Below are 69,542 nucleotides of genomic sequence, written 5' to 3'. Positions count from 1 at the left end.
TCTGTTCTGGACGCTCATGTCTGCTCTCCATCCAGCAGCCAGAGCGATCCCGTTAAAACTCAGGTCAGCCTGCATTTCTCCATACTGAGCTTCAGTCTTACAAGATGAAAAGTTATAAAAATGTACATATGCATTTAGCACCACTAAAATGTATATTTAAAAATAGTTAGGGGTAAATTTTATGTTATGTGTATTTTACCACAATAATAAAAAATGCATCCCTCCTCCGCCCTGAGCCCTGACAAGCCCCCCTGGAGGCAGAGGAGAGCCCGCATCAGGCCGGGGCCAGTCTTGCCCGCTCTCGCTCTCGCTCTCGCTCTCGCCAGGGCCACGCTGTCCTCCTCTCAGCGCTCCTCCAACAAGGCCGCTGCTCCTGCCTCAGGGCCTTGGCACGGGCTCTCCCTCTTTCTGGAATGTCCGTCCTCTAGAAATTCGCGGAGATGCCACTTTCTCCATGAGGCCTCCCCTAACTGCCCTGTTTTGTTTTTTTTGTTTTTTTGTTTTTTTTAAATATTTTATTGATTTTAGAGAGGAAGGGAGAGGGAGAGAGAGAGAGAAACATCAATGATGAGAGAGACTCATGCATGGATCGGCTGCCTCCTGCACGCCCCCAACTGAGGATCGAGCCCGAAACCCAGGCATGTGCCCTTGACCAGAATCAAACCAGGGACCCTCCAGCCCACAGTCCGACACTCTGTCCACTGAGCCAAACCAGCCAGGCCTAACTTCCCTGTTTACAGTTGCACCCTGCGCCCTGGCACGGATGCCCCACGGGGCTCACCTTGCCTCTGTCACGGCGTGCCCACCTCCTCCCCTCTGTGGGTGAACTTATTCCTTGTGGTTACTGCCTCTTTCCCACTCCCTTCCCTTCCCTCCCCTTCCATCACTGCTCTTCAGTTTCCAGAGAATCGGGTGGGAAGGGATGTGGTTGCAGCGCGTGAGAGAGGGGAGCACTCCCAACTTCCTCAGAGCATTTTAGGAAAAGCTGAAGTGAAAAAGGCTGGGGCAGCGGAGTGCTTCCTGCAGCCGGCCCCGAGGCCAAGGGCGTGTGTCCACGTCTGTTTCTGTGTGTGTAGCGCTTGGAGGGAGAAGGGATTCTGGGCCTCTCAGGGCCTTGGGGTTGAGCTATGGGCTCTCTGGCTCCTGGCTGCTCCCGGATGCCCCCGTTCCGTGGGGTCTTCTGTCCTTCCCATCCCTGGACTGTGTGACCTACTGGCTCCAGAACCAGACTTTCAGGGTCCCAATCCCAGCTCTGCCACCGACGGTATGACCTTGAGGAAGCAATTTAACCACAATGTACCTCAGTCTCATAATCTGAAAAACGGGGATGATCAGACAAGAATCCATTTCCTATCCTTGTTGCCAGGGCAGCAAGAGTGAAGAGTGAAGGCTGTGAGGGCTGAGACCAGCAGTGGGTTAAATACTCACGGTTGGTATTGGCCTAAGATCCAGCTGTGGGAGAGCCAGCCCAGCCTCAGGTCATCTGCCGCGGAGGGGGGCTGCAGAGGAAGGTCCAGGCAGGTGTCTCAGAAGAGGCCTTAGAGAGGAGGATGCTGTGGCCAGGGAAGGAGGGAGAAGGGGAAGGTGCTGCAGGGGAGGGCAATGGCCTGGTGGGGCTGCAAGGAACTCCATGAGACCCAGGATGAGGCTGGAGCGCAGACACAGGGCCCTCCCTACCTGAGCGCCAGGCTGTGTTGGACTTTGTCTGGGGCAGTTGGGATCCATGGGGGGTGGTTCAACAGGGGCATGGGGGCTTCAGCCAGGGCTTCTGGTTCCAGGCTGATGGGGAGACACCACGATAGCATCGGCTGAGAAGATGAGACGTTTTGGCACAAAATACTTAGAGGACAGGCCGAGTAGTTAAAGCACACTGCCTGGGGGTCCAGAGGAGTGTGATCCATGAAGACTTCCCGGAGGAGGTGGCCTGGAAGTGAGCCTTAGTGGAGGCACAGAGAGACTGCCACAGTGTGCTGGCTGACTCTGGGCAAACCGCTGCCCTCTCTGGTCTCTGCCCTGCTTGAGCTGACCGAGGCCTGGCCCCTGCGACTCTCAGCTCTGACATTCCGCGGTCAGGGATGGGGACCACTGGAATCTGCCTGGGCACCTTCAGGTGTTTGGTTTAGACAGAGCCTCCACCTGCCTCGGTTTCCCCTCAGCACTGGACGGGGTGGCGGGGGGTGAGGCAGGGAGGATAATAATGCCTGATTGTTTAAGACCTTGCACACCTCGGGGGCCAGATGCCAAGGATTGTTTCCATTCATGGGAGGGTGGGCCCTTCCTGCCAGGAGAAAATTCCAAGCTCCTATAGCTGGGTGGGGGTGGGGATACCCTGCCACCCCCTCTGACCACATACCCGCCGCCCAAACCTGTGGCATCAACGGCTTTTTTCCTTCTCTCTCTTCCCTCTCTTGGCAAAGGTAGCAGCCCAGGGCCCCGAAGAGAGGCCCTCAGCTCCTTCTGTTTGCTCTGGAGTGCCCCCTCCCTTCCCCTCTCCCTTCCCATGTTTGCTGTTGCAGGCAGGGGCCAGATGGACCGACCCCCACCAGGGCCTGGCTTGTTCCATCCTGATGAGTCCGGGTGATGGGAAGAACGCAGGGCTCATGTCCTCTGGGACAATGGGATTGTTGTTTGGGAACTTGCTGCTTCTGAGAGCCCTTGCTCCCACAATTCCCTAAATCTGTTTCCGTGGTTTTGATCTTTGGTCGCAGGATGCTGCATTTCTGAAATTATTTGGTTCTAAGAGTTCTTGCGCCTGGAACGAAGCATGTTCCACTATGTGATGGTCCTGGAATCTTCTGGTTGTAAGAACCTACTTCAAAGGCACTGATTCTAGAGGTTTGGATCCAGTTGTCTGTAGTCCTGATGCCACACCTTGGGCTGTGGTGCCACAGGGGCTGGGGGGCGGGAGGGGGAACTGGGGAGGGGACGGTGGCGGGGTGCAGTGGCGCCCAGGTGTGCTGGTGTGGGCGTTGGCGGCAGCTCCGGCGCTGACAGCTGGGCAGGGGCCACTGCCTGAGCTCATGCCACCTGGCCCTGCCCCAGGACAGAAGGGGATGGGGGGGGGGACCCAGGCCAGGCTGAGGACCCTCCATGGGCTCCGCCACCTCCTTCTCTCCCCGGAACCCTCTCCTGCTGCCCACTGAACTCACAAACACCGAGAGTTCTGGGCCCACCTGGGGCAATCGCCCATTGAGCAAGTGGGGACTCCAGGTACAGCCAGGGAGGGGGCTTTCCTGATCCCACCCAGGGCAGGGCATCTCAAGACCCACCCGCTTCTCCCCTGGCCCCCCACCCCCAATTCAGAGCTCTTTCCAGGGGCCTCATGTTAACAGACCCTCAGACACCCCTTCGCTGGATATTTGGTTTCTGATTACAGACTGACTCCCCAATCCCTCTTGCCCCCCAACACCCCTGTTCTCCAAGATCTTTGCTGAGGAAGAGGCAGGAGCTCAGAGTTTGACACCAGGGGGCCTCAGTCTTCCCATCTGGGCTCTGGGAGGGCTGAGCTATCAGCCTGCGGGGCTCCGACCATGGCCACGCTGACTGTCTGCTTCTCCCATCCCCGGCCCTTCCCAAATCCCCTGTGCCCTCCCGGCTGTGAGTGGGGCTCCCTGCCCCTCCCTGGCCCCACTTGGCACGCTCCCAGCAGGCTCGTGGGAGCTGGAATTCGGAGCGGTCCCTGGCGTGTGCGTGCTGCCTCCCGCCTGCCGGGGCACCTCCCCTGACTCGGGGCCAGAAATTCCTCCCGCTTCTCCCAACAAGCTCCCGGGGAAGGAGGAGCTGTGGGAAGGGGTAGGGAACATGCTGGATGTCAGGACTGTGAGGGGGTAGGAGGGACCCACAGGCTGGGGACACCTGAGGGAGGACAGGGGGTGGGGGCAGAGGAAGGGTGGAGGTGGGTTCTGACCACATCCCCCAACCCTTGTTTTCAATCCCATCGTGTGCGCAGATGAGGACAGTTTTAGAGTTCCTCGAAATCTATGGGTTCATTCACTGATTCAAGCATTTATTGAGCACCTACTATGTTTTTTTATTTCAGAGAGGAAGGGAGAGGGAGAGAGAAAAACATCAAAGATGAGAATCACTGATCAGCTGCCTCCTGCACACCACCTACTGGGGATGGAGCCTGCAACCAGGGCATGTGCCCTGATGGGAATCGAACCGTGATCCTGGTTCATAGGTTGATGTTCAACCACTGAGCCATGCTGGCTGGGCAATAAAGATTTTTTAAAAATTAGAAAGTGATGAATGCAAGTTTAAATACATTAACTTTTAATAATGACTGTGTTTAAAAGCCGGCTGCAACATCTGTGAGCATTTAATAATGTCTGAGGAGCCATCTCCCTGCCTCGCAGATGGGGGAGCCAGGATGGAGGCTGCATGCTTTCTGGGCAGTAGGGACAGAGCACAGAGATGAGGTGGTGGGAGGAGCCCGTGGCGGGAAAAGTTCTGAGTTGTGCGCCCCCTCCACGGTGAGCTCCTGAGGACATGGGCCATGGCCTGGTCTGGCCTGGCAGCCTCTGGGCCCCCCTTGAACACAACATCTGTCCCCATGCCTCCCCTAACACCTTAACCCAACAGCTGGGCACCATATCCCAGAGAACACCCTGGGAGGGCAGAGACTGTGCTGGGGGTCAGGAGGGCTGGTTCCTCCCTGGATCTGCCCCTAACCATTTTGTTTTTTTAATATATTTTTATTGATTTCAGAGAGGAAGGGAGAGGAAGAGAGCTATAGTAACATCAATGATGAGAGAGAATCATGGATCGGTTGCCTCCTGCACGCCCCACACTGGGGACCAAGCCTGCAACCCGATCATATGCCCTGACCGGGAATCGAACTGCGACCTCCTGGTTTGACAGTCAGCCACTGAGCCATGGTGGCCGGGCTGCCCCTAACTTGCTATAAAACCGTGGGAGAGGCACTGACCTCTCTGGGCCTCTGTTTCCCTATCTGTAAAATGAGGCGCTGGGACCGAGGTGATGGGCACGTTGATGGCCTTTCCTCTCAGTTCCAAGGTACCTGGGGCCAGTCCTCTTCCAAGGCCTTTGGCTGCTGATGGGGATTGGCCCCAGGGCCAATGACATATTTCCAGCCACCCACATGGCCCCCGCCCCGCATCCTGGCCCTTCAGCTGTCTGACTAGCCAGTGATGTCACCATCGGGGAGACAGTGACGTCAGGTGGGGTTACCCTGCCCCAGGCTCCTCAGGCCCAGCGCCAGGCCTGCTTCCTGCAGGGAGCCTTCATGGGTTACTCTGCTACTCCAGACCTCCCAGTTAGCCCAGACCCTCACTGTGGGCTAAGTCCTTTTTGGGGTGGGAGTTGGGCCTCCCCAAGCTGGCTTGGTGCACCCAGAGGACAGGGCAGGGATCTCGAGGCAGAGCAAGGGCTCCTGGCTCAACCTTAACCTGCTGTGTGACCTTGGACAAGTCACTCTCCCTTGCAGGGCCTCAACGCCTCTGCTGAAATAGGACTAAGTTTCCAAACCAAGTCCTTTAATTACCTTCTGGCAAAGGAATCTGTGGCATCAAGAGATGACTCCCTGATAGTCTGGATAATTCTCACACTCGCCTACTCTCCTGGCTCCAACATCATTGATGAGCTTATGGGGCCCGACTTTCATCTCCAGCCTAAGTCCCATGCCTGGCTGCCTGCTCCACTCCTACACCCCAAAAACAGAACTCTGGATCCCCCCACAACCTCTCCTGTCTGGCTGTCCCTAGCTCAGTAAATGGTACCAATGCTCACCTAGTTGCTTAAGCTAACAATTACCCCGTCACAGGGCAACTCCATGCATCTCACACGGAGAACAAAAAGCCAGGGCATGCAAGGGGCACCTGTTGGCTCCACGTCTGTGAAGGTCAAGAACAGGCGGAGCAGGAGGATGGTTTCCCCTGGGCGGGGGCAGGGGAGGACTGACCAGAGAGAGGACCAGGGAACTTCTGGGGCCAGAAATCGTCTGTGTCTTGATCTTGGAGCTGTTTTGGTGGGTATGCTGAGTTAAAAATCTAATCAATCTAGATTCTTCTCTTCCCTCATCTGCCTCATACACAGGAGAGAAAAATCCCAACTCGCACACACCTTTCGTCCTAGCGGGGGCAGGGGACAAGAAAAACAAGTAAATATGTTATGAATCAGAGATCGGGAGGAGCCAGGAGGCAAAGGATGAGGGTCGGGCAGATGGAAGGATAAGGGTTGGGGAGCTGGGCCTGAAGGATGTGAGGGAAGGAGCTGTGAGGCTCTCGAGGTGTCCCGGGAGGGACAGCAGGCAGAGGAGGGAACTCGGGAACATGTCCTGATAAATGCTGTCATGGGCTAGAATAGGTCACCATGACAACTGAGGAGAACTAGGAACTGGAGGGGGGCGGGCAATTAGAATTGTCATTTGAGGGGCTGAAATTGGACGTTGGTAGATTCAGGGGTTGATATTTAGTGCTCAGTTTTATTGCCTGTAGAGCACTTATCGGACTTGATCTGAGTCTGTTTTCTCTCTAGTCGACCCTGAGTCCTCCCCCTCATCTCAGCCCTGCCTGCCTGCCTGCACTGTGGGCTCGTACACGTGCCAAGGACGCGTGAGCCAGCGTGGACAGAGCGGCCTGCCTTTGTGGACCGGGCACATGTCCTCGAGGCGAGGTTTGGTTTGGACATGGCCTTGCTCCTGGACGCTCTCCCCGTGCCGCCCACCAGGCCTGCCCTGTGCCGGCTGCTCCCTGCGGGAGTGCAGGGCGTGGGCCAGATCTCATCTCATTTGCCTCCTCGCTGGGTGGCCTTGGCAAGCTCCCTCCCTCCCTCAGTCAGCTTCCTGGACTGCAAAATGGGGATATCACAGCCCAGGCCTGGCCCCCTGGAGGAGCGGGAGCTGGGGTGCCCCGCAGCCCACCAGATACAGGGGTTCCTAGGGGAGAGTAATTAACTGGGGGCCCTGGGATTTGGATTTTGGCCTATGTGACTTGGGGCTAGTCACCTCCCCTCTCTGATCCTAGCTTGGTTCCAAGGTAAATGCCATGGGTGCCTTTCGGGGCTGGGCACCGGGACAGGGGTGCTTCGGCTTGTGGAGCCCCACCTGGGAACGGGGTGGCGGGGAGGGTGTGGGGCGGTGTCGGAGGCCGGGGGCAGAGGCAGCGCCAAGTGTCTGGGGCAGACAATGGGCACTGTGTGTGGGGGCACAGGGTGGGGTTTGGGGATGGCACAGTGGTACCCCAGCAGGAATGTGCTGGCCTGTCTGGGAATTCAAGCATATGGCTCCCCTCGTGGTCCGCTCTCCCGCAGTGGGCTCCCTCACGGGCCTTGCCCACCTGTCACAAGGGGTTGAGGGCCTGGAATGGCCAAGGGAGGTGCTGATGGGCCGGAAGTTCCTGGGTCCACCCCCTGCAAGCCTGAGCATCCTCTCTGGGCCTGGAAAAATGATGGGGGTGGGGCATAGGGCCTTCCCATGACGCTGACTTGCTAGTGACCTTGAGCAAGTGCCTGCCTCCCTCCAGGCCTGTTTCCCCATCTGTGGCCTCTGATCACCCTATAGGGCCTTCCTCAGGTTGAAACACCTCTCACGGCCCAGTCACCTCCCTCACAGCCTCGTTCTGCCCTCGTGGAAAGGGGTCCTGGTCGTAGCCACTAGCTGAATGAGGCGCCTTTGTGACTATTCACAGTATTTTCTGCTGCTGCCCTCGGGTCCTTTCTCTTGCCCTGCCCGCTTCATGCAGTGGTGCTCAGGGCAGTGGGTGCTGGGGCAGTGGGTGCTCAGGGCAGTGGGTGCTGGGGCAGTGGGTGCTGGGCCAGTGGGTGCTCAGGGCAGTGGGTGCTCAGGGCAGTGGGTGCTGGGGCAGTGGTGCTCAGGGCAGTGGGTGCTGGGGCAGTGTGTGCTCAGGGCAGTGGTGCTCAGGGCAGTGTGTGCTCAGGGCAGTGGTGCTCAGGGCAGTGGTGCAGGGGCAGTGGGTGCTCAGGGCAGTGGGTGCTCAGGGCAGTGGGTGCTCAGGGCAGTGGTGCTCAGGGCAGTGGGTGCTCAGGGCAGTGGTGCTCAGGGCAGTGGGTGCTGGGGCAGTGGGTGCTCAGGGCAGTGGTGCTGGGGCAGTGGGTGCTGGGGCAGTGGGTGCTCAGGGCAGTGGTGCTGGGGCAGTGGGTGCTCGGGCAGTGGGTGCTGGGGCAGTGGGTGCTCAGGGCAGTGGGTGCTCAGGGCAGTGGGTGCTGGGGCAGTGGGTGCTGGGGCAGTGGGTGCTCAGGGCAGTGGGTTGCTCAGGGCAGTGGTGCTCAGGGCAGTGGGTGCTGGGGCAGTGGGTGCTGGGGTAGTGGTGCTCAGGGCAGTGGGTGCTGGGGCAGTGGGTGCTCAGGGCAGTGGTGCTCAGGGCAGTGGTGCTAGGGCAGTGGTGCTGGGGCAGTGGTGCTCAGAGCACTGGTGCTCAGGGCAGTGGGTGCTCAGGGCAGTAGTGCTCAGGGCACTGGTTCTCAGGGCAGTGGGCGCTGGGGCAGTGGTGCTCAGAGCAGTGGGTGCTCAGGGCAGTGGGCGCTGGGGCAGTGGGCGCTCAGGGCAGTTGGTGCTCAGGGCAGTGGTGCTGGGGCAGTGGTGCTGGGGCAGTGGTGCTGGGGCAGTGGGTGCTCAGGGCAGTGGTGCTCAGGGCAGTGGTGCTCAGGGCAGTGGTGCTCAGGGCAGTGGGTGCTCAGGGCAGTAGTGCTCAGGGCACTGGTTCTCAGGGCAGTGGGCGCTGGGGCAGTGGTGCTCAGAGCAGTGGGTGCTCAGGGCAGTGGTGCTCAGGGCAGTGGGTGCTCAGGGCAGTGGGCGCTGGGGCAGTGGGTGCTCAGGGCAGTGGGTGCTCAGGGCAGTGGTGCTGGGGCAGTGGTGCTGGGGCAGTGGGTGCTCGGCAGCTCCTTGTGGGTTATGCCGGGAGGCACTGGCTGATGGGAGGGTGGGAGGAGACAGAAGGGGGTAGTTCTTTTTTTTTTTTTTTAGGTAAACCAGAAGTTTAATAAAAATGGGGGGGAATTACAATACAGTGGGCTGGCACTGGGCTGCTTTAGAAGGTCTGGTATGTTGGTGGCTCCTAGGAAGCCACAGGATTGGTCCCTCACACCCCAAGATTTTTTAAAAATATATGTTTATTGATTCCAGAGAGGAATGGAGAAGGAGAGATAGAAACATCAATGATGAGAGAGAATCATTGATCGGCTGCCTTCCCCACGCCCCAGGTGGGGATCAAGCCCACACCCCGGGCATGTGCCCTGAGCGGGAATCGAACCATAACCGCCTGGTTCATAGGTTGACACTCCACCACTGAGCCACACCGGTGGCTTCGCTCACTTCGCTCACTTGGCCAGGCCCCAAGGGGAGGCCTCTGTCCTCCCGGTGTAATTTGTCACCAGGCTGGTTCTGAACTCCCCCGTCCTGGGAGGAGAACTGCCTGGTCTGACCTTCCCCTTGACGACAAGGTTCGTTTACATTGTTGTCTTAGGCCCACACCTGCACCGCAGGTTCCGCGGTTGGCAGACAGGCGGGAGCCGGAGAACAGAGCTTTGGGAACGCTGGCACCGGGAGGGGTACTCTCCCCTGCTCCCTTCCGGGCCCCCTCCCCTCTCACCGGCTTCAGGCCCCTCGGCCCCTCCACGCCCCTCAGCTCGGCGGATGGTCCTAGGCAGCCCCCCTCCGCTCCAGGGGCTCCACACCCCACCTGCCCACAGCTCAGAGTGGTCCCTCCCCAGGATTCCTTCTCCTAAAACCCCTGATGCTGTTTCTTGCCAGGACTCTGACCCCGCCTTTGGGCCGGGGAGCTTTCTTGATCCCCATTTTACAGATAAGAAACTGAGGCCCAGAGCAGGGCTGTGAGTGGCTCCCAGCCTTGCAGCCGGGGAGGCCGAGGTTTGAACCTCGGGTACTGTGTCTGGGGCCTCTGGTCCCGGGCAGCACTGGATTTTTCGCTTTGCTGCTGATCACGTACTAAAAGCTTAGAAGGCTCAGGTGAGGTGCCCAGTGAGTAATAAAAACAGTGCAGCCAAGTTTCCAGATTCTCACTCGGGCAAAGCTCTGGGCCCTGGGCCAAGGGCGGTCCGAGGTGTCTCCTCTCTGTTAGGGGCTGTGAGGAGGGCAGTCTGGGCAGGGGGAGTGGAAGGCTGGGAGTCCCTGTGGCTGGTCCCCATTGGTCAGCCAGGGGAGCAGACGGCTCCCCTCCAGGGCAACTCCCCAGCTGGCGAGTCCAGGGGCCAGCCAGACTGCCGAGATGACCCGGGTGCTTGATGACTTCATGGGCCTTTCCCACTCATGACTCACCTGTGCCTCACTCACTGACCCCTCGGGCATCTTTGAGGGAGGGGAGGTGTGCTGAGTGCTGGTGAGCAAGGCCCGTGGCGTGGCCTCTGGTGTGCTGTGTAGGGGGCATCCCGGTCCCCTCTGAGCATCAGGGACCATATCACCGCCTCTGGGGGCTTCATCTAGGACCCACCCCCCTTTATTCCAGCTTGGTCTGCTGGAATTGGCCAGCTTGGGACTTTGGATGTGACTGCACCCTAAGGTGAAGGAATCTGTCCCTGTCTGTCTGTCTGTCTCCTCCCTGCGCCACCCCAGCACAGATGTGAATCAGCCCAGGTGAGAAAATTGACTCACCTGCCCTACCCGGCCCTGGGGAAAGTGCTACTTTCTCTTCACGTTGGGTTGGAATAGAACTTGAACTTGACTGTTACTTTCAGAAGAGACTCCGCCGTGAGGGTGGGGAGGGACACAGCGCCAGGACTTAGGGTGTCAGGTCTCTCGAAGGAAGACACTGGGCGCCTAAGAAGCTCCAGGCTCATGGCCCCCATGTCATCTTGGAGAATCACAAACTAACCTGCTGTCTGGGCCCTCATTTGCAGAAGAGGAAACTGAGGCTCAGACGGGAGAGTGACCGGCCCAAGGTCACACTGCCCAGATACATGCTGTGGATGGAGGGCTGACCAAGCCCAGGACTCTGTCCTCGGAAAACTTCCTTGTCCCATCTTACATCTCCAGCTCCCCAGACCCCCTGTAGACCAGAGGAGGCTGAGAGGGGCAGAGGCAGGGAGGGACAGGGTGCAGAGCCAGCCTCCTTTATACCCCCACCCTTGTCACAGGGTCCAGGGGTCACCAGGGAAGGGGTTAGCTCCTCCTCTGTGCCCCCATCACAGGTAATCCTGTTTCCCACGGTCGGGCTGTCGTTAATCTTTAAACAGCCTGATGATGCATTAATTCCCAAGGCCCAGGGGGCTCGGTTGAGTGCACCTCATGACTGTGACCAGGGACCGTCTCCCCAGCCTCATGGGGTCTGTTTGAACCCACAGGGCACCCTGGGAGCTTCATGTCCTTGAGTCCAGCACTAGTGACTGGACAGGATGGACCGAGACCGAGCCTCTGTTTCCTCATCTACCTCACTGTCTGCCTGCCCCCGGGGTAAACTGGGAAGAATGATCTCCAGTGGGAACTGGGGCTGCCACGGTGGGGCAGGGGGTGCGGGGAGACCTGGGGAAAGGGCTCTTGCTGAGAAGCCGTCAGACAGGACAAAGGGTGCCTAATGCAGGAGGTGACTTTGGCCAAGTCCCTTCTTCTCTTTGGGCCTTGGCTTTCCCACCCGTGAAAGGAAGGGTGGGGTCCGTGAATGCCAAGCCCCAGAGGCCTCTACTGGGTGACTGGGTCATTGGTGCCATGCAGAGCCCCAGCACGCTCCAGGGCGCTCAGCTCACACCCCAGGGAGGTGCTGAGCTGTGAATATCATTGGGTCATCTCCAGTGACCGGAAAGCTCATTATCTGGAGGTGGAGGATCCCAGGCAACTTCCGGCCTGGCCAGCCGGGGCAGGTGTGGGAGGAACGCTAGCCCTGCCCACTCTGCCCATTTTCACCTTGTCACTGAGGGGACCAGCACCCAGAAAACCCGAGACATCGGCCCTGGGACGTGAGGGATCTTTGGTGACTTCTGGTCTTCTGGGAGGTTAGAATTTTTTAAAGTTGGACTGAAATAACAGAAGTAATACCTAAATTCATAAATGTTCTTTCATTGTTAGGAGGCATATTGGCCTTCCCACCCTGGAGGGGTTGAATAGTGCCCCCCACCACCAAATTCAGGTCTACCCAGAACCTCGGAATAAGACCTTATTTGACATAGGGTTTTTGCAGATTAATTACTAATTAATTGGGGGGGGGGTCCTCAAACTACAGCCCGCGGGCCACATACGGCCCACCGAGGACATTTATCCGGCCTGCCAGGTGCCGCTGCCTGTCCTGCTTAGCAGCCGACTCGTCCCGGGGCCCGCAGTGCGCATAGGAATTTGTTCATAGTTTTTTTTTTAAACTATAGTCCGGCCCTCCAACGGTCTGAGGGACAGTGAACTGGCCCCCTGTTTAAAAAGTTTGAGGACCCCTGAATTAGAGTAAGGATCACCCTGGAATTGGGTGGGTCCTAAATCCAATGATAGTGTCCTGAGAAAGGAGCGGGGCCCAGCCGGCCTGCATGGCTCAGTGGTTGAGTGTTGACCTATGAACCAGGAAGTCATGGTTTGATTCCCGATCAGGGCACATGCCTGGGTTGGGGGCTCAATCCCCAATGGGGGGCATGCAGGAGGCAGCTGATCAATGATTCTCTCTCATCATTGATGTTTCTATCTCTCTCGCTTCCTCTCTGAAATCAATAAAAATGTATTTTAAGAAAAAAAGAGAAGGGAGGGGGAGATGTGAAGATGGAGACACAAGAAGAGCCATGTGACGTGAGACAGAGGCAGTGATGGAGCGACGAGGCCACAAGCCAAGGGTGGCGGGACTCGCCAGAAGCCGGAAGAGGCAGGAAGGATTCTTTCCCCACAGCCTTTGGAGGAAGCGCGGCCCTGCTGACACCTGGATTTTGCACTTCAGCCTCCAAAACCGTGAGAGTCAATGTCTGTTGCTCTAAGCCCCCCAGTTTGTGGTACTTTGTTACCAGCAGCCACAGGAAACCAACACCCCTCCCCCCATCCCAGCCTCCTCTGTGCACTTACAGCCCCTGCGCTACCCATGTGTGGTCATGGCCTGTTTACAGCCGCTGGGCTGGGAGCTCCATGCAGGTACGGTCAGAAGGGCCACCAGTGGTGAAGTGTCTACAGTGAGGACAGGGTCTGTGTGCACGCAGGGCCCCGGGGGTGCTAAGGGAGCTGATGATCCTCACCCGGCCTGTGCACCCCGAGTGTACACTTGGGGGGCCTGGGGTGCAGGCCTCTGTATGTTTGGGTGGGCCTGTACGAGGTGCGTGTGTACAAGTCTGTGCACACATGAATACTGTACACATGTCTACAGGTATGTGGGGGCGTGTCTCTGTGCATATACGTGGGTGCACACCCATATACATGCTTCTGTGCGTGACACATGCCTATGCATGCGCTCATGTATTTGCATGAGGGCTGTGTGCATGGGCGTGTCGTGTGTGTGTGCATGTGCAGGTCCGGGGCAGGTTGCTGTACTGAAAAGACTCCTTGTAGCAGCTGTTACATCCGGGTCCCACCATTCCTCATTTGAGAACTAAAAATAGCCATGCCCAGCCCTGTCCCAGCAGGCAGGGGGCCGATGGGCAGCCCCACAGGGCACCCTCGCCAAGCTGCTGACCTCCTCCCTTCTTGGGCCACTGCCCTGCCTGCCCTTCCCTGCCGTGGGCTCCCATGAGCTCATGCAGGCCCTGCTCAGCCAGGCCAGGGAGGGGGTGGGGAAGTGCCAAGGCCCTGCCCACATCCAGGCCACTGGACACAAGCAAGGCCTGATAAGGTCAAGCGTGGAGTGGGGTCCGCCCCCTCCCTGCAGCCAGGGCCAGCCGGGCGGACATGAGTCAGCACAGGGGGCATTGGACAGCCAGGCCTGACCACTGGCATCTTTCTGGGCAGGGCAGGCACTGGCCAGGAGGAATCACCTCTCGCTGATGGCCAGGCCCTGACCTCATTCTCCACCTTGAGGAACCTACCTCCACTTCCGCCCAGAAAGCCCCTCTTGGAGGCCCTGAGGGCTTCCTGCCCTGGTCTGGCCATGCCCTTGGCCTTGGGAGGGTTATGTCGCCCCGAAGAAGGCACTTCCCGCTTCAGCTGCACTGGCCCTGGGGCTTCCCTAGCCCCTTCCTCAGGAAGCCCTCGCTGACCCCAGGCTGGCCTGGCCGTCCTCCGAACTCCCCACCCGTCTCGGCCGCTCCCTCTGGAAGTCAAGCCTGTTTTCTGTCTCTAGAGCCGGAACTTCTAAGGGCAGGGAAGCGCATCTTTTCCATCTCCGCGTCCCCATCGCGGTCCCTCACTCCTTCCTTCCCCGTCACAGCAGGTGTCCTTCTGTCCTCCTCTACAGGGGAGCCGTGACTGGTCCAAAGTCCTCATCTGCTGTGTGACTTTAGGCTAATGGCCTAAACTCTCTGGTCTCCAATCAGAGGAATCAATGGGACACTAATCTCCTCCTGTGTGTTGTCTAAGCGGACACCATGAATTCTTGAGGTGCCAATCCCACCTTGGGCAGCATGCACTGGGGGATCCCCAGGCACAGGCTCTGTCAGGGGCTGTGCAGCCCCCAGCTGGACTGGAGGTTCAGGGGTGGAAAACCTCCTGGCTGGAACCTAGATGGTCTCTGGACCTGAGGTTAAGCCATTCCCAGAAGGAAACCAGCTGCTCTGAGCCCAGCTGGGTGGGCAGGAGTGTGAGGGTGTAGCTGGGGCAGCTGGGAACTGCCCCACCAGCTCTCAGGAAGGAACCTGAGAAGGAGCGGGTGGCCTGGGGTTGGGCCAGTGACAGATTTCAGGCTGTGAATTCTTGGTTGAGACCTAGGGGGGAGCAGGAACACCCTGAGAACCTGGCCCCTGAGCTCTGAGCCAGCTTCTATAACTCCTGGTTGTGGGACTCAGTTTCCTCATCTGTAAAATGGGGTTATAACTGCCTCACCTCACAGACTTGTTGTGAGATCGGAGTGGCTGATGTGCAGGGGCTTGGCACACAGCAGGCCTCATTCAGGGAACCCCCCTCCCCCATCAGCTCTGACTCCCAAGGAGCTGCTCGCCCCAGACCCCAGGACACTTGCAAATTCCCCTTCATGTCCCAGGCTCACAGAATGATAGGAGAAGAAGGGAAAATTAAAACAAACAAGTAAAAACTATATATTCGCTGAAGAGCTAACACACCCACATGTCCAACAATCAAAATACATAAAAGTATTTTGAAAAGTGAAAAGTTTCCCTCCTACCCGCTTCTCTGGTCCAGTTTTGGAGTCTTCTCTGGTCCAATTTTGGAGACACGGTTGAATATTGACCGACTCTCTCTTTCCCCTTGGGGAACGCCTGCATCAGTACAGACAGCACTTCCTCGTTCTGTTCCGAGGCTGCGGCCTATGGGGGTTCCAGCATTAATTTAACAAGACGGTAGATGGGGGGAGGGGTTACTTATTTATTAAAGCAAGGGAACAGCTGCACAGAAACGGCCGTCCCGGGGTCTGGAATGGGAGACGTGGGAGGGGGTCTGGGCTCTGCTGCGCACCACGCGGGAGGCTGGCACGTCTTGCTTCTTTTAGCCTCTGCTTTCTCGCCGGGAAGATGGTGGTTGCATCCCCAATGAGATAATGTTGCCAACAGTGGCCCCCGGGGCTGTATCCTGCTCGTGGATATGTTTCACTCCCCAGTTTCCCTAAAATCTGGAGATTGCACATTAAAATTCAGATTTCTGGTTGCTCTTGAAAAATCAAAAGTCTGACAGCAGCTGCTGGAGCCCTTGAGATGGGACAAGGGCGCTCAGCTTGGCCACAGGCCCCACCACTCCCCATTGCTCACTTGCATTCATTCCTCCACAGGAGGTCTTTGACGCTAGGGTTTGAGTTACACAGACCTAATGGGGGCTTTGGGAACTGCCCACAGGCCCAGCCTCACCCTCTGACGGGCCTGGGACTCGGTAGAGGGAGCCACAGCTAACCCAGGCCTGGGGACCCGCTCCTGAGCAAGAGGCTCCAGAGTGTCTCCCCGAGCAGGAGGGAAGCGGAAGTGCCGGCACCATTTCCGGGACACGCTCTGGGCTGCGAGCCAGGCGGCTGCATCTTGGGAAGCTGCTGCTGAGGCTTCTTCTCTGGGGCTGGAGCCGGAAGCTGGGCTACAGGCACCTGGAGTTCCCATCTCCTGGTCCCCAGGATGCAGATTCCTGCGCATGACCCCCCACGCCTTCCTCTTCCCCACCTACATTTGGCAGCTACATCCTGCCTTCAGGGCTGGGCCAGGCCTGAAGGGAGGCAGGGGTGCGGTGGAGTCCAGGGGGGACCTCAGGAGCATCCTCTCTCAGGGGTGTTTGAAACCTCTTCTTGGCCCCAGGGTGCCTTGGAACACAGTTTGAAAACCATTGCCAGAGCCCTTTAGACAGATGAGAAAACAGAAGCCTGGAGTTGGGAACAGTGGGAGAGTCAGCCCCTGGGGCCCTTGCAGCAAGCCCCCACCCCAGTCTACTACAGAGCCTGGCACGTGAAAACACAGCTCACGGTGCCCCCAGCCCGCCTCCCCTGGAAATGCTGTCCTGGCAGCCTCCACCTTGCTCTCCTTTGCCCAGAAGGCCAGGGAGGCATTGGGGTTCCATCATTTCCCGTGTCGGACACCCCACTTCTCTAAGCCTCCCTTTGCCATACCTGCCAAATGCCACCTCACAGGGTTGTTGTAAAGAACAAAAGAGATGATGATGCAAATAACAGGAACTCCAGTCCTAGCTGCTGCCACTCACTGAGCTCTAGACCCCCAGCGGGAGGCTGGGAGCGTCTCACCTGTTAACACAGATGTATTGACATAGAACTTACAAACCATAGAGCTCACTCATTTCAAGTGTCTGGCTCCATGGTCTTTGGTGTTTTTACAGAGTTGTACCCCCATCCTCACCGAAAGAAACCCCGTGCCCATCAGCAGTCACTCCATCCCCCTGCTCCAGCCTATGGAACCACCAACCTCATCTCCCTGGCTTGCCTGTTCTGAACATCTATAATAATAAAAGTGTAATATGCAAATTAACCAAATGACCAAACAGTAGAACGACCATCCAGATGATCTTCCGGACGACCTTTCAGACGACCACACTATGACATCCACTGTTGCCAGGCCAGCCAAGGTGGGTGCGATGCGATTGGTTGGGGGCCCAGCCATCGCCCATGATCGCCCTGCAGAGGGAGGCCCAGGCCACCAACCAGCGGGCTGAGGGTGGGCGATCCATTGCAGCACCCCGGCCGGGTGGGCAGGGCCTACCTCTTTGGGGCAAACAATTGTGGGGCTCCCGGACTGTGAGAAGGCACAGGCTGGGCTGAGGGTCCCCCCGACCCAGTGCACGTATTTCGTGCACCGGGCCTCTAGAGTATATATATAAAAGCCTAAGTGACCATTCAATCTGATAAATCTCAGAGGGAAGGAGAGAGGGGGAAGGGCAAGAAGAGAGTAACCAAAGACCTTATATGCATACCAGAGGCCTGGTGCACAGATTCGTGCACCAGTGGGGTCCCTCGGCCTGGCCTAGGGGGAATGGGCCAAAACCAGCAGTCTGACATCCCCCAAGGGGTCCCAGATTGTGAGAGGGCGCAGGCCAGGTCGAGGGACCCCCACTGGTGCACAAATCCGTGCACTGGGCTTCTAGTTTTATATAAATGAACTCATACAGGTTGTGGTCTTTTGTAACTGTCTTCTTTGACTTAGCAAAACGCTGTAGCATGTATCAGCATTTTATTTACTTATTTTGTAATCCTCACCTGAGGATATGTTTATTGACTTTAGAGCGAGAAGGGAGAGAAAGAGACATCGATGTGAGAAAGAAATATTGCTCGATTGCCTCCTATGTGTGCCCCGATGAGGGATCGAACCCACAACCTTTTGGTGTATGGGACGACACTCCAACTGAGCCACTTGGTCAGGGCACACTTTATTCTGTTTATGGTTGAATATTATTCCATCGTATGGATATACCACATTTGTTTTATCCATTCATCCATGGACAGACCTTTGGATTGTTTCCACTTTTTGGCTATTCTGAGGAAAACTGCTCTGAACATTCCTGTACAAGCCATTGTGTGGACACAGTTTTCATTTCTCTTGGGTATAGACTTAGGTGGGGAATTACCGGTCACCTGGTAACTCCATATTTAACATTTTGGGGAACTGTTCAACTGTTTCCAACTTGGTTGAATCATTTTACATGCCCTCCAGCAAGGTATGAGGATTTTAGTTCCTCCACACCCTTGCCAACCCTTGTTACTATTTGTCTTTTTGACTATAGCGATCCTAGTGGGTGTGAACTGGTATTTCATCATGGTTTTGATTTTGATTTCCCCACCCACTCATCATGTTGATCATCTCCTCATGTGCTTATTAGCCATTATATAGTCTTGGAAAAAATGTCAATTCAAATGGCAGTAACTCATTCAAGTCTCACAACATCATGAGGTTTGTACTATCATCAGCTCCACCAATGGCGATGAGAAAGTTGAAGTTCAGAGAAGCTAATGAGAGATGGCAGGGACAGGGCTGGCGAGCTCTGGGTATATACTTAGGTGGGGAATTACTGGGTCATCCGGTAATTCCCCGGATTGCACTGTATCTGAGGAGGAAGGACCCCATGCATTACACAATCGTGGAAGTGGAGGGTGTGGGTGAGTGTGTGGTGGTGGTGGGGGGGACAGGAGGTATGAGGAGTCCCATCCCCACCCCCGGAACTGCAGACTGGAAGAACTGAACTCTCGGTCTTATTTCTGTCTGCCTCAGTTTCCCCATCCTTTAAAAAATATATATATATATATATTTATTGATTTCAGAGAGGAAGGGAGGGGGGAGATAGAAACATTAATGATGAGAGATAATCATTGATCGGCTGCTTTCTGCACACCCCACACTGGGGATCGAGCCCACAACCTGGACATGTGCCCTGACCAGGAATTGAGCCGTGACCTCCTGGTTCATAAGTCAACACTCAACCACTGAGCCACGCCACCTGGGCATCTGCCCATGCCTTTATTCTGCTGTGATGATCGGATTTGGTGCTACAAGTGGATTCACTGAAGGCTAGGTGAGGGCTTGGCAGTTCCAGACTCCTAGGTCTCTCGCCCTCAGTCGCCGGCCTGCGGGGCTGGCTGTGGGCAGGGGTCTCTGCCTGGGACTCGGGCCCACCTGCACTCTTGGGCACCAGGTGCGGGGAGGTGCTGGGCCTGCAGGGAGACCGTGCTCAGGCTGGCAGGGAGCAGGTGGGCGTGCCTGGGCCGCTGGTCTGCGGGAAGCAGCACGTTTGTCCCTGGGTGAGCACGTCCTCCCCTCTGTCCACCTGCTGCTTCCACCTGGGCACGGGGTGAGGCTGGAAGCACAAAGGGGGCAGGGTGGGGGCAGGCTGAAAAGGAAGCCAGGTTGAGAGCCCTCCTCTGGTAAGAAACCGAGCAGATTGACTTTTTCATTCATTCATTCATTCATTCATTCATTCATTCATTCATTCATTCCCTCACTTACACTATTCATTTGTCAGTCATCCATCCAGCCCTGGGTGCCGCCCCTCCACAGCCCGGGCCTTCCTGATGCAAGCGCTGACCACAGCGTGGTCGTCACCTCAGGAAGCTTGCTGGAGGGGTGACACCTCGAGCCGGGCCCTGTGCTGAGAGCCGAGTTCACTCACCCCTGCCCTCACGGAGCCCCCAGGAGAGCAAGAGAGGAGAGGGAACCGCACACCAGAGCCAGGCTGCAGGGTGTTTGTGAGGGGCTGGGCACTGTCCTAAGGCCCTCGAGCACGTTCAGGCGTTTCACTCCCTAGGCAACACTCACGGCGAACCACTGTTGTCTCCGGTACAGGTGGGGAAACTGAGGCTCAGGGACTGTGTCGAGCGGCCCCAGTGAGTTAGTTGCAGAGCGAGGGGCAGAACCCGGTGTCCTGCTCCCAGCTCTGGGCTCCTCCCAGCCCACGTGCCCCGTCCTCTCAGTGCCACACCCCGCCCTTTAGAATTCAGACCTGGGGCTCTGCACCCGCTCCCTCTTCTCGAAATATTTGATCGCTGTGTGAGGACGGCTGTCTGGTGTGCTGAAGCCGGGGCATCTGGGTTCAAGCCCTCACTCCGCCATCCAGGTGCTGAGTGACCCCCCTTACTCCCCCCGCCCCCCCGCCCCGCCCCAACCTCTCTGGTTCCAGCTCCTTCCTTAGTCAGCCCGAGGGCTGGACTGGTGCTGAGGGGTCCTTGGTAGGGGCTGTGCCCCAGGGCGGCTCAGGATGAGTTTCCTGGGGGAGGTGTGGGGGAACCAGGCTTAGGGAAGAGCGGCTACAGCCTACGGGTCACTGGAGACCGATTCCCCTCCCCACCAGCTCTGGCCCCACTTATCTGTCCGTCTCGGCGGCTCTTCCGAGCGGCTCCTCAGGTTTCAGCCTGGAGTCTGTGCTAGTGGGACCGTGGGAGACCCGGGGGGCAGGTGGGTGGCCCGCGGCTGGTAGGGCTCCGGCACCGTCTCCCCCGGGTTATCTCTGGTCTGGGACAAGCTAGGAACGTGAGAAGCTGCGTTATCTCCTCTACTTCCCTCCGGAGATAGAGCTGCCTCAAAGCCCTCTTGTTCTGACCCCCTCATACCCCTGGCCCCCCGGGAAGTGGGGGGGGGGGGGGCACTACTGCATCGCCGAGGCCTCAGGGAGAGACAGAAATGAATCTGCGTGGGCCAAGCCTGGTGCAGGAGTAAGGGGGCCTCGAGCATTTTCAAGTCCCCTCTTCACTCACTCAGCACATACTCATTGAGCACCTACTATGTGCCAGAGCCAGGGAGAGATTTACAATAGTTCACACCCTGTGTGGCCCAGGCACTGGCCACTCAGGTGACCTGGAAGCAGGTCCAGAGACCCCCCTGTTGGGACAGGCTAAGGTGTTACCGACTCGGAGAGGGTCTGGGGGCTCTGAGGGAGGTCCTGGCGGCGTGGAGGGGGGCATTAGGAGGCCTGGAGCAGAGCTTAGGTACCAGCTGCTCGTGCTGTATTTCAAGATTTTCGCAACCTGCAAGGCCTCCTGGTGACTCCCAGCCAACAGTGTCACGGTGAGGAGCCTGGGGGGCAGAGACCTGGGCGGGAACTGCCACCCACCTGCCTCCCGGGTCTCCCACATCCCGCTCGCACCTGTGTGGGGGTGGTCTCAGTTTCTTATCTGTAAAATGGGTCTGGGAGTGGTGTGTTCTACACAGGCGGTCGAGGGGAGCCAGCCCCTCTGTGCCCAGGATGCAGGCTGTGCGGCCCTAACAAGGGGGCCCTGGTGAGACTGCTGCTCTCTGACCTCTTTGACTACAATGGCCGCTGCATGTGCTCAGGTTTCCCAGGCCTCGTCCTAGGCACTGGGGGCACAGCCGCAGGGCGGTGGGCAGGCCCTGCTCTCCGCAGTCCAGGTCCAGCGGGCAGACAGGTAATCAGGGGTGTGAGGTGGCTGGTGGCTCCAAGGAAGGTGTGGCAGTCAGAATAACAGCCCCCCAAGGATGGCTATGACCTAATTGCTGGAATCTGTGACTGTGTCATTTTGTTTATTTTAAACTTTTATTTTATTATTATTTTTAAAAAATATATTTTTATTGATTTCAGAGAGGAAGGGAGAAGAAGAGAGGAGAAATATCAATGATGAGAGAGAATCATTGATGGGCTGCCTCCTACACGCCCCCCACTGGGGATCCAGCCCACAACCCGGGCATGTGCCCTTGACTCAAATCAAACCCGGGACCCTTTTGTCCGCAGGCTGATGATCTATCCACTGAGCCAAACCAGCTAGGGCCGTGACTATGTCATTTTACTGGCAAAAGGGCCTTTGCAGACGTGATTAAGCTAAGGACTTTGAGATGAAAGATTAGCCTGCATTGTCCATGGTGACCCAGTATAATCACAAGGGTCTTTATAGGAGGCAACCAACTGCCCAGCCAGTGTGGCTCAGTGGTTGAGCGTTGACCCAGGAGCCAAGCAATCACTGGTTCGATTCCCGGTCAGGGGCTCCATTCCCAGTAGGGGCCGTGTAGGAGGCAGCTGATGATCGATGATGTTTCTATTTCTCTATCCCTCTCTCTTCCTCTTTCTCTCTCTCTAAAAAAAAAAATTCAATAAAAACATATATATTTAAAAAGTAATAAATATTTTTTAAAAAGCTGACAAACGGAACTGTACATTTAAAAATGGTAAAATGACAAATGTTATGTTAGAGATATTTTACTATAAGCTTAGAAAATTAATAATATAACAAACCCAAAGCATTGAATTGTACTTGGAAGTGTATACTTTAAAGGTATGGTAAGTGAATTACGTTTCAATAAAGCTGCTTTAAAAACACAAAATGGGAGGACATTTCACTAACTACCACCCAAGCAGCACTGCTCAAAAGCGGCCAAGGCAGGGACGAGTGGGGAAAGCACAGATGGAAGGAACGAAGGGGATGACGACCCAATGCCACGTGGGGTCCGGACGGATCCTGGGACAGGGGAGGGACCCGGGTGGCAAAGCTGGGGACACCTGAGTGAAGGCCGGTTTACAGGGCGTGTCAGCGCTCCTGTGTTCACTGTGATACATGCACACAGTATGCTCGTCGTTAACATGAGGGCAATCGGGGTGACGAGGTCCTGGGAACCTGAGTTATCTTGGTACCTTCCCCAAAGCTAAGGTGAGTTCTAAATAAAAAGGAAAAGCAAAAATGGAGAGGGAGGGGAGAGGGTCCAAGTCAGGGAGGAGCTGTGACGACAGAAGCAGAGATCAGCCACGCCGCTGGCTTCAGAGACAGAACCAGCGCAGGAATGCAGGGGCCTCTGGAAGCCGGAAAAGGCCAGGAAACCCATCGTCCCCTGAGCCCCCAGGAGGAACACCGCCCTGCCGGCATCTGGACCTCCGAAGCTGTAAGATCTTCAGAAACGGTGTTGTTGAAGTCACTACATTTATGGCCGTTTGTTACAGCAGCCACAGGAAACGCATACGGAAGGTGAGGTACTAATGATGATGAGCACTTGGGGGCCGGGGCGTTCGGTAAGCACTTTACCTATGTTAACTCAGCCTGCAAACATTCCTCTGCAGAGGCACAATTCCTATTCCCATTTTACAGATGAGAAAACAAAGGCACACAGCCATTAGGTCACCTGCCCAAGGCCACAGAGCAGGAAGCAGTAGAGTGAGATTCTCAAGGTTGGCTGTGGCTGCCCTCACTGCCAACTTCACCTTGCATGTGAATTCTGATCCCACCCACTCATGTTAGGCCCTTTACAGAAAGAATTGGGTCAATAACACTACTACCCTATGGGGCAGATGCTCTCGTAGTTCTCCAATTTACGGGTGGGGAAACTGAGGCCCGGTGAGAGGCCCCTTGTCACAGGAACAAGGCTGAGGAGTGACCCCCAAGGATGCCACTGCCTCCACTCGGGCCTCCTGCCCCCATCTCCACATCCCCTGTGCTCCTGAATGGTAATGGCATCCTCATCAGATGTCCCACACCCCTGCATGCCGGCTAAGGGACATCCCGCCCCATTGTTCAGGCCAGGAAGCCACCCCCTCCCTCCAGGGCCAGGGCAGGCAGTCTCTGGGGGGAAGGTTCCTTCCCCGAGAGGTGAATGCTCAGGGAGCAGGCCCTGGAGGGCCTGGGACAGAAGACACACGGTGGCCCTTTAAGACCAGGGGCCAGGGTGGGGGCTGCTCACCCATGGGTCCCTGAGTCTCTTCTCAGAAACTCTTTCTGGGGGCGGACCCAGGACCCAGGACCAAAGGCAGCTGGTGACAGTGGCTAGAGTGGGGGTAAAGGGCTCTTGTTTAGGCCTGGCCTCCTCCCTGCCTGGACTCAGTTTCCTCAGCTGTAAAGTAGGGGAGTCTCTAACCCCCCCCTCCCCGGTGAACCTATGACTCCGTGGGTGCATGCTCCCTCTTCATTCATAACAGGGTGAGGGCTTACTGGGGCATCCGCGCCAGGCCTGCTCCAGCGAAGTCTCACAGTGACTGGGAGCGAAGCACACCATCACGGTCCGTGTTTGAGGTGAGGAAGCAGGCGCAGAGCGGTTAAGGAATCCGGTGAACGAATGCTGAAGCTGGGATAGCACCCAGGATTCAGGCCGCCAGCCACACCCACCGTCCTGGGTCACTGTGCACGCTCCCTTTCTCTCCTACCCTGCGCAGAGCTGAGGCAGGGTTAGGGCTTGGGGAGTGAGTCCCTCCCACGGGGTGGCTTGTGGGAACGTGAGGATGTGGGTGTTGCTGATGGTCCAGTCTCTCTCACCTGGCCAGGCCCCGTGGACCAGGGATCGGGGGCCAGCTGTAAACCTTCCCTGGGGGAGGGCTTCTTGGAGGAGGAGGCATATCAGCTGAGCAAGAGTGAGCATTAAGCAGGTAAAGGAAGAGGGAGAGGGCATTCTGAGCAGAGGGCGCTCCAGGCTCAAGGAGATAGGAAATCTCTGATCTGACTTCCCTTCCAGCTCCAGGTTCATTTTCTCAGTGCTGCTTCTGGGGCCTGGGCTGTCCCGGGGACTCCTCGGAGCCTCCTGTGGCCGGGGCAGGGCTGTCTGCCCACCTGGGGGGGGGCGGAGTCTGGTACCTGATGGCTTCCATGCTGCACCTTCAGCCAGAGGCAGGAGCCAACTGCCGAGTCCCGATCCTGCCTCTGCCGCTTACAGGCCCATCACCTGGCCCTAGCGACTGCACCTTGTTACTTAGCACAGGGTCACTATCGTTATTGTCCTTATTACTGAGCCCTCCAGCCCAGCGCACGTAAGAAAGGCCCATGGACTGATGCGTGTGGGAGGATGGCCACAGGGTCGAGGTGGCCAGGCAGGGCCTGGGCAGTGGGGATGCCTCTGCTGAGCGTTGGTTCCCAGGGAACATCTGAGAATCAGGCCCAGCACGGCCAGGTACCTAGTGTTCAGGCGATGACTCCTGTGGAATCTCCCAATTTTTAAGGAAAGGCCAAATTTTAGAAAACAATTTGGGGTCAAGAAAACTGGGCAGGACGTTGGTCCAGATGCCACCCTCTGCCTTTTGGCCTCTGATATGGAACAGGACTAGAATATGGCTTTAGAAGGCCCAGGGCCCTGATATGCAAATGATCATAGTGATGCAAATGAGCATCCTGATGCAAATGAGCACCTTGATTTGCATATAGCCCAATGCAAAGGCAGGTGAGAATGCACCTGCCCTCCTTCCTGTTTGTTCTTTCCCTCCATGCCTTTGGGATAGAAACACCTGGAGGGCAAGGGGTGTGTCCGTTTTGTTCACTGCAGCATCTCCAGGGCCTAGCCCTGTGCCTGGCACACAGTAGGTGCACCATATCCTTTGAATAAACGAATGAATGAATGAGTGAGTAAAGGGACACATGGTGATGGAGAGAGGTGAGGTGCAGAGGAAGGATCTCAGGCATGACCGAGTGACAGTTCATGGCACCTCGTGGGCCTCTCCTTGCTCATCTGTAGAACGGCTCGGGTCCTTCAGAGAGCAGTCTGAGTGCAGCAGAAACACGTATATGACTCACTGACCGAGTGATTCCATTCCAGCCATGGAGCCATCCCTATATATGGAAAAGGAAAGCTTTCCGTACAAAGATCTACCAAAATATATTATTTATAACATCAAAACACTGGAACTGAGTGAGATGTGCAACAATAAGGAAACGGCTAAATAAACGATGGAACTTCCACTTCACAAAACACCAGGCACCCAATAGAAACGAGACTCAGAGAAGAGGAAAAGAAACGGGGCTACGAGAGTGAGTTATCGCAATGTGCCCATGATCCAATGGCAAGTCAAAAGGCAGGATACCACGGTTTTGTTTTCTCTTTTAATATACAGCATGATCTCAGCCACGTTGTTAAAAAAAGTCCCCACACAAAACACTATGGAAGGAAATACATCAAACCTTAACAATGATTGTCTCTGGGTGGTGGGGCTGTGGGTGGTGATTTTTCTTCCTTATTTTGACTTTTCTGCATTTTTCAGACTTTCATAAGTGAACATGTATTGTTGCTTTGATGGTAAAGCCATGAAAAAAAAAAAAGAAATAAAAATTGGGGTTAGGGAGTGGGAGGGGGTGCTTGTCTAAGATCTGCCTCGGTCTCCCAGGAGGAAGGTCAGAGTCACCTCCGGGTGTCAGAAAGGTTCTGGTTTGGGGTTGGCCCCCCGGGTGTCAGAATCGGGGCTGCCTGTGAGACCCTGTGGGCGTCAGTATTATCACCTGTCCAACAGGCCTGGTCCCCCGTTTCACAGGGTGTAGCGAGAACAGGACCGGAACGTGGCTTTATAAGGCCGTGGGGAACTCCGAGTGAAGTGAATGGTCGTTATTAGCTGTTCCTGGGGAGGCCGGCTCCGCATCAGACGCCTCAGGAAGATGTCAGCATCCTTGTCAGCCAGCCCGGGGGGGTGTTTGGCCCCTGGAGGTGCAGGTGTCCCTGACTCATCTTGGAAAGTAGAGTCAGGGTGATTTCCAGGAGCACATCACCGTGTGGGGGTGGAGTCCCCGTCCCAGCTCTTCCCCCACGCTGTGTGGCCTTGGTCGAGTCACTCACCTTCCTGTGCCAGCTGCCCTGTGCCACCGGCTCTGGGCACAGAGCTCACTAAGATGCCTAACCTCTGTTTACAATGAGGACATCTCATCCAGACCCTTCCAGGCAGGGACCCCAGAATCTGAGAGGCAAATTTACACGCTGGGGTCTCCGGAACCTCCCGTGTTGGCCTGTGACCTCAGTCGTAGCCCATCGTTCCCTGGGAGGTGCGGGCGGGGACGTTTCCCGGTGGGTCTCTAGAAGCTCAGTCTGCCATGGTGGGTTACCCTCAGCTCCTCTCAAAGTGATTGTCTGTCACTTTATATATATATATATATATATATATATATATATATATATATATACACACACACACACACACACACACTCACACACACACACACATACATATGTGTGTGTGTATATATATATAATTGATTTCAGAGAGGAAGGGAGAGGGCGAGAGAGAGATAGAAACATCAATGATGAGGGAGAATCATTGACTGGCTGCCTCCTGCACACCTCCGTTGGGGATTGAACCCGCCTGTGCCCTGATTGGGAATTGAGCTGTGACCTACTGGTTCATAGGTTACCCTTAACCACTGACCCCTCTGAGGGTCCAGCAGTTCAGAAAAGGGTGGAGGCTGCTTCGCCGGGGGGGAGCTGGTGTAGCAGCAGCCTGCACATGGGGTGATCGTCGCCCCTCCCTGGTGCCACCTGCAACCTCCGAGTTTCAGTCTGGGACACTCCCAGCCTCCCGCCAGGCATACAGTAGATGTGTCTGCACAAACCCGTCTCCTCCGTGTCAACACAGCTCAAGGACCTCCGACCCCATCATGGTTTAGTTAACCATGTGGTTAGTGCTGGGCCAGGGCTGCCCATGGGCTGAGCTCTCTGCAGGGGCCACCGCAGGGAACCATTCTGTGGGACTAGCACTCACAGATGGTGAAAGGAGCTCAGAGAGGGTAAGAAACGTGCCCAAGGTCACAGAGCCAGCAGGGGGCAGGGCCAGGCTGGGAAGCCAGGCTGTCTGGCCTGAGTCCACCCTTGTGACTGCGATGCGCTGCGATCAGGCAGCCTCTGCCAGCTGCTGCTTTGGCACACGAGGAGCAGCTCAGCAAGGTCAGGGGCGTCCCAAGGTCACACAGCAAGTGAGTGCAGAGCCCAGACCTGCTCTCGACCCTGCACTTGGGGAGTAGGCTCCTTGAACACGAATGCGAGTTTGTCCGGCAGAGTCATCCCTGGCGTCTGTGCCCAGCACAGTGCTCAGGACACACACCAGTGGATAATGGGCTGATTGGCTGGAATAGCGTCCCTGTTCACTCATTCATTTATTCATTCATCCTGTTATGTACTAAGGTTTTTCTTGGTGCCAAGCCCTATGCCTGGCCCTGGGGGTACAGAGATGAGCAAGTCACATCTTTTGCTCACAACCCAGGGACTTCTAGGAGGAGAGAACAGCTGAGATTTGGTCAGAGGGAGGAGGAAGAAAGGGTGTTCTGGGCCTAGGGAATGGCTGATGCATTTGGGGAACCCCCGTAGATCCTGGGAGGATTGGTTAGAGAGGAGAGGAGGCAGTCAGGATCTGACACGGCCAGGGCCAGTGGGTGGGCGATGGACGGGAAGGCAGATGGAAAGTACATGAAGGGAGTCAGCCACAGGCTGAGGGTCAGCTGCTCCCTGCATCCACTCCGGAGTGCGGAGGGAGGGGACGCCTTTGAGAAAAGGATGCGGTTGCTGCCTTCCTGGGTCACAACTGGAAGGGGAAGTGGGGCTGAGGGCTGGGTGGGGCTGAGGTCACAAGGAAAGGAGCTGCCATGGCAGAGCAGCACCCCAGCTCAGGTCAGGGTGGGGGTACAGTTCTGCAAGTGCTAGTCCCTCGGAGGCCGGAAGGGGAGAGGGAAGTGGACCCAGCCACCAGCTGCTCTGACCTCATCGCCCCGCCACTCACTTCCTCACTCACTTCCCACTGTCCTTGCTACTGGTTCTCCAAGGCATCCGGCTCGTTCCCACCTCCGTGCCTTTGCACCTGCTGTCTCCTCTGCCCCACGTGGTCTCTCCTGTGGGCTGGTTTGGGCTTCTTTCAATCATTCACCTCTTCAAATGCCACTCCCCGGAGAAGTCTCCCGCTCCCTCTGCACTGCACCACCCCACCCCCATCCGTCTTCCCTACCCCCAACATTTGCTATTGCCACGTGCCTGCCTGCCATTGCACGTCCCCTTGCTCATCCTTCAGTGTCTGTCCCCTCCAGGGCATAAGCTCCATGGGGACAGAGGCTTGGTTTACCTTGTTCGCCACTGAATCCCCTGCTCCGAGCACAGTGTCTGGCACACAGCGGGCCCCACCCAGCAGAGCGCTGAGCCCTGGACGTGTGCCAGGCACCGTCCTACGGGCAGGAACTCACTTAATTCTGATCAGAGAGGACGGGGCCAGACTGCAGGGTGGCGGGCAGGAGGAGGGAGACCCGTCAGGAGCTACCGCATTTGTCCCGGCAAGAGATGATGGCGGCTCAGATTAGGGAGGTGGGTGGAGATGCGAGAAGCAGTTGGATTCTGGATTATTTCTGAACATCGGCCAGACAGGATTTGCAATGGGTTGGGTTCCAATGAACCTTCTGTGTAGCAAGGCAACTCAAACTTAGTAGCTTATCACAATAAGAACCATTTTACTATTTCTCTTAGTTTCTGTGGGTCAGGAGTTTGGGATGAGCTTGGCTGGGATGCAGTGGGTGGTTGGAGCTGGAACAGCAGGTGGGAGCAGTGCATCTTCCCCCCCTTCCTGTACTCCTCCTTGGGGCCTCTCTGTACGGCCTGTCGTGTGGGCTGGTTGGGCTTCCTCACAGCATGGCGGCTCAGAGCTGCAGAGGCCAGTGTCCCAGGAGAACCACGCAGAAGCCACATTGCATTTTGGGACCCAGCTCACAATCCAAAAGATTGTTGCTGCAAGTTCAAGTCTACCCAGATTCAGAGAGAGGAAATACGGGAGACGCGCGTCTCCATGGGAGGAACACCAGTGTCCCACTATAAGACTGAGTGGGATGAAAAATATGGCTGTGGTTCTTTCTGGGAAATGCAACCTGTCCCAGATTGAAAAAGCCAATTTGAGTGCTGTCACTGCAAAACGCTCAGCTCCGCACGCCCCCGTTTCCTCATTTGTAAGAGAGAGCAGATACCAGCTCTGTTCTAAGGTGGGGGCTGCAGACAGGGACAGGCTCCGTGAACTTGAGCTTCCGCTCCCCGCTTCCCACCAGCCGTGGGCCTCTACACCGCGCAGCCCGGAGAGGTCTCCTCCACAGAGAAGACGCAAACAGGTGCGGGGTGGCTGCGCCTCCAGGGGTCCGCCACCTGCGCCCCCCTGCCTGCGCCTCGGCTGCCCTCCTCCTTTTGTGTGTACATGCGTGTATGTCCCTGTGGCCATGAGTGTGTACAGGTGTGCTTGCGTGTGCACACCCGTGAACTCATGTGCTGTGAGCACCTCTCTCCCCCAACCAAGCCATGAGGGGCCTCTTGGCCGCCAGCAGCTGCTCCTTCAGGAAACCTGGCCGCATCCTCCAGGGCCAGATGCTCACCTGGTCCTGAGGCTTTTCTCTCAAAGCCAGTCCTCAGGTGCCCCCTCACCTTTCCTGGGCCAGGCCTGTCACCGTGGCCTCCATCCCGCAGGGGCCCTTCATCCTCCCGGTCCGCCTCCCCGGGACCCAGCGGCTGCCTGAGGCGTGGGATTCTGGAAAGCGCAACACCACAGCATCAGAAGGCAGGCCAGTGGCTGCCGGGGCGGGGGAGGGGCACGAGGGGACTTTTAGGGTGACCAAAAGGTTGTACGTCCAGATCGAGGTGGAGGTTACACGCCTATTTGCATTGAGGGTTGACACTTTGATGAAGATGACAGCAACAACAAAACCTGCCCAGGCTTCTCAGCCATCCAAGTGCTTGTTGAGCACCTACTGTGTGCCCGGCACTGTTCTAGGCACAGTCGACAAAATCCCCATCCCGTGGGGGCGGTGGGAGCCCGCAGACACAATGACTACGGGATGTGACAGGCAGGATGCTCTGCAGAGAGCCACGCAGCAGGAGACAGGAGACACCAAGTTCACCCCAAGGTCTTCAGGCGACTGTTTCCTCCCAGAGGTGTCCCTCTGAGGCGGGTCCCCAGCAGCCAAAGTGGGGCCAGGCCCTGGGAGAGGGGGCCTGATGCTTCCTGTCCCAGCAGGAGGAGGTGACAGCGGAGGAGACCCATGGACACACCTGTGCTCACCCCAATGTCAGGGTGAGGGGACTCAGGCCGGTTCAGGTCCCTGTGAATGCGGCCTGGGAACAGACACATCCTGGGGCACCAGGGCACGCACACAACACCAGGCTCTGGTCCCAGCGCAAGTCCATACCCCAATCGGGGTGCGCGTCTCTTTCACACCCATTCTCTGGCTTCCGCACTCGCTGGGGGCACAGCCTGTGGGCACAGACACACACAGACTGGCGCACATGCACGTGCACACGCCCGCCTCGCCCTGCTGCACACCCGCGAGGAGCCGATGCTTACCGAGCACTTGCGCGCTTATCTGTCTTGCCAACAGCCCTACGAGACAGGCACTCCCACGATCCCCGCTTACAAAAGGGGAGAGAGGTGCTGAGGGGCGGTGGTGCCCACAGTCTGAGCCTGACAGTGGAGAGCCAGGATCTGAAGCCAGGCTGCCCGGCTCTGAGTTCTGGTGTCTGTGGCTGTCCATGGGCACCACCGTGTGCCGGGGACCCCCGTTTCCAGGGTCTCCTGCCACCCAGAGTGGGTGGGTCCGCTGTCCCCGATTATAGAAGAGGAAGTTAATGGAGAAAGGGTGGCATGGATCTTGCTCAAGGTCATGCCAGGGTTGACAGCAGAACCAGGGCTAGACTCATGCCCCTGCTGTGTGGCCCATCGCCTCGCCCGCCCCTTTGGCAGAGTTGAGCCCCTGGTCCCGCCAGATGCACGCCCTCCGCTGCACACACCAGACCCTTTCCGGAGAACCGTGCGCACGGAGAAGCGGGGATGGGCAGCAGCGTCACGGGCGCTGGGCAGATGGGAGCCTCCCCGAGGGGGCACGCTGCTCAGCCTGGTCCTGGGAGCCTGTGGGGTGAAGGGTGAGTGAGCCTGAGGGGCCAGGTGTCCTGGGTCCTGAAACCACTCCTGGGACCGGCCCCTGCAGGGCCTGAGCACAGCAGGTGGGCCTCATTCACACCTGTGATGGACGGGTTTGTCCCAGCCGGGGTCGGGGACCTGAGGGAAAGCGGGCTGTGTCCCCTTGGCACCTGTCTGAAGGTGAGGGGTGCTGGCCCAGAAAACGTGGCTCCCAGCCCATCCGCGCGCTCTGTCCTCTGCGGGAGGCTGTGCCGGCCAGGCATTGTTCTCAGGTTTAAAAATAAAGGCATCTTGGCCTGGGCCCTGCTGGCAGAGGGGAGGAGGGGGCGGCTGTGCCCCAGGCCTGAAGGGCATCTGGCTGCAAAAGGAGGCCTCACCCCGCTGCACTACCAGCATAGCTGGGAGCGTGGGGGGGTCCCCGAGAATCACCGGCACCTCAGCTTGTCCTTCCACGAGAGGCAAAGGCTGAGGGTGTCTGGATGCAGGCTGCCTCGGCTGCCTCTCCTCACTCTGAGGCTGCCCCTAACCCTCACCAGAAGCTTCCAACAACTTGGGGCCGCTTCGGGGGACACAAGCTCCCCCCATACCCTGTTTCCCCCACCAGCTGATAATGCTAACAATAATAGCTATGTCCCAACAGCCCCGGTGTGGAAGGCACTGTTATTATTACCATTAGACACATGAGAAAATCAAGGCTCAGAGTGGCTTAGTAACTTGCCTAAGGTCACACAGCTGGTCAGTGGAGGAGCCAGGGCTCAAACCAGGTCTATCTGACTCCTGAGTGAGGATCCTAATCAGGTGCCCCTGCCCCTCATCAGTCCAGTGCTCCCCCTCCCCGGCTCCTGTCCCAGGCCCCGCCCCCCCCCTACACCCCGGACAGCGGAGGGAAGAAGCTTCCCCTAAGTGGTCAGGGAGGGGAAACTGACTGGGAGTGGGAAGAGGAGGGGGGAAACAGCCAGGCCTGTGGGGGGGGGGGGCGGAGGGGGGAGGAAAGGGGTTGTTACTTCATTAAACAGTTGAGATGGAATTTGAACCTAGATCAGCCCAAAGCTATTTCCTTACCCCCGTGTCTGGAGGGTTAATAGGCAACTGCAACATAGCGCACTACCTTCCCCTCCCCCAACAGGGTTCAAGCGTAAACCCGGAGGCACTGTGGGTGTGGGCAGCAGGAGGGGAGAGTGATGGGGAGCACTGTTGCTAGGGAACTAGCTCCCCCACTTCTGGAAGGATGGTAAGTAGAGAGAGCAAGGCAGTAGTCAGGGCAGCTCTGATACAGGGTGTCCCCCACCTGAGACGAGGCAGGCAGGCTGCCCCCCCGCCCCAGTGGCTCATGGCTGCCAGCCTCCCCATTCCAGACAAGATCTGGTGATCCCCCATCCGCCCCCGAGGCCTCTGCCAAGGTTGGCACACTGGTGCTGGCACCGGAAAGCGACATTCCAGAGGCCCCCCGCAACTCCCTGCCAACCTCAGATTCTTGGCAGAATAGGAGAGCAGGGGCTTCTGGGAGATGCACAGGGCAGGGGCATGGGGGTGAGGGGGCGGTTGGAGAGGGTTGTGGGAGGGGCCAGAGTCAGGACACCTATCCACAGGATGTGGGCGGAGCCTGGCCAGAGACAGGGCAGACCCCCACCGGTCCCCAAGGGACTGTGCATCTCCCGCTGCTCACCGGCACCCCAACAGGAGCCTGGGCAGGGGCCGCAGTGCAGCCTGCAGAATGGGAGACTGGGCCGAGAGCAGTGTCTCGGACATGGTGTCCTAGAAAAGACACATCCTTTTCAGATGCAAAGTTTCTCTTAGGACCTACTGTAAAAGGTTCTCCAGGCCAAGCTCCACCTCCTGTGTGACCTTGGGCAAGACACACGCCCTCTCTGGGCCTCAGAGACTCAGGAGAGGACTGAAGCGGGTCAATCTTTTTTCTTTTTTTAATATATTTTTATTTCAGAGGAGAAGGGAGAGATATAAACATCAATGATTAGAGAATCATTGATTGCTGCCTCCTGCACGCCCCACACCGGGGATCGAACCCACAACCCCGGCACGTGCCCTGATTGGGAATCGAACCGTGATCTCCTGGTTCATAGGTCGATGCTCAACCACTGAGCCAGCAGTTTTTATTGTCCCCAGGTGTAAGATTCTGGTCTCCCTATAGTCACATCTCTACTCAGCAGACAGCAGCTCTTTTTCAATGTGCACTTGGGCACTGACTCCCCTGCTCACTGCCCCGGGGGAGGGGCCCCCTCTCACAGGGAATGCTGCCTCCTGACCCCTGGCCCCTGGGAGTGCTGTCCCAGACTCCCCACTGCCCCAAGGCAGACAAGTCTCTTCTCTTCTGGGCGGCTGTCCTTGACCCTCCTCCGCCTGGATGGCTCGGCCCCACCCAGACCTTCAAATAGTTCTGGTCATCCAAGACTCAGCTCAAATGTCACCTCTCAGAGGCCTTCCCTGACCTTCCCTGGACCAGGCCTCCCCCCCCGCCCCGCCCCACCCCAGGTTTTGAGATCTCTCTGATCCGTTTCCTTCAAAACATTTGTCACAACTAAAATGATTGTGGTCACTTATTGTTTACTCGCTGATTGTCCTTCCTCTGGACGGTCCTCGCGGGAGGACACGGCGGGCTTTGTCCTAGCGCTGGGCCAGCACGCAGCAGGCCCTCAGCAGGTCGTTTTCAAACTGATGCCTGTGAGGCTCCGTGATTTTTCCAACTTGCCCCGGCCCCTGGTTCTCCGACGTGTGCTTTTTCCACGGGTACTTGATGCTCCCTCCTCCGCCCCGCCCCCACCCCCGTGGCCTCCCCTACCCAGGCTGGTGGCAAAGTTCTTGGGGACTCAGCTGTGGGCCCAGCAGCCAAGGGTCTGGCAGAGCAAGGAGGGAGGGAAGATCCTTGACCCCAGTCCCCTTGTTGTCAGTTCCCCAAGAGCAGGAGGGCAGCCTTGGACCTGGAAACCCCCTGGGCCTGGCTGCTGGGGTGTGATTCCGGGGTGACCTCATTGCCTTGAACGGAGGGCAGCAGGGGCAGGAAGTGGAGGACGAATCAGAGGAGCTATATTTAGAGCGTTAGATTCAGCTCAGGCCGGACAATATTCCTGGAGTCCCCATTGTTGTGAGGGGCCAGAGGGCAGAACATCCATTGAATGGCTGGGTCTGAGCCATGCCACGCTGTCTGGGCATGCCGGGGTTGGGGGCAGTGGGAGGGGTGGCCCCTTCCTGCCTGCCAGGGAGAACCCAGGCCAAAGGTCATCAGGGTGGAGCTGGGGGGTGCAGGGCCTGGGGAGCTGCCCTTGGGATTAAGGCTGAAGGTGGAGGGAGGATGCCTCCCCGGTGAGGAGGGAGGGTAACAGCTACTCAGCAGCCACGACAACCTTTAGTCCTCTCCACTCTGCCATTTTATAGGCCAAGCACCCGAGGCTCAGACCCAGGGAGCTAGTTGCTGAAGGCCACATGGACGCGTCCTGACTCCCAGCTTGAGTCCCCCGCAATCAGCTGTGCCCCTGGCCCGCTGCCCTCCCACCAGGCCAGGCAGCCCTGGGTGACAGGAGAGGGTGGCTTGCCTGCACGGGTTCTAGAACCTGTCGCTATGGCAACCCAGGGTCCAGGCCTGCCCTGCTCTGGAGAGGAGCCTGCGCTGAGGATTTCCTTGGGTGAGCAGGCCGAGGCTAGGGGTGCCTTCGGACCTTGCCTGCCAGAGCCTGGGGCTGGGCCAGCAGCCCGGCCTCGCCGCCTGGGCTGATCCCAAGGGCTAGGCCAGTGATCCTCGAGGGTGTCCTGTTTCTGCACCCACACCTCCTGCCACCCTGCGGCCAGGCAGCTAAAGAAGGGTGAGGATTGTCCCCAATTCCAGGCCACCCTGTGGGGGGAAGGCTCAGCAGACCAGTGTCCAGGAATCTCATGCTGCTGCCCAAGACCCCACCTTCCATCCTGCAAGTCCCATCGACGCCCAGGGAACTCTGGGGGCTGGCTGCCTTGAAAACGGGGGAGGGGACCAGAAGTTCCAACAGACCCGCTCTTCCTACTGACCTGTGACAGGCACAGGGAGGGGCCAACGATGCTGGGGCGTGCCCCTGCCCTCCGTCCTCCTCCCAGCTCAGGGAGGGCCTTGAGAATGAAGCCAGCCCCTCCCCACCCCCAGCCCATTACACGTGAGTAACTGAGGGTCAGAGCTGGGAAGAGGCTGGTCTGAGACCATTCGTGGGCAGCAGCTTCCCCTGTCCTCCTGGGCCTGCCCGCTGCGGGTCCCCAGGCGCAGCCCCGGTCTCTCCCCGCAGCCCCGCTGCCTTGCCCGGGCCTCGAGGCCAGAGGCTGTTCACGGCTCCTCTTGATTTCACATCATGACTCATGTTATCATGTTCTCAGGAGCTGAGTAACCACCTGAGTTATTTATACCCTGGCTTCCTTCCCTCCTCCCAGAAGTGGGCAAGGAGGCTGGGCTGGGGGTGGGGAGGGAGCTGGGAGGGGGATGTGGACTGGGAGAAGGCAGCTGAGCACCCCCATATGCCCTCCCCTGGGGTACCACCCCCGTAAGGCACCCAAAAATAACCGTGACTCTCAGCACAACAGGATGGGCCTGGATCCGTGGCATCGATATATAGGTACTAGGATGGTTTGGGGAGGGGGGAATTCCTTTCCCGAGCGAGTCACCCGTCTGGAAAAATAAAGAAGGAAAAAGCTGAAAATTTTTCCTTCCATCAAAACAGGAAGGAGCTGGGGGTGGTGGGAGGGTGGACAGGGAGATGCCGGGTGGAGGCCGAGATGCATCCTCCACCCTGTGGTGGTCTTTAGGGAAGGCGTGCCCCCAGGCACCTGCATTGGCGGCGGGGGGGGGGGGGGGGCCCTCTGGCCCAGGGCAGGCCCTGGGTGACCCCTGTGGGGCAGCCCCAATTCCCCAGGGGCGCTTTTTTGCTCTTTTCCTCCCAGGCCCATGTGCATTCATGGATACACACAGATGCCCATGTTCCCCCCAGTTCCCATGCCACACAGACTCGCTTGCCCATCCTGTGTGCCCCCGCCCCCAGGCCCCTCAGGAGAAAAGGTCTCACTCTGGGTGGGTGGGGCTTGGGGGCGCTGCCTTGTTTCCCACTGCCCTGAAGCATTGTCCTGGGAGTCTTGTGACTTCAGTTCAAATATGACTTTGCTCCCACCCTATCCAGCACGTGACCTCAGGGAAGTCACTTTCTTTCTCCGCGCCTCAGTTTTCTCATCTGTAATAAGGGTACGGTCATTCCCTCTGGGGCAAATCACGGGACTGCCTGGTCCAAGCGAGGGGAGCTGGACCACAGCTCCTGTTTACCGCACTCTCTGTGTGCCAAGCACCTACATTCAGTCACTACGTAGCAGGGGTCCTCAAACTTTTTAAACAGGGGGCCAGTTCACTGTCCCTCAGACCGTTGGAGGGCCGGACTATAGTTTTAAAAAAAAACTATGAACAAATTCCTATGCGCACTGCGGGCCCGGGACACGTCGGCTGCTAAGCAGGACAGGCAGCGGCACCCGGCGGGCCGGATACATGTCCTCGGCGGGCCGCATGTGGCCGGCAGGCCGTAGTTTGAGGATACCTGACGTAGATCAACCCCGTCACCAGATGTGATCGGTTCCAGAATGATCCTCATCTCCGGCCCAGAGGGCAGGGACTCACCCAGGGTCAAACCGCTGGGATGTGGTGGAGGCTGCTGGGAAACTCGGGGCTCCTCGCACTGTTCCCACTCCAGGAAGAATGAAGGCATCTCACCAGAAGCCCAAGGAGAAGAAAGGGAGGGAGGGAGGGAGGGAGGGAGGGAGGGAGAAGTGGGGAGGGGGGCCCAGTTTCCTTGGGCCTGGTGCTCCCACCTGGGACCATCCATGACAAGGCTGTGGTTTCAGCAGGGACGTGCCCCAGTGGCCAGGGGGCGCATCTTCACCCAAGAAGCATAGCGCCCACTGCTGTGGGAGCTACTCTTGGGGCGGTTACTCACCCTGCCCGCTGCCCGCTGCCCGCTTATTGACTTACATAAGCACCACCCAAGGGTGTTTGTAGTTGTCTCAGTCTTCCTGTCCGTCCCCCACCTGCCTGCCTCCCCTCTGGAGAGGTGAGCTGGCAATGTAACTGAGACCTAACCCTGCGTGAGGACAACCCACGCCGGGCACGCCTGCATCCTCCCCACAGCCAGACGGTGTTGGGATCCCATTCCACAGATGAGGACACTGAGGTCTTGGACTTGCCCCTCCAAGCCCAGCTCTGGGCAGGCCTGGGATGCCCACTCCAGGAGGGGTAGCTCGGAGGCCCATGGCACTGGTTCAATCTGCCTCAGCCACCTCCTGATCATGTGAATTAGGGAAGTCATAGGATCTTTCCAGGACTCAGTTTTCCTTTCTGTAAAATGGGGAGAATATCTTTGCTCTGCCTGGATTGTCAGGTGGCTCAGGGACTAATGCATTAGTTGGAGCCACAGGAAATCACGACCATTTGTGACCTACCCTGTGGATCAGTGCTTCTCTACGGCGCACGAGTCTCCAGGGATCTCGTTAACACGCAAGTTCCGCTCAGCAGGTCTGAGGTAGGCCTGGCGCTGTGCATGCCTGACCAGCGCCCAGGGGAGCAGCTGCTGTCAACGGGCCACACTCTCAGGAGCAACAGCGTGGACCTAGACTACGCACTGGGCTGTGCCGGGCACTGGACTGGCGCCTGTATGACCGATCCTTATGGCACCCCTCACACCGACCCTTATGGCACCCCTGCAAGCAAATGTGGCCACCCCCAGTTTACAGATGGAGAAGCCGAGGCCCAGAGAGGTCAATGCCCCACCCGAGGACACACAGCCAGAACTGGCATGCTGGGGTCTCAAAGCCAGGCCTGTGTGGTTTACAGGGTCCTTGTCCATGGATCCAAACCTTTGCACAGGCTCCTGGCCCTGCCCGTGGGGACCTAGGATGGACCCAGGACATGAAAGCATCTTCCAGTGGCCTCCAGGCAGTGGTGGGAAGGGGCTACTTGCTCCTTTTGGGAGCTCACCCCAGGGAAAGCTGGCAGTGGGCAGGCAGGCATGGTGAGGAAGTGGGTGAGACCTGGCCTGGAGAGGAACATGAAGGGCGCTCTGGGAACAGCTCAAGTAAAGGTGTGTTTTGGGGTAAAAATAAGCCACCCGCTATTCCTTGTCAACCCCACCCTCGCCCCGACCCCTTCTCTCCTTCCCTCCATCTCTGAGTCCCTGCCCAGGGGTCCTTCCCCCCCCCTACCCTGAGGAGGGCCAGGGTCCCTGGAGTTGGCAGGACTGTCACCCCATTTCTGCCCCTCATTCACTCTGTGACCTTGGGCAAGTCACATGATGTCTCTGAACCTCAGTGTCCCCTCTGAATGCCCCTGGCTTGTGCTGTGGGGACAGGGGTTTGAACATCACTGCTGTGTCAGACCTTCTCCCAGACGGAGCTTCCTCACGGTGGTGGGAGGAGATGGACGTGGGGTGGGAGGAGGCGGCTGGGCGGGAGGAGGACAAGGACAGGAGTATCTGTCAGTGGACAGGCCACCGCACCTCCCACCTGCATTTCCTTTCTAGCCTCTAGGGTTCCCCGTGGGCATCAGCCTGCCACGTGGCTCACTGCTCACTACAGCGAGAGGAGGATCCTTCAGCCAGGGGCTCAGCCTAACGCGCCCCCCCCCCAGGGCCCTCCCCAGACAAGGTGGAGCTCGGCCAAAGAATGTGGGTATGTGAGCTGTGTGTTCATCTTGGCCTGGCCTGGGAGATGGACAGAGATGTCCAGAGAGTGATGCTGGCACCAGCCTGCCCAGGTTCAGACCCCAGCTCTGCCCTCACTCATCCCTGACCTTGCAAAGCTGCTCCAGACCTTGGTTCCCCCTTCTGTGAAACGGGGGTGATCATAGCTTCTCTTTCTCGTAGGCACGTTGTGATGCTTAACTAAGTTAATACACGCGAAGGGTTTGGAGCAAGCTGCTGACACCGTGAGCGCCACGTAAACGTTTGCTCTTACGGCTGCTGATGGAAAACTGGAGACTTACTGGGGCTGGCTTCCCATCCTTTTGACAGGCCCATCATGTTTCCTGCAGCCACAAACATCTTCCCCTGGAAAGCCGGCGAGCGTCTGTGCTGTCCTAGCCAGACCCCCCGAGGGGGGCTGCTGCTGCCTGCCTGCCCCTCTCCCACCTGCCCCATCCCTTCCAGAAGCCCGAGTCAAACCCTCAGACATGGCAGCAAGGACACGCTGGGCTGGCTGACCCAGGTCCCCTGCCCAGCTTCCCTTCTAGGGGGCTGCAATGGCTGCTTGCCCTTGGGTGATGGCCAGGTTCTGGGGGCCCCGACTCCAGTCCTGCACAGCCTCCTCCATCGAGCTCGTTTATTTACTTTTCTGTGTGCAAAGTGACATGGAAAGATGGGCAGCTCTGCCCTGGCCAGTGTGGCTCAATGGTTGGATCATCAGCCTGTGCACCAAAGGGTCTCGGGTTCGATTCCCGGTCAAGGGCACGTACCTGGGTTGCAGGTTCAATCCCCTGGTTGGGGTGTGTGTGGAAGGCAACCAATTGATGTGTCTCTGTCACATCAATATTTCTCTCTCTTTCTTCCTGTTCCTCCCTCTTTCACTCTCTAAGAAAAAAAAATTTCTTTGAAAAAATAATTGAAAAAATATCCTCAAGGACAAGAGGATATTTTTAACAAGAAAAGATGGGCAGCTCTGACCAAGGCCACACAGGGAGGTATCATGGAACAGGGAGATGGTGAAAGTGTGGGCTTTGACCTCACAGTCCTGGATTCAAATCCTGGCATTGCCACCTCCTTGCTGGGTGACTCTGGACAAGTAGAACCCCCCTCCGAGCCTCAGCGCCCCATCCTCAGGTGTGAACACCGTAAGAGCCCCTTCCCTCCGGAAGGGGGTGAGGACTCAGCTAGCCATGGTCCGTTGTTGACAGAATGGGAATCTTCGCCGTGCCTCCCTCACTGAGGTCAGTCCAGGTAAAGCACTGGGCCGGGGTGATGCTCTGTAAGTGGGCTGTCACATTATCAGAGGGCCCGGGGCCCAGCAGGTGAGCAGCAAAGGGTGCAGCGGGGATGCGCTTTCTCACAAGATCCCGGTGGGTCCTCTCCGAGCCCCAAGTGGCCCAGCTCCGCTCACCCGGGGGGCTCCACTCCGTTTCTAGCCGGCTTCCAGGACAGGTAGCTCTGAGCTGCCCCGTCCAAACATCCTCTTCCTTGTCTGGAGACTGGAGCAGCTAAAAACGTATCGCTTAGCCCAGGAAAACAAACACCGTGCTTCCCCTGCCTTTGTACACAGGACACAAGGCCAAGGCCACGAGGCAGCGAGGTGGGCTCCCAGGCTGCCCTGGGCCTGGGGGTCAGTCTGTCTGTCTGCCTGCCTTCCTGGGGTCTCTCCTGTCACCCTGGTACTCACAGCCGCAGTGGCCAGAGCCTCCCAGGGTGGGGGTTCATTGTGAGGGCACCCTCCCACCCCAGTGATGTGTCCTGGCTGTCTCTGGAGTTCATGCTGTGTGATTGTGTGCGCGTGCACACATATACATGCAGCATGGAGTAATGATCGTGATCATCCTGATAACAGCATTTATGGATTGCTTATTCCTGCTTCCAACACTCAGGATGCAATAACTCATGGGACTCCATGTGGTAACTGCCACTGTTACCCAAAGTTAACAAGGAGTACACTGAGGCTCAGAAAGATGGAGTACTTTGCTCAAGGCCATGAGCCAGTAAACGGTAAAGGGGGGCTTTGAACCCAGGCAGTCTTTGACAGGAAACCTGGTCCCGTACCCCCGCTCTGAGCCTCAGTTTCCCCATCTGTAAAATGAGCATGTACGAAGTCATTTCTGGTGACTGTGAGGGTGAAGCAGGGCAAAGCTGTGCAGACGGGGAGGCGGGGACAGGGGAGCCGGGCGCTTGGAGGAGCAGATTGCGCTCCATGGCACGGAGAGTGCTCTTTGCCATCACAGAGCCTGGGGCTGGGGTCTCAGGCTCTTTGTGGCGTGGCCTTGGCTGTCCCCAACTTGGAGCTCCATGTCCTTCTCCATCAAGCCAGAACAGCACCCTGGCTTGGGTGCTGCCAGGGCCCCCTTGGCAGAATGGGGGTACCTGGTACACAGCATTCCCACCCTCTGGACTTGAGTCTGCCCTTGGGATGGAAGCCAACTCCTCCCTCAGCGCTTGGTCCTCACCCTGAGGGTGTGAGGTGATTTTTAACGGAGGAGAGTGTGCATGGATTGCTCTAAAGACCCCTCGCCCTGGGCAGCCCCCCCCACCCCCAGCACCTGGCTGAGGGCTGTGGCCACTCGATTTTCCAAACTTGGTTCAGACCTGTCAGGGGATTGGAGGGGTGAGAGTTATGGGGATGTGGCCCCCACCCCACAGAGACCCGCTCCCAGACCGGCCCCTGTGGCGTCCTCTGCTTCCGACTTTAGAGGCTCGAGCCCCTCCTCCCCTCTCTCCACCCCCTAGGCAGGGTTTGACATCTTTGCACCAACAGGCCAGGACTCAGAAAGAGAAACAGGTAAGATGCTTACTCATTTATTCATCCTCAGCAGACATTTATACGGCAGCTACTGTGTGCTGGGAGCTGAAACAGGCCTTGCTCACCTGGAGCTCAGTCTAGGGCAGGGGTGGGCAAACTTTTTGACTCGAGGGCCACAATGGGTTCTTAAACTGGACCGGAGGGCCGGAACAAAAGCATGGATGGAGTGTTTGTGTGAACTAATATAAATTCAAAGTAAAGGAGCGGAGGGGAGAGCAAGAGAACCCTCCGCTCTTTCGGCTCCGCGGGCCGGATAGAACAGCCGAACGGGCTGGATCCGGCCCGCGGGCCGTAGTTTGCCCACGGCTGGCTAGACCTATACCCGGGCAAGGACAATACCACGGGCACACGCTATGGGAGCCCAGAGCAAGCCATAAGCTGGGGTGGGGGGCTTCCTGGAGGAGATGCAGACCAAGCTGAGCTTGACAGGGAGGTGAGAGGCGGTGTTCTTTAGAGAAGTGCATGTGTGGAAAGACGCACATATTGACACGGTGTCCGCAAGGAGAGGGTACAGGAAAGGGGTTCGCCTTAGCACAGCAGTCAGGCCCCGGGCCATGACCCCTGCTCCTCTGTGGTCCCTGTTCTGTCACTTCTAACCAGTGCGGAGACACCTGGATTGTAATGATTTGTGTCTATCTCACTCGGGAGCCTGGAGGGCCCAGATGCCAGGACTGGATGTCCTTCCTCATGCCATTTCCCATCGTTTCACGCAGGGCCTGCACACAGTAGGTGCTCAGTGATGCTGTGCCCAGTAGTCCTCCCCTTTTTGCACTTCCCCGGAGGCTGAGCTGTGTGCACCCTCCTTGGTGCGCCTACAGCATTTTGTACGCAGAGCTCTCGTTGCTACAGCACTTTTCCATACATCAGTGTGTTTGATGCTTACACAAGCCCTGTGCAAAAAGTGTCATTATTGCCATCATCATCACCTGCCAGCAGGCAGCACATCATTGTGGTTTAGGTATGTGGGTTCTGCAGCTGGACTGCTTGGCTGTGTGACCCTGAACAAGTTGCTTAACCTCTCTGAGCTTCCATGTCTCCATCTGTAAGATAAGAGTAACATACCTCATAGGAGCACTGAGAGGCTGCACACGGAGTAAGAATACTACCTACCACATGGTCACCCAATAACAATGGTAGTGCCCGGCTGGCGTGGCTCAGTGGTTGAGTGTCAACCTATGAACCAGGAGGTCACGACTTTGATTCCCAGTCAGGGCACATGCCTGGGTTGTGGGCTCGATTCCCCGTGTGGGGCGTGCAGGAGGCAGCTGATCAATGATTCTCTTTAGCATTGATATTTCTATCTCTCTCCCTCTCCCAAATCAATAAAAAATATATTTTAAAAGTATTAATAATGGTAGCTATTATCATCCCATTACAGATAGGGATATAGAAGGTCAAAGTCAAAATCACCTAACTGTCCAGTGGAACCGTTTTAATCTCTTAAGTCTTTAAACTTCAAACCTTGAGTTTTGGGGTTATCTTCCCCCAACCCCCATTTCCCTTGTCACTCTGTCTCCTACTTTATCTCTTTATGCATCTGTCTGTCCTCTGGACGGGGCTCCCCCAGGGCTGGAGCCTGCATCAGCACTGTGCCTGGAGCACTCCTGGCCACCAGGAAACACTGGGACGCTGGGTGAAGGAAAGACACACTCTACGCGCCAGGCAGCTGCTCTGTGCTTCCCCGTGGGTTATCGTGCCTGAGCCTCTACCAGCCGTGGGCAAACTACGGCCCGCGGGCCGGATCCGGCTGTTCTATCCGGTTCTCTTTCTCTCCCCTCCGCTCCTTTACTTTGAATTTATATTAGTTCACACAAACACTCCATCCATGCTTTTGTTCCGGCCCTCCGGTCCAGTTTAAGAACCCATTGTGGCCCTCGAGTCAAAAAGTTTGCCCACCCCTGCAACCACTCTCTGTGTGGCTCTCTGTAAAGAGGCCCTCCTGAGGAGTCCTCTGAGCAGGTGACCCTGCTCAGGCCAAGGAGAAGATTTATGAAGAGAAGACGGTGTGTTTGTCTCAGTGATGGCAGGTGTGTATGTGAGTGAGGAGCAGGCTGCCATGGTTTGGGTGGGAAGGCCAGATGAGAGACACGGCACGGGGACCAGATAAAGTGTCCTGAGGCCGGGAGCAGGGTGATGCAGCGAGCTGGGTGCTGGGCTCCGCGGGTGTGCGTGTGACTATGTGACTGTGACCGTGTGACTGCTGAAGACAGGGACACAGCAGCTCCCAGAGCTGGGGGTGGGAGGTGTTAACTGTGTGGGTGCTGCTGTGGGTGGTGGGCCCTGGGCCTCAAAGCTGGGGGCTGCGGGAGGTAGTAAACATCAGGGTGACTAGGAGGCTGCCGGCTTGTGGGAGTCTGTGTGACTCTGCAGTTCAACAAATTCAAATGCAGCCAATGCCAGCAGTGCCTGCTATGTGCCAGGCAACCAGCTAGGAGAAGGAGAGATGAGCCCAGCTTTCAGCTGAATGGCACTGGCTGTGGGGTTAGTGCGACCACCTTGTGGCTGGCGTGGAACTGGGTGCTTTATGCACTAAAAGCCCTCACAGTAACCCTCTCCCACACTGAGGCCGGATGCAGGAGCACAGAAAGGAAATGACTTGCCCAAGGTCACCCAGCAACTCCCGGCCAGGGCAGGATCTGAACCAAGGCGCAGAGCCTGATCCTTCCTCCACCAGGCCTGTGTGGGCGCAAACGTCTGGTCCTGGAAAAGCCGTTTAGGACTCCTGGCCGCGGTTCAGGCGACATCTCCCCAACCACGTGAAACCAGGCCACCCTCACTGTGCTGAGGGCTCTTAGGTTCTAGCTCTCTCTTTCCAGGGGCCAAATTCCTGGGCAGAGGGGCTGCTGGGCTCTTGGAGACCCCTAAACGCCCCACCCGTGCCTCAGGCCCTCCCAAGCTCCTGCCACCCCCCTTCCCTCCTGGTGCTGACTCTCAGCCAGAAGAGGAAAGGCTGCTCCACCCACCTCTTCAATTCTTTATAAAAGGCCAGAACAGCTGAAAGGGTGGCAACTTCTCCTCCTGCCGCACCGGGAGCAGCCTGCCTGCCTCCCCTCAGCCCGCAGCCAACCCCCACGGCCTCCCTGAGGGCTCTCCTTCGGCTGCCAGCGCCCATCTTTCATTCCCGAGATAGATATTTTGCACACACACGGAAGACGGGGGAATAAAAGCCCACGCTCCAGCCTCATTGCAAAGAGAAAGCCGGAGCAGCCGCAGCTTGCAGCCCGTTGAGGACGCCCAGAGTGGCTAGCAGACTGACCGACAGACTCGCCCCACGTCCACCTGTCTGCTGCGTCCCGCCCAGAGCTCAGCGGGCACACCGCGCGGAGCAGCCGAGCCCGCCGCCCAGGGCCCCAAGCCAGGGCGCACACGCTCCGGCCCCCCCACTCCCACCCCCCAGTCGGCCCAGGAGGGAGTTTGCACCTCTCGCTGCCTGGGTATTCCGGCCGCCGCTGCAAAGCCAACTTTGGAAAAAGTTTTCGGGGGGTGACTTTGGCTTTAAGGTGCCCAGCTCTAGCTTTCCGACTTCGGGGCCCTTCCCAGAAAATGTTGCAAAAAAGCTAAGCCAGCGGGCAAAGGAAGACGCCTTTAACCAGCAGCGAGAGAAGAGAGAAGACGAACCATCGACTGCCGCGTTCTTTTTCCTCTTGGAGGTTGGAGTCCCCTAGGCGCCCCCACACGGCTAGACACCTCGGCTGGTTCGCGACGCAGCCCCCCGGCTGTGGATGCTCGCTCGGGCTCGGGATCCGCCCAGGTAGTGGCCTCGGACCCTGGTCTCACGCCCAGGCCCTCCTCAGTCCCCCAACAACGGAGCCGGGTCCGGGGGCGGTGGCACCCGGGGGCCATGCGGGTGAGCCGCGACAGCGGCTGCAGCGGCCTGAGCGCCTGATCACCGCAGACTCCAGCCGAGCCCACCTCCCTCCTCAGCCCCCGCCCTCCACCCTGGCCGTGGGGGCCGCGCGCTCGGTCCACGCGTCCGGGGCCCAGCGGGGCCGGGCCCGGAGTCGGCATGAATCGCTGCTGGGCGCTCTTCCTGTCTCTCTGCTGCTACCTGCGTCTGGTCAGCGCCGAGGTGAGTTGCGACGGCGGCGGTGGGGCTGGTTCGCTTCATTCATTACCCCCACCCCCGCCCCCACCCCTTGGCCGCCCTCTCCCCTCCCTGCAGTGAACTTTGGACCCTTGCAGCCCAAGTGCCTGGCACTGGGCGCTAGGTGACCTCCGAGGGCTGAAACCCGAGGTCCGGGAGGTGCCAGGCTCTGAGAGGAGGGGGCAGAGGTGGCTTTCTTTCTCGGGGAGAATCCCAGGTCTCCCCGCCTGTAAGTGTGGGGAAAGGTGTGTGTGGTCCCGTCCCCCACCTCTCAGGAACTGAATAAGCCCCTTCCCTGCCGAATGGAGAGGGTGGGGTGGTGCCGAGGTGCAGAAGGCACCTCTTGAGCCCACTTCGCTTCCAGCTTAGGTTCTGGCTGGGACCCGGCTTGCAGGGAGGTGCGAGCTGCCGCACTGGTGGCAGCCACGCCAACCTTCGAAAGCGTTTTGCGTCCCACCCTGGCTCCCACTCCCGGGCCCCAGAGCGCGGGTCCGGGAGCAGCTTGTGTCTTGGGCAAGGAGGAAGGAAGGGTGGGGGTGAAAGACAGGTTTCGGGCAGTCGGATTAGGGAGGAGTGGGGGCTCCTAAGGAATCCAGCCCCAGAGCGGTGTGTGCCTGAGGCCCCGCAGTACCTGCGCCCTCTCCCCCGCTCGCAGGGTGCGCCCGCGCCGCCTGGGAAAGCCTGGCTGCAGGGGACGTGGGGTGTAAACCCCCCGCCAGAGCTATCGGGTCGGATCCGTCCCCCACCCCTCCGGGCCTCACGTAGCCGTGAGTTGGCAAATGTACCCGGAATCCAGGTGGGAAAGGGGGCGGGGCGGGGAGGAGGCGCGAGATGAGGGGGGTAGAGGGCTGCGGGGAGCGCGGGTTTCTAGGTCCGGTCCCGCTTCTGCCCGGCGGTGGCCGGGAGCCCGCACTTCGCCTGCTCCCGGGAGGGCGGGCCCCTCTCGGCCTCCCACGAGGCTGGAAGGCGGCGGCGGCGGCGGCAGCGAAGGGGTTAAGGCGCAGGGCTCGAGGCCGCGGCCGGGCCTTGGGCCGCCGCCAGCGCAGGTTGTTTTGACCGCGGAGGAGCAGTCGCCGTCTCCTTTTGTTCTCGGGGCTCCTTAAGGGCCGCCGGCCGCCCGCCCTGGGGCCCCGCCCTTCCGCGGCCGCCCCCCGCGGCCCGCACCCGGGAGAGAGGACGCGGGCCTCGGCCCGGCTGCCCGCAGGCCCCTCCCGACGCCCCCTCCTCTCCTCCGGAGCCCCCAGCCTGTGGCCAGCTGTTGGGGAGGGGGCGCCGGCCGGCCCCAGCTGCCGCCTCGCCTCGCCTCGGGGCCGGGGCTGGGCCGGTGCCAGGGCGTCCTGGGAACGGCGTTCCCGGCGCGGCGCTCCGCAGCCCACCCCGCTCGGCCGACTCGCTCACTCACCCCACGCATGCACACTCCTGGCCGGAGGCGATGCTGCGCTCCGGCGGGCGGGCGCGCAGGGACGGGCACGCACTACTGCGGCCGGGTCGCGCGCCCGCCGCCACGCCCGTGCACACGCGGGGCACACGCGCGCGCCCCGCACACACCTCACGCAAGTCCCCCTCCCCCCCCCCGCACACGCGGCCTGAGCACACGTACGCACACACCCAGCACGCACAGCCCAGCGCCAGGTGCCAACCCCCGCGCCACAGGTGGGCCCCTCACCTCGCTACCTCTGTAGTCACTCCAATTTCTCACTGGGTGCTGTAAGGGAGGGAAACGGGGACCCTCCCATCAGTCCGGACTTCGCAGCACCCATGTTTTTTGCCGGGTAAGGTCAGCTGCACGCCCTTCAAGCATTATTCTTCCGCGATTGCTCTTTCTCAACCACTCCCATGTGGCTGAAAGTGGTGATGTGCTTGGGGACCACTGTCATGTCCAGGGCATTTCTCCCTTCAAGTTAGCTCTTCTTTGAGCCTTCAAGACCAGAGGACCCTGAGCCGCTGAGCCCCCCTCCCCTCTTCTGTCCTCTTTGCTGATCCCAGCATGCTCAGCAGAGGCTGGGTAGCAGCTGAGAAGGGCTTTCCCAAGCCTGCCCTTACCATTCCCAGCTTCATCCAGCACCTCCTCCTCCTTTCCCACAACTCCATGGGTATGTGTGTTTGGCAGGGAGGCTATGGCACAGAAGCGGCTGCCTCTCTCCCTCTTTAATCATTGCATCCTTGAACACCGTTGTGTGGTGCTTTACAGTCTACCAGGCACTTTCCTGCTAAGCCTGAGCAAGCCTCAAGGCGGCTCTGGGAGAAGAGACTTAAAGGGAAAACCTATGGACATGGGGGCCAGTTCAGCAAGGAAACTCCGGGACCACTTGCTGATGGAGGTGGCCTTGGGGTTGGCTGTGTCTCAAACATGCATGGACTGAGCCTCAGGTAGAGGCCTCAGCAGCTGGGCAGGAGGGTGGGGAAACCTGAGGCAGGCTCTGGCAGGGGGTGGGCTGAGGCCTGTGAGGTCCCATCTCCATCAGCTGAGCTGGCTTCTGGGCCGGGTGACTCCCACTGTCATGTGATGCCTCCGGCCTCAGCACCCTTCTGCCCTTCACTACCCAGCTTCCGTCTAGTTTGCTAATGCCTTAGGTCAGTGGTCGGCAAACTCATCAGTCAACAGAGCCAAATAGCAACAGTACAACGATTGAAATTTCTTTTGAGAGCCACATTTTTTAAACTTAAACTATATAGGTAGGTACATTGTTATTAACTTAATTAGGGTACTCCTTCAATTGCACTGTACGTGCGCGCCCGCACATGGTATTTTGTGGAAGAGCCACACTCAAGGGGCCAAAGAGCTGCATGTGGCTCACGAGCCGCGGTTTGCCCAACACTGCCTTAGGTGGCGGGAGATCAACCTGCTAGAATCTCCCAGCCCTAGAAGTGTCTGCAAGGTCAGGATCAAACAGAATTTGGAGGCTCTGGTACAAGACCTAGGGGTGTGTGTGTGTGTGTGTGTGTGTGTGTGTGTGTGAAAGAAAGAAAAATAGATTGATCGATTCAGCAGGAGTGCTAAAGAAGTGTTTGCCTTGGGCTTCACCCCCCACTGAAATGGACAGCTTTTTTCATTTTCTGGTTTATTTAGTTGTTTATCACCTGCTTTTCCTCACTGGAGTATAAACTCCACTAGAGAGCTTTTGTCTTAGTAACCACTGTCTCCCATGCTTACTGGCCTGTGACTGGTTGATGACGGATAATCTGTAAATATGTGTGAAAAAGACAATCCGGGAGGGGGAGAGGGACCAGGTACGCGCTTGCTAAGTGCTTATAAGCACTGCCTCACTTAGGCCTTACCCCAGGGCAGCCCAGCACGGCCACTGCCCTCCACCAGGCTTCCTCATTCGAGTCACTCCCTGCCCCCCTCCCATCTTGAGAGACAAGTGCGCCTTTCTTTTCCATGTCTTGGGACTTGGACTGCCAAGATTGGACAGGACAGAGGGGAAGAAACCGCAGGAAAATCAGATTGCAAAGGTTCTGTGTATCTTGAGCTGGGCCTCAGTCCCCGCCACCGAAAAACGTGAGAAGATTGGATTAGCTGTGAGTTCCTCAAGAGCAGAGTTCCCACACCTCCTGCAAATGCAGAGCCCTGGGCCCCGCCCTGTGCTGGGGTGGCGGGCAGTGAATGCCGCGGGGGGTGGGGGGGGAGGGAGGGGGCGGCGGGGCTGCCAGGATTAGATTGCTGCCCTGGCCCCTCTCTGCGCTAACAGTTCTTCTGCTGCAGGGAGAGGTGGGGGGCCCAGTGGGAGCTGCGCTCACATTAAGGAGGGGTGGGGTCGGGGGAGGGTCCCGGGAGCGATAGGGAAGGGAAATGGTAGGTGGGAAGGCTGGTTCTAAATGGCTTCTGTGGTCTGCCCAGAGGAGGCTTCTTCAAAGGGCTTGGCTTTGGCATTGAATCTAAATTAGGCCTGAGACTCTCGGCAGGCAGGCAGGCAGGCAGGCGCTCGGAGGCCTGCTCGGCTCTCCCTCTGCCAGCCACAGACAACGCCCCTGGATGCGTGGGCCCGGCCTGTGCCGTCTCCCTTAGCTGAAGGGCAGGAAGGCTGGGGAGAGTGTATCCGTGTGTGTGCTGGGGCCCAGGTGGAGGGTGGGGTCCAAGCCCCTTTGGTTGGGAGCAGGTAATTCATCTAGCCTCATGCTAGCTGGTGCCCTTCCTACCTTCTGCAGCTGGCGTTGGGGGTGGGGTGGGGAGCAGGCTGTTTGCCTTGGCTCCGTGGCTGGCTGTGCCCCAGCTGCCTTCTTGCCACGCCCTCACCCTGCCAGGAACCCCCAGCCTGAGATCTGGGGCAGCTTCCTCAGGGTGCCTGGCCTCCTTTCCCAGCTCCGAGGGGAGCTGCCCACTTAAGGAGGCTTCTAGAACCAATCCCTCCCCTGTGCTCTCCCTCCCACATCAAGAGGAACCTCTGGCCTCAGCAGGTGCCCAGAGCGTTGCATCCCGGAGCTGACCACAGACTGAACGCTGTCACCCTTCACCTACCTCCCGCCCTGAAAGGAACCCACCAGCCCACACTGCCATTGTGGGGCTGGGGTGTCATTTCCTGTGGCCCAGCACAGGGGATAGTGCAAAGCCACACGCTCTCCACTTACCCATTGTCATCCTCAAAAATGCCCTGTACTGCTGGCCCCGGGCGGGCGCGCTGCTCGCTGCTGCCCTCAGAGGAGCCCACCCCCATTATTTGCTGGCTGCTCTGCTGGGTGCAACTAGGCCGCCCAGTAACCCTAGTGAAGTATTATTAGCCCCATTTAAAAGATTAAACAGCGGAGGGTTTAGGTTGTTAAAAGACTTATTCCAAGAATCCAGGTTCCCTTTGCTCTTGCGTCTGCTACCGTTTCTCCGCCTCTGTGCTGTTGGCACTCTGGGTCAGACAGCTCTTCACTGTGGGAGGCTGTCCTGTGCATAGTAGGGTGTTTAGCAGCATCCCTGGCCTCCACCTTCTAGATGCCAGTAGTTGTGACAACCACAAATGCCTGCGGACACGCCAGTGTCCCTGGGGGCCCCTTGCCCTGAGGTGAGATGCTCTGCCCCATGACCTCCGCAGGGCCAGAGGGGCATGAACTGAAAGCAGTGCTGAGGAGCGCCATGCGGCCCGGAAGAGGGAGGGCCCCGCTCTGCTGCTTACTAGTCTTGTTGACCTGTAGCCATGGACTTACTTTTTCTGTCCCTCAGCTTCCTCATCTGGAAGACGGGGATAAAAATAGCACCCGCCTCTTGGGATTGGCCGTGCACCATGTCGCCGGGTGCCTGGCTCACTGTCAGCACTTAGTAAAAGTGAGCTGTGATCGGCTGATCAAATCCAGGGGCTTGTATTGGGTTCTGGGCACCCAGTGGCCGAATGAGTAGAAGCATGAGCAGAATGACCTCTGCTTAGAATGAAGTGGACCCTACAGGAGGCAGTTTGCATTGGGGGGTGGGGAGACTATCCCCGGTGGGCCTCCTGGTGGAGGAGGTGGGAGAATCATACAGGAGAGAGTCCCAGGGAGAAGGGGAGAGTCCTTCATGCATTTCACCCGCATTTTTTGAGCACCTACTGTGTGCTTCTCCCCAGTCTCTATCCTGGGCTCTTCCCCATGCAGCCTGGGAGGGGTTCTGGGTTTGTTTCCATAAGATGCTGTCTCCTGTGCATCGTAGGGCGGGTCCAGGGCACCTGCTGGGCCTGATGGGGGGGGTCTGTCTCCTCTGCCACGGCTGGGAGCTACAGCCAGCTCTCCAGGGGGCCAGGAGGTCTTGGCGTGAGTGTTACGTGCCCTTTGGTACTGGGCCTTCCAGCCCCTCTCCTGGGGGCTAACTGAGTCATCACTGCTCCACAAACAACCTTGGCTTTGCTCTGCTGCTGCCCCTGGACACATTTAGAATCAAATTCAATGTCTTCAACCCCCTCCATTCACGGGTGAGATCCGGGGACTGAGAGGGGCAGTGACCAGCCCGAGGTCCCTGGTGCCTGGTAGCAGTAGAGGGTGGACTCCAGCTCCCGGACCACCAGTTCTGGGGGGTGACAGAACCCTCCAGAAGGTGGCCTGCCTTGGTCTTAACTGGAGACCCGCCGCCCGCCTCCTCTTCTCGGGTTGGGTGCTGTGCCCACACTTGGAGACCACCAAAGGTGTGCTCTGTGCCCCGGGTTGGAGGAGGCAGCGCCTGGGGACGTGGGCAGGAACCGAGGGGCCGCTGAGCCACGCTTCTCCTCGTCTCACACACGCAGCCCTGGCTCCCTGGCTGCACAGTCACGCACCCTGAAGGAAAGACCCCAATTTCCAGCCAGACTTACTGCTCGCCCCCGCCCTTCCCTCCCGGGAACCTCCTGACAGCCCTAGCCTCCAGCCAGATGAAAAGTTCCACGTTCAAATGAAGAAACTGAGCTCAGGGGTTTCAAGGAAGTCGACGTGGGTGTCCGCAGCTGGGCATGGGGAAAGCCCTCGAGGACCGACTCCAGGAGGAGGGTCCAGAGAGGGGCTTTGGTCAGGGGCTAGAAACGATCGATCGCCAGGCTCCTACCAGAGCTTTTGGGGAGAACCTCCTGGGCCGGCCTCGAGGCGAGATGACCTCCCCTCTCCGTTGGGCATTGAGGGGAGGCGCCTGTGCTAAGCCTCCCGGGCTCGAGGCCTTGGAGTGTTCAGTGACTGGGACAGGAGCTCCTCCCTTCTTAATCCTGGGAAACGGAGGCACAGAGCAGGGCAAGTCAGCTGACACCCTCCCAGGCTCCTTCCACGAGGCCGTGCCGCCCTGTGCCTGTGAGCACCGGCCTGTGTGCACACGGGTGGGAGTTCGGCTGTGCAGCGGCATCGCGAGCATTTTCTGTGCCCGGAGGTGGTGGATGTCAGGATCGTGCTTCTGCGCCTCTCGGCTGCCCTCACCTCTTTCTCAAGACCTCGGCATCAGCCCCTTGGGGCGCCCTGGACTGAGGGCCGTGGGCTCCCCTCATGTCACTGTGGGACCTGCGGTTTCCCTGAGGAAGCCCGGCTCCGAGTGGGGCCTGTTAAAGTGCTTATTAAGTTTCAAGTGTTTTTGGGAAGAGGCCAGAGGGGCGCTAAAAATAGGGTTTGGTTGGGCACGGGGCACGGGTAAGCTTTCAGGTTTCCTGGCCGCATCGGAGGATTCCCTGCTCTCCTCTTTGAGGGAGAGACTAAAAAAATACCGTTAGTACTCGTGGCCTCCTGAGACCATCCGACCCTTCGAGCCTTTATTAAACACCTGTGTTCCCCGGAGGCTGGGATACAGGCTCTGCCGCCAGAAAGACTGGGGTTTGAATAAAGGTTCTGCTGATAACTGGCTTAGGACTCAGACAAAGGGTGTTGTGTCTTTGAGCCTCTGTTTTCTCATCTGTAAAATGGGGATAATGAGATCTTCCAAGACAAATGCTGGCTGGCGTTAACTGTCAGGTGTGGAGGAGAAGCAAAAGGATTGTGGAGCCTTCCAGGACCTATAGCGTGATGGAGGAGAAGGATAGACCCAGTCAAACCGAACTCAGAGCAAGCCGGGGTTCCTATTTGTGGGGGATGAGGCATCTGAGCTGGGTCTTTACAGGCTTTGGCAGGTTCTGCTCCTGGTTGTCAGGTCTGGAATCCGCCTCCTGCCCACCCCAGCCTGGGTGTCCATCTGTCCGTGGCCGAGGGTCCCTGTGGGAACTTTTCACGGGAGGTTGTGTCTGTGTTGGGGGCCAGAGGGCCGTAGCTGGAAAGCCCTAACTCCCAGCTCACTTGATCCCATGTGTCTGCCCGGCAGGGGGATCCCATTCCTGAGGAGCTCTACGAGATGCTGAGTGACCACTCGATCCGCTCCTTCGATGACCTCCAGCGGCTGCTGCACGGAGACTCCGTAGGTAAATGGAACCCTCCTCCACTGCGCTGGGCCTCCCCTGCGTCCCTGGGCGTGGGAGGGCCAGGGCCAGGGCCAGGGCCGTCCCTTCCTTGACATCTGGAGAGCAGAGGCCTGTGGTGGCCCGGGAGGGCTGGGCCACACCTGTCTGGGGCAGAGCTGAGTGGGTAGACGGGTTGGTACCTGGGACGTGGGGCGTGGCAGGAGAAGCACCCACATGTGTCTCTGGCTTGGTGCAGAGGGTGGGGCGCCCGGAGGGGGCGGGCAGGGAGGAGGTGCCTAGGGCACCTGCCCAATGAGTATCCAGGTGTGAACTCAGCCAGGGAGGGTGGTGTTGGAAGAGCCGTCTCCCTGTCCCTCTGGCCTGGGGCCAGCTCTGCAAGGTCTCCCGGGGACACCTGGCCCAGACCAGCGGGCAGCCCTGCCCGTGCCCAAGAGCACACTCATCGAATGGGCACGTGCTCGGTGGCACACACGTGGCGGGGCTGGCGGCCTGGGTGGGGAATGTATTTATAAACGCTGTCTTCAGAGCGAATTCCATTCTATTCTAACCTCTGGCCTGTTCCCTGGAGCCCTGGTCATCACCCCCCCCTGCACCCCCAGCTCCCCTTCCCTCTGGGGTTTTGTCTCTTTGTCACTTTGTAATCCTTGCCCAGACTGCTATCTGCGGGGGACAGCATTTCCTGCCTTTGTTTCCTCTCCCGTTGGGCCCCTGGCTCCCTCTCAAAAGCATTCCCGGGCCCTTTCAAACCCTCCTGCGCTGGGGGCTGGTGAGGCCGAGGGAGGGGCCCCAGCTGGGCCCACCTATTGTTCATCAGGCCCCCGCACCCGACGTCTCCCACACCCCCACCCCATGCCCGGCTGGCCAGCCCTGGCCAACACAATGGGGCAACTTCCAAATTTAGCCTTTCTGCTATTTCTTTCCAAGGGCCTTTGCCCCCACCCTCGGGCAGCCCCTCCACACCCCGGGTGGGGGTCGGGTCGGGAGACGAGGTTTTCAATAGCAGGCCTGTTTTGAGGCAACCATGTGGCTATTTTTTCCTAATCAACGTAACCTTTCCACAAAGCACATCTTTTCCCCATCTCCTCCCCACCAGGGACATTCCCGAGATGCAGAGAGGGAGGAAGGGAGCGGGAGGCACAGACAGGCTGACGTGGGACAGTAGCTGGGCCAGCCAGTGGGATGGGAGACCCCGTGAGCCTGAGGCGCTGTGTGGAGGGGCAGGAGCTGGTCCCCGACACCTCAGTTTATTTGCCGGCTTTCAGCCACGAGAGAGCTAGAGGAGTTTGCCCACCATCAGCACCAAGTCACTGTCCCCCTGCCCAGCCCTCGCCTCCAGCAGCGGAGAGAGGGATGTCTCCTTGGAGTGGGGGTGGTGCTGAGCTGAGGGCTTCCCAGACCAGAGAAGGGGGCTGCAGTGTGGCTGTGACCTTAGGAATGAATGGACGGCATAGGGCAGACACGGGGCAGAAGGTCAGAGGGGGGAAGACAGAATCACAATGAGAGACTGGGAGGTGGAGAGAGAGCAAGATCTAGAAGGGGCTGGGTGAGGCTCCCTGATCCTAGCAGCCCCGGCACCGCACCCCTCTGCCTTCAGCCCCCACCCCCATCCCTCTCCCTCCCTCCCTCTCTCCCGCCCAACTGGGCCATTGTCAGGGGCTCCAGAGGGGCTGTGTCCTGGGCATGCGGTTCCCCCTGGGGATTCTGGGAATTTCTCCATTCAGCACTTCCTATGGGAACGCTGGGCGGAGGGGCACTGGAAAGTGGCCTTCGGAGCTCTGGGTCTCTGCCCTGCCCGGGAGGCCGAGGAGGGTTCGCTTACAGTAGCAGAAGGGAAGGGTTATTTTTAACTCCATTCACATGAGTTCTGTCCAGAAATGTGACTGAAGAGCCCAGGGTGGGACTGAAGCCCCCCAGAGGATACAGGCCCCCCACCCCCTCCTGAGCCCCTAGTCACCTGGGGTTTGACCCTCAGAGCTAGGACTCAGGTTTACCGGGGCCAGAAGGGGAGTCCTTTCCCCGGAGCCCCACCCTGTGGGCGGGCCAGCCAGCAGTGACCAGAGTGCGTCTGACTGTCCTGCTCTTGCAGATGAAGACGGAGCCGAGTTGGACCTGAATTTGACCCGGTCCCGTTCTGGAGGCGAGCCCGAGAGCTTGTCCCGAGGGAGAAGGAGCCTTGGTAAGAACCAGGATGAAAGTGGGGTCCCCGCAAAGGTGGGAGCCAGGGAAGGAGGACCCTATTCAAGGCTTCGAGGGTCAACCCCCTTCATCCCACACGTGGGACTGAATTGAGCTAAGGGACAATAACACCCTTAAATAGCTTATGTTGAGTTGGGTCATCGTGTACTCCCCCAGCACACACTGCTTCCTAAATATAACGCTTTTAAACTTATTTTTCATTACTTCAACTAGAATTAGATATGATTAACCCCGTTTTATGGAGTTGGAAACTGGAGCCCAGAAAGGGAAAGACGTAGGCGTGGCCATGCAGCTGATGTGCCTCTCGGTTGAACCCCTGCCCCCCTGGCTGCGTGTCGGCTGTGACTAAGGCTGAGGCCTGGGACAGCAGGCCTGGAGCAAAGCCTGGGACTGCTTCCCGCTCGATTGCAGAGCCCGAAGGGCCATGTAGATCCCCGGGTCCCATGGGAGCCTTCCCAGTGAAGCAAGTGCCCATCCCAAGCCCCTCCTCCTCTCTTCCCACCGGCAGTCCCCCTAACGCTATAGATGGTGCTGGGGGACCTCCATATATGAGCCGGTGGCCGGGTCCCGCTCCTCACCGTGGACTTGGGCAGCTCATTGGGCTCTCCGACCTCGGGGTCTCTGTATGTGCACAGTGACCAGCCCAGCACTGCCTCTCTGTGTGCTGTCGGCCAGGTGTCACTCCTATGGCTCCTAGGTCTGCAGGCGCAGGGTAGGTGCTGTCATTATCCCATTTCATAGATGGGGAAACGGTGGCTTCGAAAGAAGCAATGAGGTCAGAAGAGATTACAGTGTAAAACAGCCAAGTAAAGTGATCACAAGATAATACCCAACAAGTAAGGGCCACATTCGGACAAACCCACAGGGTGTGAAACCACAGAGGGAAATGAGTGAGGGCTGGCGGAAGGAGTCTGACCTTTACCACATGAATGATCGCGCTTGTCCCTAACCATGGTCCTTGAGTGTAGGTCACCCCATTGGCACGTGGGGAACCGAGCGAGAGCACATCAGCCACCTGCTCAAGTCCCACGGCGGATGGCGCCCGGACTCAGAGCCTCTCCTGAGGCGGGAGGAAGAGGGGCCTGGGCGGCCATTTAGCAAGAGAGCAGTCCCGGGGGTGCCCGCTGCGCTTTCCTGCCAGGTGGGGGCTCTGGGCCGGTCCCCCCTCCTGACAGAGGTGCCCTCTCCTTTCAGATTCCTCCACAGTCGCCGAGCCAGCCATGATTGCCGAGTGTAAGATCCGCACGGAGGTGTTCAAGATCTCCCGGAGCCTCATCGACCGCAGCAACGCCAACTACCTGGTGTGGCCGCCCTGCGTGGAGGTGCAGCGCTGCTCCGGCTGCTGCAACAACCACAGGGTGCAGTGCCGCCCGACCCAGGTGCAGCTGCGGCACGTCCAGGTGAGCGCCCTCCCACCCCCCCGCCCCGCACGGGCCCCACCCCCACTCAGGTGCAGCTGCAGCACGTCCAGGTGAGCACCCCCACCCCCACCCCCATACTAGCCCCACCCCCACTCAGGTGCCTCTGCGGCACGTCCAGGTGAACGTCCTCCCCCCCACCCCACCCCCGCTCTGGCCCCACCCCCCACCCAGGTGCAGCTGTGCCACGTTCAGGTGAGCGCTCCCCCACACACACTAGCCCCACCCCCCACTCAGGTGCAGCTGCGGCACGTCCAGGTGAGCGCCCTCCCACCCCCCCACCCCGCACGGGCCCCACCCCCACTCAGGTGCAGCTGCGGCACGTCCAGGTGAACGTCCTCCCCCCCACCCCACCCCCGCTCTGGCCCCACCCCCCACCCAGGTGCAGCTGTGCCACGTCCAGGTGAGCGCCCCGCCCTGCACTGGCCCAGCCGCTGGCCCGCTGCCTGCTGGGGCTTGTGCCTCACTGACCAGGCTCACATGGGTCGGCCTGTCCAGAGCCGGCAATCTCAGGAAGCTCTCTGGACACTTGTGCTGAGGCTGCCCAAGCGTCCTCTGCGGCCGCCCAGCGGCTGTGACCCAAAGCCACAGGCAGACCCCAAGGCAGGCTGGCACAGGGCGGCAAGTCGCGGTGCTGCCTCGCCCTTTACAGGGGCACAACCCCGAGTGTCTCTGGAAGAGAACGTTGCAAGCATGTTGAACACTCAGCATGTTCTGGGCAGCTGCTCAGATTCCCCCAAAGCTCTCCCCTGCCCTGGCCCCGCGGGTTCCTTTATTTCACAGCGAGGAAGGCTCCCCGTGTCTGTCAGGCCCACTCACCTCCCCAGGACAAGCTGTGTCTTTAATAAGGAGAGTGCTGCACGCAGGAGGGGGGGCAGCCCGTAGCAGGAGTCTGAACGCCGACGCCTGCCTCTTTTCTGGAAATACTGGGTACACCCTGACTCAAAGGGGGTTTAGGTGGAGGCCGTCCTGGGGAGCTCCTGATCGCAGCCAGGCAGAGCAGTGTCAGAGGGGCCTCGGCCATCTCTGATTCGTGTGGAAGGGCTTCTGCACCCCTCGGCCAGCCTCACCCACACACCTGCTCGGGCTGGACCGGGCTGGCCCAGCTGCTGAGGGCTCAGGCCTGCTGAGCCTCTCGCCGAACACTCTGCTGGCCCCACCCTGCCCCCTCCCCTTCCTCGTGCTCACCTCCCACCACAGGCCGGGGCCCTGCGCCCGAGATTGCGTGTCACTCCCCACCACGCCGCCCACTGTCATGGTATCTCCTGTCCTCAACGCTTTCAGCTCTAAAGATGGACACCTGACAGCTGCCCTCCCCCTTCCCGCCTCCCTCCTGGATAAAGCCTCCCCCCACTTCCTTCCAGACAACCATCTCCCCGCCTCTGCCACAGCCCCTGACCTTGGCTGGCGCTCCAGGAATGAGGACACCACAGGCCCCACACTCCACCCGGAAATGCCTTTCCCCCTCTCTGGAGGGCCGAGGGGGGTCTGGCCAAGCTGAAGGCCAGGGTGGGAGGGCTTGTTTTGATGGAAAAGCTACGAGAAGGGCAGAGGCCAAGGTCCCGCTATTGTTCGGGCCACAGTGTCTGCCCTGCTGCTCTCAGCTCTCCAGGCTTTCGAGGAAAGATCCCGCAGGGGATGCTGGGGCGGGAAGAGCAGGCAGGTGGCTGCCTCAGCCCCTTCCCGCTGGTCCTACAGAGGCGCTTGGGTGATTCTGTCCTCCAGGTGAGAAAGATTGAGATGGTGCAGAAGAGGCTGATCTTTAAGAAGGCCACAGTGACCCTGGAGGACCACCTGGCCTGCAGGTGTGAGACAGTGGTTCCTGCACGACCCGTGACCCGCACCACAGGGAGTTCCCAGGAGCAGCGAGGTAACTGTGGGCCCAGGGTCTGCCTCTGATTGCTCAGCCGGGCAGCCCCCCTCTCCCGTGGCAGCTGCAGGTCGGGGGGATTGGTTCAGGCATGCCTGCTCTGGTTAAACTCACCTAGAGCTTCCCGTCTCACGGAGAACAATCCAGATTCCTCCCCTGCCCATGAGGCCCTACGTGAGGACGTAGCCCCTGGTTGGCCCTCTGGCCTTGCTCCCAACCGGTCCCCCTCACCTTTGCCTCCCCAACCAGCCTAGCCTTTTTGTGGCCAAATGCATGTCTGCCTCAGGGCCTTTGCACATGCCAATCTGCCTGAAACTCGCTTCTCTCTGCTCTTCAAGCCTGCTTCTTTTCTTCATTCGTGTCTCAGCTCAGAAAGTCGCCTTCCCCTGGAGGTCTGCCCTGACCACCCTGTGCAAAGGAGCCCACCCCAGCTTTGATACCACAGCCCCCCACTTTGTTGAATGAGAGCACGAAATGGGGAGGAACCAGGGCCTGCACAAGAGAAGACCCCATGCATATCGTCTTCAGATATTTGACACCTTGTCCTGGGGATGGAAAAACAAATTAATTCCTGTGGCCTTGAGAGGGAAATTAGGACCCAGGGGCAAGGCCAGCAGACAGAGATTTTAACCCACTAGACAGGCGTCCGGGTGGAATTGCTCTCCTCGTGAGGGAGTGAGTTTCCTGTCACTGGAGGGGTGTGAATAAGGGCGGGGCAGCCACACAGCAGGGGTGTGAGAGACAGGGCTCAAGCATCAGATGGATACATGAACCCAAGTTTCATTTCCGCCTTTAGATTTCACCAATCAGGGGTATAGTTAGGCGTGAAGAGTTGAAAAGGACCAAAAATGATCTGGTTCAATGGCCGCCTCCACATTTTCTAGAGGGGGTGCCAGAGGCCCCGAGAAGCAGAGGTCTTGCTCAAGGTCACACAGCTAGTCCCGGGTCCTGTAACATCCAGTTCTGGGTTCTTTAGACGATAGCCGGCCGCCTTTTGCCCTCAAAAGTGTGCAGTAAGGTCCCGGTGGGTGTGCTCAGTTGTGGGGTGTCGTCCCACACACCGAAGGGGTGCCGGTTCGATTTCCAGCCGGGGCACATGCCCCATTTGCAGGCTCGATCCTAGATCCTTCCGGGGACGTACAGGAGTCAGCGGATCAACGTTTTGCTCTTATATCCATGTTTCTCTCTCACTCTCCCTTCCTTTCTCTCTCTAAAAAAAAAAATCAATAAAAATAATTTTTTAAAAAGTTTGCAGAAAGGATCAAATGAGAATCATTAAGTTAATGCAATTAGAAGGACATAAAAAAATCACTCAAGTTACTGTTTTGGTTTTCGGTAACATTCTTTTTTTAAAAAAATATATTTTTATTATTGATTTGAGAGAGAGAGAGAGAGAGAGAGAGGGAGAGAGAGAGATAAACATGGATGTGAGAGCAAGACATGGATCAGTTGCTTCCTGTACGCCCCCTCCTGGGAATCGAGCCTGCAACCTAGGCATGTGCCCTGACCGGGAATCGAACTGGGGACCCCTTGGTGCATGGGTTGATGCTCAACCACTGAGCCACACTGGCCAGGCGCTTTTCAGGAACTTTCTATGGTTAGGGGACAGAGCGGTGCCACCGTTATTTCTTATTAACAAGCCTCTTGAAGGCAGGGCCGTCTCAGCCTTTTCATTCTGTTCTCAGAGGCACGCTGAGGCCCGGATGCCCTGGGAAGGCTGATAACTTGACAGCTTCAAACTGATGTATTGTCGATTATTTATAGCGTTAACGTGGAGAATGACTTTTCTACCCAGGAAAATGTCTATTCTTTATGTTTAGAATGGGTCTTTTTTTTCACATGCATTCGTGACACGTGGTTTTCCAAACCATTTCCTTGGGAGGCATGTCGAGCGGTTAGTATGTAGATAAGGTGTTGCCATTTCAGGTATAGCATTTTGGCCCCGTGGGATGGTGCTCCTGGCAGCTGTCCAGGGCTGGGCCCAGGCTTGGTGGTGTGGCCGTGTGATGTGGCGGTCAGTGTCAGACCTCGGCTTAAATCTCTGCTCTGTCCCTTCTGAGCTGTGTGACAACCTCGGGCTGGTTCTGCTGGTGGCCTGGTCTCTGGGTGGGACAATCCAGACCCTTCAGTGGCTCTCCTGGTGCAAAGGCCCCGAGTCCCTGCATTGCAGAGCTGGGGTAACTGCCTCGTGGAGGTCAGGTGTTGGCCCCAAAGAACCGGATGGGCCGGGGAGAACGTGGAAGTCTCCAGAAAGAGAGGGGCCTTGAGCTTGGGAGAGAGTTTTCACTGCCCTGATTTACAGCAGAGGGCTTGACAGTATGGACTGTAGAGGCAGATCCCTGGGTGAAATCCCAGTCCCCCCGCCTCAGTTTCCTCATCTGTTAAATGTGGATACGTACACCCTCTGTGAGGACAAACATTGCCAGGTGCATGGTAAGTGCTAGCGAGGAGTTTCTGGCTCTTTCCGTGTATTATCTCCTCACCCCAGGAGGCCAGGGCTGCTGGCGGCTCAGTTTTAAAGACGTGGAAATTGAGGCACAGAGAGTTTACATGATTCTCCCCAAAGAACACAAAAGATTGGAACCCAGGTGGTCTGGCCCGGCGCCAGCTCTGGCCTGCCCGCTGTGCTGCTCCTCCAGGTGGCAGGCCCGGCAGATGGCAGGTGCAACCGTGGGAAAGGCCCAGCTCAGTGTGTGTGGTTCTGGCCCAAAGCCCAGGACTGCAAGGGGCTGCAGGCTTGGTGGGAGGAGAGCTCAACAGGGGATCAAGCAGAGGCACTAAGGGAGCAGTGAATAAGAGCAGCTGCCGGCCGGTCGGTCGGTCGGTCGGTCGGTCGCGGATCACACCTTACTCTGGACTTTGTGGCCGGGACTGTAGCCATTTCCTTCTGTCTGGTCTGTGGGCTGTCGGGGCTCAGCAGGGCGGTTCTGCTGGCATCTCTTGTAGTTGCAGTCGGTCACCTGGAGGCTGAACTGAGACAGCTGGGCGTCTGTCCCACTCCCTGTCACCCAGGACCTCCCCCCCACCCCCCATGTGGCCTCCACAGCAGCGTAACCAGACTTCTGATGTGGTGGCACAGGGCTCCCCAAGGTGCAAAGGTGGGAGTTGCCAGGCCTTTTCAAGGCTCATGCCTGGAATTGGCACAGCACCACTCGGCCTCCTTCTATTGGCCAGGTTCAAGGGGCCCGGAAATAAAGGGCACGTCAGTGGGTACTGACCTAGAACTTAAGCTATAATCTCTTCCCCTCTGTGTTCGCCGGCATACTGTCATTTATTCCTTCCACCACTCCTATCTGGAATTACCCCCATTTCACAGACGGGGAAACTGAGGCACAGAGCAGTTCAGTCATTGTTCCCAAGGCATGTACAGCTGGTGAGCAGCGGAGTTGGCATTTGAACCCAGGAGGTCTGGCCCCTTCCCTCAGCCCAGGGACTCTGGGGAGGTCTGTGGCAGGCCTTGGTGGAGAGAGGTAGGACTCACCACCCCCACCCCACAGGGGCTGTCAGCCTGCTGACAAGACCTTCTTTTTCTCAAGCAGCCAAGACGCCCCAAACTCGGGTGACGGTTCGAACGGTGCGAGTCCGCAGGCCCCCCAAGGGGAAGCACAGGAAGTTCAAGCACACGCATGACAAGAAGGCGCTGAAGGAGACCCTGGGAGCCTAGGGCATCTGCAGGGGAGCGTGGGCAGGTAAGGGCAGGCGGGGAGATGAGGCCCGGACCCCTGTGGCCTGGGCTTGGGCTGTGGAAGCGGTGAGGGAGAGGCATTTTCCCATACAACATGTGGGCCCGAAGCTTTGATCCCCTCTGTCCCGTTATCAAGGGAGTTTTTCCACGGGGCAGGTGGACAGGAGGTTTGGAGACCCCAGCCCATCTCTGTCCCAGCGTGTCCTCAGAGAATGGGCCACCTAAACCTCAGCTGTCCAGCCCCCAGCCCTGCTGGAGGTCAGGGACGACCAGTGGACCCCAGCTTCCTGCCCCCAGCAAGGGGGCATGTACACGTGGCATGTGCGTGTGGCATGTCTCTGAGCCCCCATGTCCCTCTGCTTGGATTACAGGGTTATTTAATAAGGTATTTGCTGTATCGCCCCCATGGGGTCCTTGGAGTGATAATATTGTTCCCCTCGTCCGTCTGTCTCGATGCCTGATTCGGACGGCCAATGGTGCTTCCCCGCCCCTCCACGTGTCCGTCCATCCACCTCTCTGCCAGCGGGTCTCCCCTCAGTGGCCTCCAGCGTCTTGCCCGGAAGCTTGAGAAGGAAATGAAGGATCTGGACTCCATCGAGGTCTTCCTCCCTCCGACCCCGAGGACCTGGGATAAGAGCGCAAGAGAGACTGATGGGGGAAGGGGCTCCCTGGCCAGGCCGCCCCGGAGCACTGCGGACTGGCTCCAAGAACCCTGCCGGGGGCCTGAGGACCTCTCTGCGCGGCCTGCCTGGTCCTGACCCCTGGGCAGCTCTGATGGGAACACCCCCCGGCAGGCCAGGTGCCTCGTGTCCTGTGGCTGAGACCAGGGCGGGAGCACAGACTGGAGAGACCCCTGCCACAGCCCAGGCCCGGTCACCGCGCCCTGGCCGCCTGTGCTCACAGCGGCGTTCTTTCCTTTTATACATTTGACATCTTTGAAGATGTGGACTCTCCGGGCAGGTGCAGCCCAGGCGCCAGGCAGCCTAGAGCCATTTCGATGGCTTAGCGATGAAGTTTGCTCTGGAGGTGGGTGCAGGTGGGGACCTGGGTGTCCACGGCCTCCTCCACCCCCACACCCCCTTGCTTCCTCCTCTGTTCCACCTCTCTACCTCCACCCTGCATCTCCCTCTTGTCCACCGAGGGAGCACCCCTCCTTGAGGCTCCCGTCATATCCCAGCCCAGCCCACACTGCCCAGGGCACACTGCCCCGCGCGCCGCAGGCAGGGACCACTGTTCACATCGCAGACACGGCCCATCTGTGTATTATGACAGCTTCGGCAGGGGGAGGGAAAGTGTCTGGAGGAAAGGGGTGCTTTTCCTAATTGACACAAAGGCTTGGAGTGGCCGGACAGGAGTGAGTTCACGGTGGAGGGCCGGAGGTAAGACGTCCATCTGGCCTCCATTTCCCCACGTCCTCGGCTCAAGCAGTCCCGCTCCCAGGCAGGTGTGAAAAACTCAAGGGAACGTCTCCAGTGGAGGGGGCACACTCCCCCATCTTAGATCCTTTCGCGTTCCATCTCTGGTGGCTGGGGTGGGGGGACGGGAAGGGAAAAGACCCCCAGGCCCCCTAGGGGTGGGTTCTGAGCTCCCTTCCCATCTTCTACGGCACCCCCCTCCCACCCCAATCCTGCTTCCTTCAGTTTGTAAAGTCGGTGATTATATTTTTGGGGGCTTTCCTTTTATTTTTTAAATGTAAAATTTATTTATATTCCGTATTTAAAGTTGTAAAAAAAATAACCACGAAAAGCAAACCAAAGGAATCCGCTGGAGGTCTGTCTGTTGGCACCGTGCGCGGCGGTTACCCTTTCCGCGTTGGCAGAACTGGCCGACAGCTTGCTGCGTGTTCCTCTCACTCTGGGAGGCTCCGTGCACGCTCATGCGCACACACACACACATCCCCACATGCGTGCGCACACGTGTGGGCCTGCTGCTCCGAGGGAGGCCTCTGTCTGGGGGTGGGGTGAGAAGAGCCACACAGTCCTCTCTGTGGGTCTTGGTCTTGCAGCAGCTCCTGACACCTGGACCCCAGGCCCCGGCCTTGTGCCTCTCACTGGCAGTGACCAGAGGTGGCTTTCCCCGGCCTGAGGGTCCCCATAAGGGAAGCAGATCCTCAGCATCACAGAGTTGGGCTGGCTGTGGGGGGGTGTCCTCAAGGTGGGGACAGCGGGAGGAGGTCCCAGAGGGGCTCTGGATTGAGAAGGAACTCAGTGGAAAGTGGGGTCTACAGTCTGATCTTGGCTGAGCCTGGAGCCAGCTATGTGGCCTTGGGCAGTGGTCGGCAAACTGCGGCTCGCGAGCCACATGCGGCTCTTTGGCCCCTTGAGTGTGGCTCTTCCACAAAATACCACGGCCTGGGCGAGTCTATTTTGAAGAAGTGGCGTTAGAAGACGTTTAAGTTTAAAATATGTGGCTCTCAAAAGAAATTTCAATCGTCGTACTGTTGATATTTGGCTCTGTTGACTAATGAGTTTGCCGACCACTGGCCTTGGGCAACCACAGCCCCTTTCTGGCCAGAACCTCATCTGAAGCGAGAAGAGCAGGAGACTCGTGGCCTCTAATGTCCCGCGGCGGGGATCGGTGCTTTCCCTGCGAAGACTTGGGTACATCCCATGAACAGATTTCAAACGGGCTCTGGGTCCCATCTGCAGGCCGATGGGCTGAGGGGAACCAGGAGGGGGAGGATCCGGCTCAGAAGGACTAGCTAATCCTGAAACCTTTTGCTGCTGAAGTCTGAGCTCCCTGTCCCTGGAAGAGCGGAAGTGGAGCTGGTGACACTTGGCTGAGATTGGAGTGAACAGCATTTGGGTTCCCCAGGACTGAGTGGTTGAGTGATTGACCGATTCCTTCATTCACTCACCTTCTTGAGCCCCTAGCACATGTCTGCCTCTACTCGGGGCTTTTCATAACAATGTGGTTTAAATCACCCTCGGATGCCTAGCCCTGTGCTTGAGGGAGCGGAGTCGGCCTGTGGGGTGGTGGGTGGAGCAGGTCAGAGGGGTTTACCTGGAAACGCCTCGCCCTGCCTGCCCAACCCCGTGTATGGGATGCTCCCCTCTCCACCAAACGCCCAGTGTCCTGGGCCCGGGCACCAGGGCAGGCTCTGGCTGGAGGGGGAGGGGCCAGCTTTACCAGGAGGTGAAATGAGAGGGTCTAGGCCTATGCCAGCACAGTACTTCGCCCTCTCTGGAGGCTTAGCATTTGCCTCATAAATAACAAAATAGCGAATGTTTACCGCTGGTGAAGTAACGTATCTGTAATTCTTAATACTCACAAGCTTGTTTTAAGGAATGGAGAAGCACATGAGCAGTGAAGTGATGGGTAACGGGTTTAGAGAGATGAAGATCACGCAGCTCTTCACTGGCCAGATCCCGACAAGGTCCCCTCTGCCGACACCATATCTGGGGTGTTTCCACTCTGTTTTAGGGTCAGACCAGGAGCCCCAGAACCCCAACACCTGCACATAATGTGGGTTATAGTCCCCATTCAGCTGCCCAGTTACTGTGTGATCCTAGGAATATCACTGCTCCTTCTAGATCCCGGCCTGATTTCCAGGCCTGACTGGCCCCCGCCCTTCCTTCAGGCCTCCAAACAAGTGTCAGACCAGGCTCTGTCCAATCTTTCCAAAAAGCAGACCCTGGCCCAGACCCCCTTTGTTACCTGCTTTCCTTATCTCCATAGTACTGATCCCTGTCGGCTCCTCCCACATCTACATCTTTCCTTGTCTCCACATGGAAGCTCCACATGGAATTATTTTGTTCATGACGCTGTCCCCAGAGTCTAGCATAGTGCCTGGTACATGGTAGGTGCGCAGTAAATGCCCGTCGAATGAATGAACATAAAGGTCTGTTATTGGAGCAATTAGGTGTGTGGGTCCAAGTCACAGCTTGCCTGGCTGATCATCACATACACTATGGTGTGGCTAGAAAACTGCAGATGCTGAGTGTGTCACTAACCACAGATGAGCTGTTTCAGCTCCTCAGCTGGTTCCCTGTTTAGCACTGCAGTTTCCTGGACTGATAGATCCTCAAAGATGGGGTCATGTCGAATCCATCTTCTAAGTCTACCAGCCATCATCTCCTTCCATGTCTACACCTCTCCCTCCTTCCATCCACCCACCCATCCATCCACCCATCCACCTACCCATCCATTCATCCACCCATCCATCCATCCATCCATTCATCCACCCACCCATCCATCCATCTGCCTACTCATCCACCCATCCATCCATCCATCCACCCATCCATGCATCTATTCACCCACCCATCCATCCATCTGCCTACTCATCCATCCATCCATCCATCCATCCATCCATCCATCCATCCATCCAACCATCTGCCTACTCATCCATCCACTCATCCATCCATTCATCCATCCTTCCATCCATCCTTCCATCCATCCACCCACCAATCCATCCACCCATCCATCCATCTGCCTACTCATCCATCCACTCATCCATCCATCTGCCTACTCATCCATCCACTCATCCACCCATCCATCCATCCATCCATCCATCCATCCATCCATCCATCCATCTATCCATCCATCCATCTGCCTACTCATCCATCCACTCATCCATCCATCCATCCATCCATCCATCCATCCATCCATCCATCCATCCATCTATCCATCCATCCATCCGCCTACTCATCCATCCACTCATCCATCCATTCATCCATCCTTCCATCCATCCATCCACCTACCCATCCATCCACCCGTCCATCCATCTGCCTACTCATCCATCCATCCATCCATCCATCCATCCATCCATCCACCCACCCATCCAGCCATTTTCCCACCCACCTACTCCCCTCCTTCATCTCCTCTCTATTTATCACTGTCACCATGTCCCAAGCTCTGTACCTGACTCGTTTTATTAACTTCTAAGGAGCTTGGTGCCCCAGTAGAGAGAACACAGGTTTAGCGACAGCACATGACGAGATCCTCATGCCAGCATTGCTAGCTCCCGCTGCACGGCCTGGCAGCGCTGTTGTGTAGGTTAGAGACGTGACCCAGAGCATGGCACCTGGTGCGTACTGTACCCGCAGTCCACGGTAGGGTTATTTTTTAACTCTCACCCAGCAAATGGCTGATCACAGTATAGTGAAGATGGAAACAATGACCACGAAATCACGGAGGGATAAAAAGTTCAGCTGCAGCCAACACATGCATTTGTATTCCAGACACCATCCCGTTATTCTACTCAATTAACCCGGCAATCCTTTCAGGCGATGCCATTGTCCCGTGTTACAGACGAGGAAGCAGGGACTCGATGCCATTGTCCCGTGTTACAGACGAGGAAGCAGGGACTCGGGAGGTCCAAGCCCCTCCCCCGCTCCCCAGGGCACACGGGTCTCCTGTGAGCGGCCACGGCCCCTGGGGGCTCATAGCACAGACTCTGAATGTCACATCAGGCCCTGTCCTCATTTAGGGAGCTCTGGGTCTCTGAACTGACTGGGGTCTGGGCCTGGGCAGGCACCAGGGTCTGCCTCTGGGGGCTCAAGTCGGACCTCTGTTTACTAGGCCTTTCTGCTTATAGAAGCCACAGAGCCTTGTGGGTCACTCATCCATTTTCCCCCGGGGACCTTGTGACCCATTAACCCCACCAACACCTGCTTTCAATCCCTCTGCCCTCCCAGGATATTGATTTCCCCCACACACTGAGGTCTTCGGAAGGCTGTGGGGCTCTCACAGGGCTGTGGTTGGGTGCACGGGTCCCCTGTGGTTAATCTGCACTCCGTCTCTACGTTATACTCAGCACTTCTGTCATCTCCACGTCAGTGAGCAGAGGCCACCGCTGCGTCAGGCTCCAGTGTCCCGTGCCAGCCAACATACCAGCCCCGGAAACAATTAGAGCCACCCCCAGCGAGGAGGCTGGCACCCGAAAGCCAGAACCGCCGGTTGGTGTGCTGTGTTAACACAGCCCACTCAGCGGAGCCATTCACACATTGCCACCAGATTTTTGATGATAGGAAATAGCAAAGTTTTGCCCAGATTTTGAATTGGATTGATATTCAATTCTGCCCCAGCTGTGGTCTGAAGACACTGAGGGCGGGGGGAAGACATTGGGGGGAGGGTGGTCTTTCAGGGACCTGTTAAGGTAGGACCAGCCTCATCAGACAGTGAGAAGAGGCTGCTTCTGCCTGCAATGGGGGGCCGGGTGGGGGTTCAGGAGGTTCAGCTTCACCCCCAACCTTCCCCTGTGACTCCGTGCAGATGCTGAGCTTGCTCTTTCGTATTCAGCAGTCTCGCTTCCACCGGGCAGAGCTGGTGAGGCCAGGCAGCAGCCGATGGGTCGGTCACCAGGGCCCAAATTTGGGGTTTCATTTTTGGGGCTCTCATCATCATGGCTGCGGGAATGAAGAGGCACTTTTAGCAAGCATGGGAGTCCTCAGTTTTTGAACTGGGTCTTGGGCCAAGAGTTCAGGATTTAGGAGATTGTCCTTCCTTCCTTCCTTCCTTCCTTCCTTCCTTCCTTCCTTCCTTCTTTCC

The 69,542-nt window shown here is 58.0% G+C and overlaps 1 protein-coding gene across 2 annotated transcripts; it reads left to right on the top strand.

The window, feature by feature from the left end:
* Positions 1-45,121: 45,121 nt before the first annotated feature.
* On the top strand, positions 45,122-64,779 carry PDGFB (platelet derived growth factor subunit B). 2 transcript variants are annotated; one of them, XM_080661029.1, is made up of 7 exons: positions 45,122-46,073; positions 53,788-53,884; positions 55,971-56,060; positions 57,275-57,480; positions 59,224-59,368; positions 62,905-63,057; positions 63,425-64,779. In XM_080661029.1, exons 1-6 carry the CDS (start codon positions 46,011-46,013, stop codon positions 63,030-63,032), a joined length of 729 nt encoding a protein of 242 aa, XP_080517155.1. In that variant the 5' UTR covers positions 45,122-46,010; the 3' UTR covers positions 63,033-63,057; positions 63,425-64,779. The 2 variants fall into 2 exon arrangements, with proteins under 2 accessions (XP_080517155.1, XP_080517156.1); XM_080661030.1 differs by having other exon boundaries at positions 45,586-46,073; positions 62,908-63,057.
* Positions 64,780-69,542: the final 4,763 nt, after the last annotated feature.

This window comes from Plecotus auritus (genome assembly GCF_963455305.1).
Source record: "Plecotus auritus genome assembly, chromosome: 3".
In the NCBI taxonomy this organism is placed as follows: domain Eukaryota; kingdom Metazoa; phylum Chordata; class Mammalia; order Chiroptera; family Vespertilionidae; genus Plecotus; species Plecotus auritus.
Note: the sequence above shows the minus strand (reverse complement) of the source record. Positions and strands in the feature narration are given on the sequence as shown.

Excerpts from the sequence above, each read along its gene's own strand:
- PDGFB (XM_080661029.1), top strand. The coding sequence starts at position 46,011 with ATGAATCGCTGCTGGGCGCTCTTCCTGTCTCTCTGCTGCTACCTGCGT. Across the intron at positions 53,885-55,970 it reads GCTGCACGGAGACTCCGTAG|ATGAAGACGGAGCCGAGTTG; the intron begins GTAAATGGAACC and ends CTGCTCTTGCAG. Across the intron at positions 56,061-57,274 it reads CCGAGGGAGAAGGAGCCTTG|ATTCCTCCACAGTCGCCGAG; the intron begins GTAAGAACCAGG and ends CTCTCCTTTCAG.